Source organism: Anopheles merus, chromosome X, assembly GCF_017562075.2.
Source record: "Anopheles merus strain MAF chromosome X, AmerM5.1, whole genome shotgun sequence".
Lineage (NCBI taxonomy): Eukaryota > Metazoa > Arthropoda > Insecta > Diptera > Culicidae > Anopheles > Anopheles merus.
Window position 1 is genome coordinate 9,088,857 of NC_054081.1, and position 72,089 is coordinate 9,160,945.

General features: G+C 46.7%; 3 protein-coding genes across 3 annotated transcripts in view; 2 read left to right on the plus strand and 1 right to left on the minus strand.

Annotated features, from left to right (window-relative positions):
- The window catches only part of LOC121589766 (eye-specific diacylglycerol kinase), a 130,062-nt gene extending 127,865 nt beyond the window's left edge, over positions 1 to 2,197 (plus strand). The window contains exon 20 of the mRNA XM_041908888.1: positions 1 to 2,197. This exon is cut by the window's left edge and continues 1,169 nt beyond it. The gene's annotated coding sequence lies outside the window, so the exon portion shown is untranslated.
- A 20,698-nt stretch (positions 2,198 to 22,895) lies between these two features.
- LOC121590786 lies at positions 22,896 to 29,542 on the plus strand. The gene is made up of 5 exons (XM_041910780.1): positions 22,896 to 24,852; positions 27,073 to 27,296; positions 27,374 to 27,862; positions 27,933 to 28,101; positions 28,199 to 29,542. Exons 1-5 carry the CDS (start codon positions 23,350 to 23,352, stop codon positions 29,459 to 29,461), a joined length of 3,648 nt encoding a protein of 1,215 aa, XP_041766714.1. The 5' UTR covers positions 22,896 to 23,349; the 3' UTR covers positions 29,462 to 29,542.
- On the minus strand, positions 29,499 to 39,186 carry LOC121590792 (nose resistant to fluoxetine protein 6-like). Its single transcript, XM_041910792.1, has 5 exons — positions 38,856 to 39,186; positions 33,162 to 34,350; positions 32,959 to 33,084; positions 29,941 to 30,289; positions 29,499 to 29,848 (listed from the first exon to the last, which is right to left on the minus strand). The coding sequence occupies exons 1-5, from the start codon at positions 39,082 to 39,084 to the stop codon at positions 29,642 to 29,644; spliced, it is 2,100 nt and encodes a 699-aa protein (XP_041766726.1). The 5' UTR covers positions 39,085 to 39,186; the 3' UTR covers positions 29,499 to 29,641.
- Positions 39,187 to 72,089: the final 32,903 nt, after the last annotated feature.

Here is a 72,089-nt window from a genome sequence, read left to right on the forward strand (position 1 = left end):
CTGTATAGTAAGTAACGCCGCAGCAAGCGTTACTGTAGCGTGGCACCAATAGGCGAACGGCCACGCATAGCGACAAAAAGCCGGACAAACCAAACCAAAAAATAGGTTGACTATGCCGTCGTGACGTCATTTGACGTTTTCGCTGTAATAGTGTAGTGGTGATACAAGTTCTAGGGAGGTAAAAAGCTAAAACTCATGTTTGTAGTTTATTGCTTTTCCCATTTAGTGTTTCGTCCTGCAGTCCTGCTTTGGTTTGTGAAACGTACGTTTTATGTCAGCCATTTTGAGAAATAACGTTTGCACGTTAAAACAAATAAAATGACTTCTATTCGGATGGCTATAGGAAAAAAAACTAAAACATACAATTCCTTTTCATAAACTTCGCTTCATGAGTAATAATTTAAAATTACTTGGAAAAATAAATATAAAACATTGCAAGCAATTTCCACCATGGTGGACGAAGACATGAGTGTAGACATGTCGTTAAGTTCTCACTTCGATTTTTACAGTTTTCGTGACAGAATTGTTAGAGCTTCGGCATCATGTCGGTCCAGAAATTCTCGATGAGATTTCTGCCATGATTGCTTCGAGTTGTGGCGCCATTGGCTGCCGCAGCGAAACCAATTTCACCACGCAATTTCACCTTCCTGTCATGTATGTTCTTGTTTCCCAAGTACTTTTTCACTACATGTAGCGATGTAGCTTGCGATGATGTCCGCTTACGTCGTAGTGTGGAGTGCCGTTCTTTGATCGCAAACGCTTCCGAACGAAGTTGCCTCACTTGTTTGGCCGTCACGGTTAGAGGTCGACTGATAGAGGACTGTCAAATGTTGTCTGCTGACTCATGGGATACTATTGTTGAAAGTGAAATCATGAAGTCGATAGAAATTGGACTGCATTTTTTTAGTAATTGTTCATTATCCCATGATCTTTCTTCAAGGGAAAAGTTCTGTTTTTTATATGTTATTACAGTTTGTTAGTCAGCCGTTTTTGCCAAAGTTTGTCTAAGCATGCTGTCGCTGTGTCGTGGCCACGCACCAAATAGTGTGATGTTTCTCAATGTCTAGTTGTGCCCATAAGCCAAACAAAAAAAAAACAAAACAAAACAAAACAAAAATGGCATCCATAGAGTCTAGGTTTCGTCAAGCGCAAGGCACATCCAAAACAACCAAAACAAAACACCCTCACACGCAACCACACGCTCCCAATGTCTAAATTCCAGTTTTACTCCCCCTCCTTTCTTCCTCCTATCCATTCTTACCCGCATACACACACGCACACACACACACACATACAGACAGACAGAACACACGTGGACGATGTAGTAGCGCGATACCGTAAAGTCACCGGTACCTGCTTTGTGAAGAGTAGAACAAAGGGATGTAACCAAAACAAAAGTATCTAACCTAAAACAAAACAATCTGGACGAACGTCACACACGTGGTAGTTGCTGATAGCGAGCGAGAGGGAGAGAGAGTAGCTGTCAAAGCTTGGGTCAGTGGTTGGACGGTCTGAATCGAAGAGAAAGGCAAAGTTGCGTGCCCTGCAAAAGGATACTTCTGCGGTATAAAATAAACAGATTACTAAGAAGGTTTGCAGAACTGAGACACAGCACTAATGTCATCGGAATCTCGAGCATCGTGCAGGAGCAGTCGCGGAGCAGTAGTGAGTAGGAGTAGTTTGAGCAGGAGCGCTAGTGCTAAGAGAATTTCTTCATAGATGATGATTATATACTTATACATGCATATTATACTTATACATAAATATATATATATATATACACAGATGGGCAGGCCACAGGGCCCCTTCAGCCCTTCACACTCCCCCCCCCCTTTTCCCGTCTCCCACGCCTCCCCCACATGGACGTTAGGTAATTATTCCTCGTCGATAGTTCAGACTCTAGTCAAAAATCATAGTTTTTATTAAGGCTAAACAATAGCAAAAACAACAACAACAACAAAAAAGACCACGTTTTTGTCTCATGATATATTATATATATTTAATATATTATATATAAACATATATCTATGCGATGTTACTCAATGTGTACCAACTCAAGATCAACGAAACGTTCAATAACATGCGATACTGGTATGAACAGGCGGCAACGGCCTCTTTTCAACCTATAAAGATACAGTGAGAGAGAAAGCGAGAGAGAGAGAGAGAGAGAGAGAGAGAGAGAGAGAGAGAGAGAGAGGAATGAAGAAGAAGAAAGAAAGACAAGGAGATGAATGGAGGGAGAGAGAGAGAGAGAGAGAGAGAGAGAGAGAGAGCAAGAGAATTAGAATATTTTTCACACGGCTGAAAAAACAGCTACGCAGCGCCGTTTCTAGTAAGTCTGCACCAAAGGTTCACAAGATATTCTTATGAAACACATACACACACACATACATACATACATATATATAAATGCACTTACACAACTTTCCCTCTCCATTACCCACTGCACTGGATGAAGGTCGCCGCACTGTACGAGGACGCGCGCACGTAAAAAGCTCGCGTCACCCTCCGCGTCAGGTGTGCCACAGAATGCAAAACAAAACAAAAATTAAAGAACGTTGTCTGTCATGGGGTGCGGTGGGGTGGAGGTGTGGGAGAAGTACTCCCCTCGGCGCCCGAAACCTGATTAATGATCGCAACCTGAGCCGCGCCGCCCAGCCGAGTGTCTATCCGACTCGCAAGATTGGCGCGGAATCGCGCGTGAACTGGCAGGTTCAACCACCTCTGCAAGCGTGGTACCGGTTCACTGTTTCATTCCCCTGTGTGTGTGTGTGCGCTTTGGTACGGTTGGCGCCAAAATTGCGGACAAAGAATGGATGACTTGGCGGATTCTTGTCGCGTGTGATAGATTGCGTTTGATATGGCGTCACCCACCGCACGGGGCTGCTTTGCATGCTTTGCGCTGCTGGAAGTTTTTGCGTTCGGTTGGAAGGGCACCTACCTACCCTACACCCCTGTGCTGTAACCCTGCACGTAATAGAAAATAGGAACTTCTCTCTTGCCTCCACTTTTTGGCTACAATTCCACTCAAGTAGGTTTTTACTATAATTCTTACCTTTTGTATAGACGACCGAGTTTTTTTAGTGATACACCTTTTTCTTCCCAAAAAAAAAAAAACACACACACGAATAAAAGAAAAACAAATCTGTGCCTTTTCTCTTACTCACCACAAAAAAGTGTACTCACCGTCCCCCGTCCCCCTCTTTATGAACGATTTGGCTAGGAATTAGATAGTTGTGTACTGTACTTTGGTCGTATGCCGTACGATTGTTCACCCTTTTCACTACTTTCCGGAGAGACGAAATAAAGATATCTAAAAAAAAAACAAAAAAAAAAAACAAATCACATCTTTCCCATCCAACCCCACCGGGAAGGGAACGGGTTGGGGGGAAACGATTCGCGACGCTTGCTGTGGGGCAACCGTAGGCCGTAAAATTCACCACCCTTTTGACAATCTTTTAACGTAACGTGCCAAAAAAAGGCCTACGCCCACGCCGGTGAAGAGAAGCCTACATTTAGGCGCTTCAAGAACAAGTGTAACGCTTGAGATAGAGAGAGAGAGTGCACCATCAATCAGAATTCTTTCACCTCTCTCGCTCTTTCCCTCCTTCTCTCTCTCTCTCTCTCTCTCTCTCTCTCTCTCTCTCTCTCTTTCTCTCTCTCTCTATTCTGTCTGTCTCTTTTGCTCTCATTTGATTGTGACGCCATCGCCGGTGCCAATTTACTGAGATTTACCATTTCCTTTTCTTGTCGCTGCCGCTGGCGGGGCTGAACGGATTCGATGTGGGGAACGTAAACCGAAAACGGGAACGCTTGCCATCGGGGAACAGGTCAATTATTAATGCTAAGGAACAATTGTGAACCCTACACCGGAATGTTGTTTTCTGACATCCGTGCGCGTGTTTGTGTGAGTGTGTGTGTGAGAGAGAGAAAGAGAGAGAGAGTGTGTGAGTGTTTGCCGCTGCAAGGCGCTATGGTGTGAATGGTGTGAATGCTGTTTTCTACACACTTTCGAAGATCCTTCTCTTTCTACTAGCCCCCCTGGTAACTTGCATGTGTGTGTGTGTGTGTGATTGTGGTGAAGGAGTGATCGCTACCAATACTACCGTACGAACAACATTGAAACCGTTAGTAGCAAACACAGAAAAAAACACATCGAAACTACAACTTAACACCCATTATACCTCCGTGCGATCGGTGTCGGCTCTGGGCACCGGCCCCAAGTAGCCGCCCCGATTCACTCGTTCACTCATCCAAGGCTGTTCCCCTACGCACCAGCGCCTCCTTATAGAACGGCATGTGCATTTGTATGTGTGTGTGTGTGTGTGGAGCACTAGCAGGGTCAGCTGAGTGATCGTACCGGATTCAACCCAAACCAAGTGAGACACCAACTGCACCACAGTCCAACCCAGTAAACCTGCCTGGAATTGTGTGTGTGTGTGTGTGTGTGTGTGTGTGTGTGTGTGGTGTGGTGTGTGTGTGTGTGTGGTGTGTGTGAGAGAGTCCCGCTCAACCCTAACAGCTACTCAACGGCGAGTGCGTGGGATGGTTTTGCTGTGCGTGTAGCCTACCATTTAGGCGCCCGCTGCGCCGACAGTTCCACGGCATGGCAGAATTACGCTTTTGAGAGTTTGATAACAAAAAAATCCCTCTCCCACCCCCCTCCCACTCGCTGGATCAAACCAGCTCGGCACCCGTAGACTGACTGATTGTGCCGCCCCAATGTCCGTCCGTTTTACCTCTTACCATCTCTCTCTTCGCTTTCCTTTCCGCTCTGTCATTAGCATTTACTAACGTACCAAATCGATAATGATGTGTGTATGAGTGTGTGTGTGTGTGTGAGTGTGTGATGGCTGTGGATTAGAGAAAAACAAAAAAACACAACATTCGGCGCCATAGCGTAGTGTTACCTTGTACAGCGTGTAGCCAATACCTTGTCTAGATCGTTTAAGAAACCGCCTGAATGTATGCTGTACAGCTCTCTCCATATGCGTGTAAGCGCGCGCGCGCGCGCGTGTGTGTGTGTTAGCGTGATGTAGTGTACGGTAGCATGTAATAGGTGTGGAAATAATTTGATAGAAAGTCTGTGTGCCCCTAGACTTTTTATGCAAACGTATTTTCGGCATTACAACAATTAACGGCCTCCTCCTGCTCCCTGCGCCCCTACGCCTACCCCCCTTGCGTCCGGAGTGGCGGGAGTTCGTTGGTGCGCGGGTATTGGCGAGGGAGTCGGGTGGGTGGGTGGCTTATTTGCTAGGTTGCAGGGCTGGATGGAGCTGAGAAGCAAAATTCAAAAACAAAAGTAGCAACAAAAAAGCACACACACGAAATTTAAATTCCCGAGTCCTTCCCAGGTTGGCAAAAAAAAAAAAAACGAACAAGACAAAACACAGTGATCCGCAAAACCCTCGTACTGAACTGTGTCACTCAATCATTCAAGATTCTAAATTTTTATAGCAAGAATATTAGTAAAAAAAAATTAACAAAAATAAAACCCAACCAACAAAACAAAATCGATGGGTGACTTGTTTGGGAATTGGCACTGTGAACATTTTGCAGTTTTGTTGTTGGTTTTACCGTACTGTTTGGGGTGTGGGGCGTAGAAGTGTGTTCCCATCAATTTGGGGTAGGCGAAAAAAACCCCACTTCCCCACAACGGTTAGTTAGATAGCAAAAAGCGAAGCTGTAAAAAAAACGAAGTAAACGCACACTTGTGTAGGTGCGTCGCTCAACATTTTCCGGTTTGCTGTGTGTTTCTTGCAAAGTAAGCGAGCAGTAAAACGAAAATTGACGCTCTACCTCCTCCAAAATCCCTTCATTCCTTGCCCTCCCCCATCCCCCCCCCCTCCACACACCTCTTCCCTGGACAAATGTATCGAATTGGCAATGAACGATTAGGCAACCCGATTGGCAACCCGTACTGAAACAAAAGTGAGAGAAGACAAAAGCAAAGCTATACACTCCCTGTCTAGCAGCAGCATTTGCGCTCGCGTTAGCCACCCGTTTGCTGGCGTTAACCCAACTGTAGCGAAAAACAAAAGCAGCAAAACCCTTTCACCCCCTGTCCCAAGTCTGGTGGGCCACAAACATCGGGGATGTAGCCGTAAGGTAAATGCCGAAAATGACAGCAGGCAGGCACGGCAGGCGGGAAGCGGTGGCGTTCCATCTGAGCGTCAGTGTTGGGCGTGCGGGAGTGCATACCTTTCAGGCGCGCGAATTCTTCTAAGCGAAGCCGTTCCTGCGTGCCGCCGCTGTGACGTAATCGTTCTTCTTCTTCGGTAGTTTAGCGAATTGTTAGTACATGTTTGTCCGTCACTAGAGTCACTATCACTATCTCTCTCGCTCTTTCCCTCTCTCTCTATCTATTTATCTCTTTCTGTCACTCCTATTCCCTATCTTTCCTGTCGGTGTGCCTTCACTGTCTGAGTGTCTTAGAGTGTTTTGTATAGTAAGACGTACCTCCCAGCGTACAGCGTAAACACAACGATCACAGATACCGCTTTGCTTCGTCCGATCACCATTTTGTTCGCCTTTGTTTGATTACCTTTTGTTCCTTCTTTTTTTTGTCTCAGCTTCTTATAAACCCTGACGCTGAATTTTACCAACTCTGAAGCGTTTTTTTTTTTGGCGTGCCAGATGGCCTAAAAAAATTGAAGAAATAACTACTACCACTGCTTCGAACACATTCAGACAGTTCGTGCGCGTGTGTTTTTGTAAAGCGAATTAACGCGGTAACCGATAACACCAAAATTTTGGAACAAAACAAAAAAAATTGCCTAAATCACGTGCCATACGTGGGTTTTTCCGTCTGTTGTATCGCGGAAAAATACCACATGACTAGAATGAGAGAAAAAATAGAGAGAGAGAGAGAGAGAGAGAGAGAGAAAGAGAGAGAGAGAAAGAAAGAGAGCAAAAGAAGTGAATGAAAAAAGAACTATGGACTAAGAGAGCAGAAAAGAAGCAACAAAAAAAAAGAAATTAAATCATGTACCTTTCTTAAGCGCGTTGGAGATATACACTGTCACAAACACACAACCACATATTCAGTTAGTATACACTCACACATACACACACACACTCACACACTCACACACACACACACACACACACACACACACAACATACATAACAAATAAAAACACGCCACAACGAAGGAGAGAATCAAACTAATCCTCCCGGTCCAATGACCCTCTCTATTGGAAAGCCTTTGGAACCGGGTTTGTAAACGTCACTAGTACCTTGACCCAGTAGCATACCTGTACCGTACTGTCTGCTGTTTTATTTGGTTTGTATTTCAGTTTATTATTATAGTTTTTTTTTTTTCGTTTCCCTCCATTTCGGACAAAGTGTATGTTAATGGTTCTGTTAGCGTTTCGTTTGCACGAGAACCGAGTGTATACATGTATGTGTGTATATTCACACATTTACAATCAGATGGGCATGTACATATAGCGATTTAAGGCGCGCGCGTATACCAAACCTGAGGTGGCTAGCTGCGTTGACTTTGCTTCCTACCCCGCTTTCGGTTCCACCGGCCGGCGTTTGCGTGATCGGACTCTTGGTGTGTGTGGTGCGTGTGTGGATGTGTTGGCGCGTATATTCCAACCGTTCCGTCTGGCTGTACGCGGGAGTGTTTCAGTTTGTACCAGTAGTCGTCTTTTCTTAGCAGCCGCACCTTATTATGGAAACAGCCGTAAGAATTCTAAAACTTAAAATCAAGCTAGGCTGTACGACGCGTGTATTGACGTGCAGGCGATCGGAGGCCACAGACAGACAGCCACAAACAAATAAATAAAAAGCAGACACACACAATCTTTCACTGTAACCTCGAACACCACATGCCCTGTGCACCCCTTGTTTAACGAGGAGGTAGAGACATACTGTAGATAGCTAGCGGTAACGGTAGCAGACGATTAAGATCGAAGGGAAATTATTGCCAAGCAAACGGACTATCATCCGCTCCCTGGGGCCGTTGGTGTCCCCAACTAAGTGGTGGGACTATTGTAAGAAGGTGAAGAAGAAAAAAATGTAAATAAAATTCCTCCCCAAGAAAGATGGCAAAGCAAGCGTCCTTCGGTCCGGTGCTACCAGTCAGCCCCGCCAAAAAGCGAACCCACTCGATCTCGATCTTAATTTTGGGCTTCATTCTTCCAAACTCTTCTAACCACTTCCAACTACGCGAACACACGATAGCAGCAAACTCTCCAACAGACTCGGCAAGCTTTGCGCTGAAGCGCCCTAAAAACGCCGTCTTCAAATGGTGTTGCGTGGTGACGTCAGCGCGGCGCATCCGGTTCGAAGGACCAAAGTGCTGGTCGGCACACTTGTGCTCGTACATCCCGCAGGCTCGCGTCGCTTCGTGCAGTTGCGGCAATAAAAACTCCTCCACACATACACACATACACACACTTAATCACTTCCCCATTCCAATAACTCTTGATACACTAATTAATTGTAATCATGTAAGAAAACGAAAGAGAAGAGAAAAAAAGAAACGTTCACATCCCTGTACGTTATTCACTGGAACCACCAAAAGGTACTCATTTCAATGTATAAAGATGAAGAAGAAGAAGAAGAAGAAGAAGAAGAAGAAGAAGGAAGGTGGTGACAAATCAATTCCCAAAACTGCTATGGTGTATGTGTTCCAGGCCTGAGCCCTTTGCTTTGCAAACGGGCAAATCAAGAAAATATTTAACATTTAGAAAAAGATTGTAACGAGAAAACAACAACACACAACCCGAAATGGGACGAGCAACAACTCCTAAAAATATGAGAGAGAGAGAGAGAGAGAGAGAGAGAGAGAGAGAGAGAGAGAGAGAAGAGAGGGTGTAGGGAACAGAAAAAGACAAGGACCCAAACACTGTTCAATTCTGTGGCCATTTTTCCTCTCTCCTCTCTATGCGCGTAGCCCCCGGTTATGCCCGAAATGCTCCGATTCAGCAGAACAAAATTTGAGGTTATGTTGGCGTTCTGCTTCGGCAGCTCCGAGGACAACTGGCGTCTGGAGGGGTCTCTTTTCCTAACCGCCACCACTACTGCTTCGCCACGCCCACGGCCACGTTCCGCTGCAGCTCCGGATCAGTGGATTCGCACACCGGCCCCAGTGCGCCTTGGTTGGCCATCGTTGTGCAATGGTGTGCGTTTTGTTGTTGTTGTTGTTGTTTTGTCGCTGTCGGCGCAGCAGCAGTTGCGGTCGCTGATTGAGGGTCGGGCCGATCATCGGCACCGCACTGTATTGGATACTGGATGTCGATGTTTTTTTTTATAAATGTAATGGGTCCAAATTCGTGTAGATGTGTGTATGTATGTGTGCTTGTAAGCGCGCGTGTGTGTGTGTGCGAGTGTGAGTGTGTGTGTGTGTGTGTTAGCGAAATTGGGAACGAGCGGAACCGAACCGAGCAGACGGTGTGTAAGTTGGAGGCGAAGCGGCTGAACGGAAGGCTGACGGCGCATTGGTGCAAGATACGAAACTACTGCAAAAATCCTTAATTCTAGCAAACCTTAGCAAAACAAGCGATGAACAAACTACAACCAGTGTCTGAATAATGAAAATTCACAGATGTTATTGACAAGGAAAGAATAAAAAACTTAAATATACACATTTAAAAAATACATATATATATATACACGTATTTGTAGCATCATCCCTAGCAACTTTAACAAAGATATATAGATATATAAAAGAAGAGATGGATAGAGACAGAGAGGAAGAGAAAGGGAGAGAAAGAGAGAAGCAGAAAGAGAGAGGAAGATAAAAAGAGAGAAGGCAAGTTGGTGGGCAAGATTGCAGGGAAAGAGGCGTCATGATTATCGAATCAACTAAAACATACTATATTAACACACACCTACACTTAACTGTAATTCGATGCACACACACACACACACACGTGCACACATATACACTCTCAACCACGTTCGGAAAATAGCAATTTGTTGCATATGCTCAATGAAGGTTTTCGCGTGGAAACCTCTCCATTTCGCTCCCATCTTTCCCTTTGAAATGTATCCCTTCCGATCCACTCCATCCCCTCGTCGAGGCACTGCTTTAAACGAAATGGAGCAGATCCGCCGAACCAGCAACAGCACTCTCCAAACACACCCACACACACACACACACACACATTTGTACACAAGTACAGCATAAATGCACTGATAGAATTTAAAATGGCCTCCCTCCCCGGAAAAAAACCCAATTTTCCTGTTGTGCGGAACGCCCGTTTCATTCTTATGACTGTATGCGTTTTTTGGATAGTTTTTACAACCCAAATGATAATGATAAAAAAGCCCCCGAACCCAACAAAAAAAAAAAACAAAAAAAAAAACAATCCCATCGGCCCGCTCGGTTTTTGGATGGTTTAGTGTGTTGCGCAATTTCGGCGAAGGACACACATGTACACGCCGGAACCAAAGTGGTCGTTATGGGTGCCTCCAAACCGATGCCTCTGCACGACACAAAACACACCAACTACACTTCCACAGGCGAAAGGCCCCATCGCCACCACCACCACTATATAAATATATATGTACGTCACGATCATCCGCATCACGAGCAACGAACCCCTATGATATGTAGAGATCTATTCAATACCCCTTACCCGTCACCGTGCTCACTGTGCAAAAAGGGGCCCGTTGCCCGTTCGTTGTCGTTGTGTCCACTGTTCATTAAGCGCCAACGCGCGCGTGTGTGTGTGTGTGTAGTGTCACTAGTTGTAGGTAACGGTGTTCCATCCGCTTCGCACAGCACAACAGCGGTAAAGCGGTAGGGCGAGGTCGGCGGTATCGGCGAAGCTATGAGGGAGCGATGGAAAGCAGCGAAAGGCAAACACAACGATCGATCCTGTAGTGAGTGTGTGTGGGTGTGTAGGTGGGTTGTTTAGCAGTGGCGATCGATTTGCAGCCAAATCCTGGTCACGGCACCAGCGCATGACTTGGAAGCTGTTTCATCACACCGGGCAGCACTCGATAGTGCAGTGCGTTTACAATCGCTTCCTGCGGACACTGGACACACCCACACCATCTTCACTCAAGCGCTCTCTGCTCTGCTGTTCGCTTTCTCCGTCGTTGAGGGTCATCGGGGTTGTCAGGTAAACGTTGCAAAAGCGAGATGAATTAGAAGTAACATAGAGAAAGAGAGAAAAGGCGGATATTTATTCACCCAACCTGTTGCATATCCTTTCGCGCCAGCACCTGCCTGTGCACTGGCAAACGAATGTGCCCTTTCGCCATGGTGCAGCAGTGCAAACTCTCGCCTGCACTGGTCCCGATACATATTCTGGTTTATGTGATATTTGAAATGAACGAACGGATGATATGAGCGTGAAGATGTAGATGTTAAAAAGCATGTAAGATAATGAAAGCGCGAGAGAGAGAGAGAGAGAGAGAGAGAGAGAGAGAGAGAGAGAGAGAGAGAATGTAAGGATAGAATGAAGAGTGCAGAGTGTTTATAGAGAGTGTTACACGAAAGAAAACAAAAAAAAAGCTATATTTTTCCTACCGCTCCTACACGCTATACAACGAAATGGTTGATTCTTGGCTAGTCTAATACTGTTACTGGTTGCACGTTAAAAAGCGCTACTGTTTAATTACACACAGCATTGTGTCTATGCCTCTGGGTTCGTTGCTTGCCGATCGCGCACACATAAAGACACCGAGTGCCGCTGCTAGTGACGTTGAGTGGCTGAGTGAGCTCCACCTGTTTGGCGTCCGCTTACATTCCATTTCCGGCCCGCTGGCACACAACCTGTACTTGCGGACGGTTCGGGGCGCTTCAGCGCCTGCAGCGTATGCAATCGGTGTAACAAAATCTTTTTTTGTTTTCCATCCGTCAGTTTTACGTACGCCTCTAGAAAGCGCGGAACCGCCATTCGGATAAGCGAGGTATGGCAGAGCGAAGGAAAGAGAAAGAGAGAGGGAGTAAAGACGTTTAAATGAGCGAATTGAGCGCTCGGAATTGATAGGGAAGAAGGCCGCTGCACCGCTACATACTAACCTATGGAATTTAGCACTAGAATGTCAAACCCCTTTTTGAGCAACAATATATGCCACCTCGTTCACCTACACAATAGTACTCAAATACCCGCAGACACACACACACACATACACTCACACATATTTATATATAAATATACACAAATCTTAAACATTTACCGTTTTAGCGCACCTTATAAGACAACAAAAGAAACCATTAGTAAAAGATTGTAGAGGCAAAGAATTAAAGTTTAGAGATAATAAACCTTTAAAACAAACAACCAAAACAAAATGAAGAGAGAGAGAGAGAGAGAGAGAGAGAGAGAACACTCGACGCCTTTCGAAACATGTATTTAGTAAGGAATGTTTCTTATATGAAAATGAACTTTAAATGAACCAAAAATTATACATCCAGCACTGGGGGGGGAGGCGCAAGAGCCCGGCCGGCCAGCGGCGAACGAGTGACGTTTCACGCCGGGATGCGTTTTGCGCTCCGGGTTTCGGTTTACGCCCATAGTTGCTGTTGCGTTGGAGGTTTGCCAGTGGTGCTACAAAAAAAAAAAACTGAGCGATCGAGTAAGATGCGCCTGTAAACAAATGGGTATGCAAACCGCACCGCACAGTGCAACAGTGTTCGTTTTATCGGAGCGAAATCATTTGGTTTTTTTCTTTGTTATTGTTCCCCTTCATATTTTGTACAATCAAACCAAAAAACAAAAAAAAACAAAACAACAAACACAACCAATCGATAACACTTGTTTGTGCACAGAGAGATTTACGCAAATGTTTATAATAGTGAATTTAAACTAACTAACTGTTTGGAATTGTTACCGTCAAGATATTGTCCCTTCAAGCGCTCATAAATAAATGCGTCAAACGTCATTATGTAAGGTACAGTGTACACCGCTGTTTGATGGTAAGCCCACTCTGAAACTTTCTGTGAAATTAAAAAAGAAGAAGAAGAAGAAGATGTAGAAGAATATGATAAAAAAAAGAAACAACTATAAATGTGCTTTTACGAGAAACAGAAGAAACAACACAATTGAAATCTAAACGAAACTAACTAACAAGAAGACAAGTAGCGGTTCCAGTCCCATAGCCAGTAAGAACCCATTTGCGCGCTCTTGATCGTCATTTACCATTACACACACACACACACACTCAATCAAACACACACTCAACTTCTAAGTACAGCAGATTTACATGAAACTTGTCGTTATCATAATGTGTGAAGCGAAAAGAACTAATCAAAACACGCTAAGGTGTCAAACTGGCTGTAGTAATGTTAGTGAACGAAACAAAAACAAAACAAACAACATATGTACCCACATCCAGCTCGTACTCATAGCGAAGCGATGATCTTCGCATTATTTACTCACACATACAAGCTAGCACATCACTCACCCTAAACACGGTAGTAGGAACTAGACGAACCAAGTGTAAGGCGAACGAAAAGGAACAGAAAATGACTACTGCGGGAAGAGAGAGAGAGAGAGAGAGAGAGGGGAGAGGAGGGGTGGAGTGTTGCGTTTGTAGCGACCACAAACTATTGCCAGCTTTACGCAAATCGCCTGTGTAAGGTATCTGTGTTGCAGGATGCGTTAGGATGCGGCTGTGTGTGCGCGTACCAATCCCCCCCCCCCCAGCTCTCCACTCTTTTTCAAGCGTACCGTGTGATGAATGAGTATATGATACATTTCTACATATTTACACTCACTGTAAAACTCAAAACCAAAAATAGGAAAATACAACAAAAATGGCATACGATGTACAGGCGACTCCCAAAATACCAGGCACTTTTCACATACACACACACATACACGAACGCACGCACACCCTGCTCCAAAACGGATGCCTAAACGAAACTCGCGTACATGTGCGCCTGAAAGGTAGGCACAACTCACTACACTAGTTCCATTACATCACTCGGAACACAACAACGCTTGGGTGTGTGTGCGTGTCGATTGGAAAAAAAGATAAGAATGGGTAGACATGAGTAAATGGATGTTGTATACACACACATACACACAGTGAAAGATAAATTTAACTAAATGTATTAACACATCATCATATGCACACACCTCCAAACAAACCACCCATACACCTGCCTATGCACTTGATCGTTTAAATGCTGCAGCTTTAGAGAGAGAGGGAAAGAAAGAGAGAGAGAGAGAAAGAGAGAGAGGGATTGATAAAAAGAGATAAAGATATATGCAAAGGCAACTCGGCTAACCGATGGGAATGAGAACAAGAAGAAGAGAATTTTGGATACGATCGCAGCAGCAAGAATTTGACCGTATTTAGCTAACACATACACACACACACATGTTTATACAACGATTGCATCACACTACTACATCTACTACCCATCAAACACACACATACACACGATGGTTTTACGATGGATTGAGCATTTTGTGTAGCTGGTCAGGGCTAGGGAACTGTGTCAGCGAGGGCCCGCTGTGTTTACAGCGCGCGTGCACGGCATGAAGGAGGTTCGCCTGTATTTCCATCAACAAACAAAAAACAAAACAAAAAAAAAGTAATTCAATGTAAAACAGAAATAAAAAGCCAGAAAACCCGGAACCGGAAGGCGATGATGAAAAACTGGAAACAAAAAAAAAAACCTCTATCCAGCGTTTGTTATTGGCCTGGTACTTGGCGGCACCAGCCGGGGCAGGGTACCAATTGATGACAGTGGTGGCGGCGCGGGGTACCGCATGGTAAGTATTGTAGCGGACAAGGCCGAATGGCCCGTGCTTGTACAGGGTCGGTAGCTATGTTTCGCTCACTGTCCTAACAAATTGTTAGAATGCCTCGTATTGCATACATTTCGGCGCATGGCCTGCATGTTAAGCGTTGGCGTTGCGTACGCTGAAGCGTTTCCATTTCATTGCTATCTAATGAACTGATTTCAATGGGCAATGAAGGTAGTAGCCAGTGCTGCAAAATGTCACTGTCAATGTCATAAAAAAATCTGACTGAACCAAAATTCATATCAGCGTCACGTACTCAATTGTGATGATCAGAGGTGAGACTCAGAACGGTTGTTGTAACCAATACATGCTTTATGCCATTTTTGCAACCATCGTTTGGTCAGTCACTATGTCATGACTTTTTTATTATTTTGATTAGCTCTACAAAATGTCACTAACATAGACATGACAAATTCCGGCTGAAAAAAAAAAATGTCAGCGTCACGAGCTCTACTGTGATGATCAAAGGTGAGACTGAAATAGTTGATGAGACCATCACATGCTTGGTGACTTTTTTGCACGATATTTTCCGCGGGTGATCATCAAGATAGTCATGGGATAGATATGCGATGCATGCGAGTGGTTTCAAGAAACATAATGAGCATGTTTTCTCGCTCTGTTTTACTCGACTGACATTTGGCCATTTAGCTGCTTGGGACCAAACGCCAAGTATATTCCAAAAATGTCGTGATTATCACCGACAGAAATATCGTGACCAAGTGAGTGACCAACAGTTGGGTGCTTATCAAAATGTCATCAAGCATGTGACTGATCCTTCAACTGTTTGAGTCTCGTCACTGATCATCTCAGTTTTGTACGTGAGCTGATTTGATCTTCTTTTCAGTCATGAATTTTGGTGACTGAAACCAATGGCACTTGACAGCACTGTTCACAGCCAGAAAAATCATGATTATGCTTGCCCTGGCATTAAACTAACCTAGTCAGTCAGAGTATCATACCATAAAATCAAGCTACTACGGATATGTTCATTGTTTTTGTTGGTGAAAATCTCGTGATGCTCATGACATTTTGCAGCACTGGTTGTATCGAGCGATGATTAACGGTACTTATTTTCCTGCTGTTCATCTCTGTACTAAATTTCTAGTAAGACGTCATCCAGCAATTACGCAACGCAAAATTACGCAAAATTGCAAATTTCTGACCTCCTCAACACGACTCTTATTAAATATTACTAACTTATTTCTAAGATAACCTTTCGAACAAATGAAACCCCCTTGTAAAAACAGTGTACAGTGGCGGCATCTGGATTTCCAAAACTTTAAATTATGTTTTAAAAGTAAGGTGACCATTTTAAACAAGATTCGATTTGATAAATACCGTAATTGGTACAAAAATGGCTTACGAATGCGGTTTGTTACGAATAAAAGGTCAAAGGCCACTTTGTGGAGTGTTTTTTTTGCGTTAGTATATTTAATTTAAGTATATTTTAATTTCCATCCGTAGAGCATTGTTGCTTAGTTCTGCAAAAACTGAACTCAGCTGACGGATTAACTAATTAGTATGGAAATTCACGACCGTGTCGTAAAACTACCAAGGAGCAGGCAGAGGAATAGAAACGTGGTAGTATGGTGTATGCTTTTGTGACAGTTATTTTTCCAATCCAAACATAAAATAATTATAGCAAAGTGTCCTTTATCATTTCCAAAGCATTTCAATTAAAACAGCAACATCAAAAAACCTTCCACCGGAACCGATATTGCACTGATTGGTGTTTAATAATTATGCAGAAATTCACAGGAAGCGTCGCGTCGCGCTGTAATAACGCCATTAGTCAAACAACCTGCACGCGACCTTTACGGTGCAGCAAATGGCTCGCCTTTGAAGTAGTGTCGGATGACGGATGCAATTGTTGGCCAGACGAGTGCAAAGACCGAACCTGATACGTTTGTGCGCGCACGTGCGTAATTTGTGCCTGGCTGCTCAATCCCACAGCCTAGCCCTAATCCGTTTGCGGAAGCGGTGCGACTGTTGGGCACATCATTGGTCGTTCGGTAGCAGCACGGTGCGCACCTGCACGGCGTCCGCGGCCCATCAATCGCTCAGTCAGTCCGTTAATTGCCATGGCATGGAGCATGGAGCCTTGCGCTATAAATACGCTGCACGGGGCTGGCCGTTTCGCCCGGGGACGGCCCGGCTGTCCTTGATGCGACCGTGTGCAACGCACAGTTTTTGACGGCCCAGCTACCCGGAATCGCTGCCAATCGCTGTCCTGGTGAGCCTAGCAGTTCTTTGGAACTGTGATACCCTTTCGTGCGCAAACAATGGTGTTGGTTTCATATCTGATATTAAATTAAAAAAAAAACAACGTTTCGAAGGTTTTCAAACGAAGCAACACGAGCACTCACTTAATCAAAGCGCCTGCAAGGGCGGCAACCCTGCCGTACGCGCGTTTTTCTCACGTTTTTCGAAGCGTTTTGCTGGCGAAAGGCATTGCTCTATCATAGGTGTTGCTTTTGCTGCCATTTTAAAAACAATTGCAAAGAGAAGAACAGCGTTTGCTCCGGTACATTCAAATACTGTTTCGCAAAATATTTAAATGCGGAACGGATCGCAGCTGTTTCAATTATTTTCCAAACGGCCACAACGGAACGCCTGCAAGGTAGGCTACAGTCCTAACAATTATAACAGTTTTTTTTCCTATAGAGACTTTGAGCCGACTGGCCTCATTCGCCTTTTTAAAAATTATAACAGTTTTTTAACAATTCATCGCTACAGGCGGCCGCAACGAGTCGAGCAACGTTGTAATAATGCCAAGCAGTGTAGCACACGAGCTGCCGCTTGAGAAAAATAGTACAATAACGCAAAATGGAGACATTGATCAAATCTGTCCCGCCCTTTTCCTGGCGCCATGACGAAGTCCCGTCATCTTTTTCCTAGCACACATCAATGGGCTTCTGCAGGGCTGCTTTTCGATACAGTTAAAACGATAAAAAAATATAAAAAAAATTTAATTGTGCGCCAAGTTTTGCCTCTCACGCATCTATTTTTGCCTGTAAGGTTACCATTTTTATTTTGCTTAGAAAACTTGATTGAATTACAAGGCATTTTAGCAGATTTATGACAACTCTAATTTGAAATTAAAAAAAAAAACACACAACAAAGCCTGTAAATAGATTGTTTTTTATGTGTGTGTGTGTGTGTGTGTGTGTGTGTGTGTGTGTGTTTTTTTTTTTGCGTGTGGCAGAACTAATGATAATCAATAAATTATCAAAACATTGTGTGCACTTTGATACTGTCACAAGCCCATAATATGCACGATTTCCCTGCACAATGCGTCTCCGGATTTCGCTTTTTTGTCCGAAGTAACGACCGTCCCGAGATAGCAAAACTCCTTTACCACCTCGAGACTGTCGCCATCAACTAATACACTGCTTCCCAGACGGTCTGAGTCACCGGCAAGCAGGTACTTCGTCTTCGTCGCATTGATGCTCAATCCAATTCTTGCTGCTTTGCGTTTGAGTCGGGTGTACGCCTCACACACCTTCGCTGTTGTCCTGCCGATGATGCCGATGTCATCCGCGAAGCCAAGAAATTGGAGAGACCGGTAGAGGATCGTGCCCCGGATGTCGTTGTCTAGCACCGTGCTTTTAATGACACCCTCCAGGGTGTCGATGTTCAAGAGCAGACAGGAGAGTCCGTCACCTTGCCTCAGACCCCTGTGTGATTCGAACGGTTCCGACGTCAAGTTCGATACGCTCACCTTGCACTGCACCCCGTTCATGGTGGCCTCTAACAGCCGGATCAACTTCCCAGGGAAGTGGTACCGCTGCATGATGCTCCATAGCTCCTTCCGGTCTATGGTGTCGTAGGCCGCCTTGAAGTCGATGAACAGGTGGTGCGTTGGGATCTGGGCGCTCTCGGCACTACTGGAGGATCTGCCGTACAGTGAAAATTTGGTCGTTGGTGGATTTCCCTCCAACAAACCCAGCTTGGTAGCGGCCGACAAAATTTGTAGCAAAGGGGCGCAAGTCTGCAGAACATGATCTGGGGCAGGATCTTGTAGGCGGCATTCAGGACTGTGATGGCTCGGAAATTCGCACAATCCAGCCTGTCGTCCCTTTTGCAGACTCGGTGAATTACACCCAGCTTCCATTCCACCGGTAGTTCCTCCTGTTTCCAGACTTTCACGATCAGCCGATGCATTTCGACGGTAAGCCTCCCCAGCCCCATCTTGAAGAGCTCGGCCGCCAGACCATCGCTGCCGGCAGACTTATTGCTCTTAAGCTGCTTGATGGGGCTGGCAATCTCATCCAGCGATGGCGGGGGCACCTCGTCGTCTGCACCGACGCTGTCGCTTGCTGTAACATTCAGATGTCCTTCGTAGTAGCACTTCCACCTTTCGATCACCTTCCGCTCGTCCGTCGGGAGATTGCCTTGCACATCCCGGCACATTGCGGTTTTAGGAGCAAACCCGCTCCGTGCCTCCTTCAATCTCCTGTAGAACAAGCGGGTGTCCCCCTGACTGAGAAAGCTGCTCCAGCAGCTGTTCGTCTGACTCTTCAAAACGGCGCTGCTTGGCCTGGAAGGGCAGGGTTCGCTGTTTCCTCAGTCATCTGTAGATCTCCACGGTCTGGCGGGTTTCATGCCGTAGCATGCGGGCGCGCGCTGCATTCTTATCGGTGCGGACTATGCACATTAATAATGCTCAGGTTGAAGAATCTGCCACGAATTCGCAACCTGCACATCCGTTCGTTGGCCGGCCACCACCCGATCACTCTCTGCTGCATCGCAGCCAGCACCATGGACGCAGTACCGAGCTCGCGCGTCTCTCCACCGCTCTGGTAGATCGTGCAGTTGCTACGGTACTGGCGCACCGTCACGCCTTTCCAGCATACCTCCCGAGGTGCTACTATTTCGAAACCGCGGGCCCAGACCTCATCGAACGCAATTCGGGTCTCCATATCCGATGAGAGGGTTATGCAGTTCCATGTCCCGAGCCTCCAATCGTAAGTCCTTTTTCGGTGCGTAGGTCTGAATCGATTGGTCCGATACGGTACTTCTTCTTGTTGACTATTCGTTTCATTCGTGCACTTTGATAATGTATGCCAATTATTTTTCCGTACATTAGAACTTGTAAACTAGGGACAACAATTGTTGTATTTTAAATTCTATTAATTTAATTATTAATTGCTCAGCTTAAATTGAATTCTTTTGGAACAGACAGCTTAAACCGTCAGGTAGAAACAATCAACTGACAGTCAAAACTTGATGCATTAGTGATAAAAAGTGTGACAAGCTGTGAAGAGTTGTTGAAATTGCTAGAACCATCCGATAGTTTCTCCAACGCAACCGTCATACACTCTTGTTTGAACAGCCTGCACACGTATGCAACTATAAATGAGTATGGTAACAGCATCGATTGCGCTTGAAGTATTCTATTTACCCCTTTTCCTTGTCCCTGATTTAATGCTAAAAATGTATGTTTTTTTTTTATTTGGCCAAACTTTTCAAAATTAAATTGCCTACTTTCAGGCACATCAAACACGTTGGTTCGCGGTGGGGCAGGTAGCGTCTATAAATTGTGTCCCCTTTTCAGAGACCTTTTAACAGTAAAAAAATAATAAAAAAAATGAAACTAATTTTTAAAAAATTACATCAATACATCCTTCTGATCGATATGTCATCAGCGCAAGAACGACCAAAAAATCCCCCAAACAACATTTTTCTACATTCCATCTCAGCCTCAGGCACTAATCCACCCCCAAGCGCCGGGAGACGTGTGGACTCAAGCAACAGTCAATCATGCGACCCACCCACCAACCCTGCTACCTCCCCCAGTCACAGCACCAGTCGGCCCAGCAAACCAGCGACCCCTGCATGGCCGGTTGCAGGCAACAGTTGTGCCATTAATCACGCAGTGCGTGTTGCGCCTTCCCGTTTGCCGGACCGTCCGAATGCGTGCCGCAGAAGCAATGTGTGCGCGTGTGTGTGAGTGTTTTTTATACGTTCGTCAGCAGTCAAACAGAGCAGAGTGATGGCATGACGAAGAGAGGAAGAGAGACAGAGAAGGAGAGCGATAGAGAGAGTTCTAGGCCGTTTTCTGCATGACAATCCATTCTTGCTTGTATCCGAAGACATTTTCTCTCTATTATGTTTTAACCATTTCTCTTTCTCTCTTTCTCTCTCTCTCTCTCTCTTCATGGTTTCGCTCTAAACTAGAGCATCCCGCTCACGAAACGGGGGAAAACAGTTTACCGTTTCAACCGATTCCGAACGAAAGAGAGCCAAAAACTCGAACCACGAAGAAAGAGATACGAACCGGCAGCAGGGGAAACCCAGAAGGAAAAGCCCAAACATCCCCCTCCTTCCCCCCATCATTCGTACGTACCTCGCACCCCTTCCTCCTCAAATGACGTACATACCTTTGCCACGGAGCCCGAACCGTTCCCGACGTTCGCGTTGGTGGCGAATCTCATCGATCCGTCCGTGGCTGCCCGCCTACCCCCGAAGGTAGGCAAACTGGCCCGAAACGAACTTTAGGCGAACCACCGACTCTCCCTCGCTTCCACACTCCCTACCCGTCCCCCCCCCCCCGACCCCTCTTTATGCCCACGCACAAATGCCAAATGAAGCTGTCCGGGGAGCCTCCTCGCTTGGCGCAAACGATCGGAAAGATTACGATTAATGGGGCTCCTGTGCCTTCTCCCCCAACGCGCCCACATCGCCCGAAAACAATGCCATCATTATCCTGCACACCTCCCCACTCCCCCGCCTCCCTCTACATTGCTATTATCGCCCATAACCGTTAAGGGGTTGGATGATTATTATTTTATTGACGTTATTTGTACCACACGCGCGCCCGCCCGCGGTAATGGTGAGTTATCGTGCTGCCTTCCTTCCTGGCCGGCCAGAAAGCACCCCCCTCAAAGTGGAGCCGAAAATAAATACCCCATAATGATCTCTCCTTCACGCTCGCTTTCCGCTCTGCTTGCTCCCTCTTTCTCTCTTTCTCTCCTTCTCTCGCCGTACCCCGAACCAACGATCTGACATTCAATACCGTTCGGCTGGCGGTCCCGTCCGAAATGGCGCAAATAAGACTTGACCTACTCCATCCGAGCGGGACACACACATTCACAATCGACATGGTGTAACTCTTTTTTTTTTGGTTAGTTGTTGCTCTGGGATGCCTTCCAACTCCCTCCCCCCGTTGCGCGCAACTGCTCTCCGCGCGCAGTTTTCGGGTTCGTTTCGGGCCACGCTCGTTGTGCGTCTATTTTTACGCGGGAAATTTTCATTTTTCAAAAACACCACACCAGCAACGCGCACTGTGGAATGTGAGCGAGAGAGAGGGAGGGGGGGGGGAGGGGTTTGGGTGGAAAACCGAGAAGCTCAAGGAGCACGCAGAGAGGCCGTTTTTGAAGATGGAATTAACTTCTGCGAGCGAATTATTGCGGAAGCGAAGGTTTAGACAATTTCCCCGTCCCGAAGTACAAGCGGTAGCTCATCTTACATTGTGTCGTTGCGATGAGCATTGCTGCTGCACACACACACGCATACATGCGCATGTACAACACCAACTTTATGGTTTATAATTGTCTCCCAACAGTTGGTCGCCCGTGCAGCAGTGCGCTCCGGCATTTGCGCAAGTCGGATCGCGATCAAACTCTCTTCATTCTTACTCTTGCTGTGCTTCTCTCTCCCTCTCAATATTTTAACATTTTCCACCTTAACCACCAACGATCGCTTAGGTAGGTGCGAAAGTGTTGCCCTTCTTTTGTGACCATTTTTTCAGCGCGACGATAAAGATAATAACCACACACACGGCCGTAATCACAGGTACACTCAGACTCGCGCTGTGTCGATACTGGTGGGCAATAAGCGCACCTACTTCAGGTGTGGTTCAACAGTGCCGTGCAGAAGCTTTCGCGCTGCCACAAGAAAGCTCTCCAATAGGTTCCCAACTGGACCCGTGCCCGCGCTAGTGTGTAATGGGACCTTTTTCCAATGGGTCATTTTCGCAGTAATTTCTGATTAGAATTTGATTTAAGCAGAATACAACTTTTACTTTCCATTCAAAACACATTACACGAAGAGAGCAAAGAGAGGGAGACAGAATTAAAGAGAGAGAGAAAGAGAGAGAGAGAGAGAAATTGGCACCACATAACTCCCGAGAAATGTGTGAATATGAATGTGTGTGGTTTATTTTCTCCCGTGCCAAAGGACAGTGCCGCCGGGTGAGTGTGTTGTGTTGTGTCCCGCAGTTGTCCGCAAGCATCTAGCCGGTCTGGACACACAACGGCAGACGACGACACGCGCACGCACACGACGCAGCCCCTTCCCACCAGGACCCACGGCTGCTCCTCCTGTGGTGGTTGTGTTTGGGTGACAGTTTTCCATTCCCTTTTTCCCCCCCGAGTTTTCCGAAATTGTTGAAGCGAGAGAGAGATAGAGAGAGAGAGAGTGAGAGAGTGAGAAAGCGCAACCGATCAAATCAAACGTGTGGCAACGATCAACGGCGCTGGGCGTGACCGACGATCAACAAACGACCCCCGTTCCGCCCGTCCAGGATATGTTGCGGGTGGCTCGTGTGCAGGTGTGAGTGAGTGTGTGTATCTCGAAGCAAACGATAGTGCACGTGTGTGTGTGTGTGTGTGGTGACGAGGCAATGGTGGCGAACCGACGGCTGCTGCTGGCGGGCGGGCTGCTCTGCCTGTTCGCCCTGCTGCTGGTGGTGGGCGAGGCGGACGGGTTCCGGCTGCGCGAGCACGGCCAGGAGGAGGGGCTCGCGGTGGTGAAGCGCAAGGTAGCGGGCCGCGGCAAGGGTGACGCACCGTGGTCGGCGGTGACGCGCAAACCCTGGCCAGTGAAGGACGATGACGACGAGGATGAGGAGGATGAGGAGGACGAGGAGGATGAGGAGGAAACGGAGGAGCAGGCCGCGATCCGGCGAGCGACCCAGCAGCGGCTGCTCCGCGCCCGGCACGGGCTGAAGAGCCGCGACAAGCGCCCGGCGGCCAGCGAACGGAGGGAGACGGTGCGCGGTCGGGGAGATGCCGCCGCCGCCGCCGCCGCCGACAACGACGACGACGACGATGAGGATGAAGTAGCCGAAGCCGAGCCGCGCTCTATTTTTAACCTGTTCGGGTTGCTTGGCTCGAGGCAGCGCACCGGCAGCGAAGACGAGCGACGAACCGCCGACGGTGACGACGACGATGACGATGACGAGAAGGAGACGCGCCAGCACCCGAAGGAGAAGCAGCGGGAGACGGTGCGGACCGCCCGGAAGGGGCAGGAGCCGACCGACGAGGCGAGCTGGCTGGAAGGGTTGAAGCGCGCGCTCGAAACGGTGCTAAAGCCGGCGGCCGACGGCCATGCGGCGCAGGAGGAAGCGTCGGACGGTGGGCTGCTGCGGTGGGTGCAGTCGTTCCGTGCCGATGCCGCCCGGAAGGAGCAGGACAACCCGATCATCAACCTGCTCGCCAGCTGGCTCGCCTCGGCGGACGGCGGGGCCGACTCGCAGGAAGAGATTCGCTTCCGGCCCATCGGCTCGTACGCCGACGACGGTGAGGCGGACGCGGACGACGGCCACACCCGGCCCAAGCAGCGCGGCCGGCCCAGGACCGCGCCCGACTCGAAGCTGGTCCAGCTGCTCAACCACAGCCCGATCGCGGCCCTCTTCCATCCCGCCGAGCTGCCGGCCGAGCCGCCGGTCGAGGCGGGCCCGAAGCGCACCAAGCGGTCGGCCGCCGACGGGCCGGCCCGGGTCGTGAAGCAGCGCATCGCCATCTCGCCGGAGGACTTCGAGCAGCTGCTGCTGCGCGTGCCCTCCTTCGTGCCGGACTACACGCGGGTCCGGGGGGCCGAGTGCCGCCGGCAGGGCGAAATCTTCGAGCGGCAGCTGCGCGGCAAGCGGCTCTGGGCGCTGCAGATGATCGATGCGAGCGCGCGGCTCGCGTCCGGGCTGCTGCGCGGCAACGCCAACCAGCTCGGCGACTTCGACCTGTGCACCGGCATCGCGACGCGCGTGCGGGTGCGCGAGGACGAGCTGGTGCGGCTGCGCGGCAAGTACTGTCTCGCGCACGTGGACGTGGTGGCGGAGGATGCCGAGCTGCGCGTCCCGGTGCATCTGCTCCAGGGCGGCGGGTTCGTCAAGAGCACGCTCAACGATGTAAGTACACCAGCCGGGCGCGAGTGCATCCCCACTCCACAGCTTCCCAACCAACGTGCGGTAGGATCTTGGGATTGAGTTTCGTTGCAGTTGCCGCTATTCGTACCAAAACTAGGTCCAAATCATGGAACGAGATACTCGTCCAATCAAATTCATCATCCCAACTTTGCCGGTGAATCGGAGCAACCTTTTTTTATCGAAACAGAAAGAAACGGGGCATGTCTTCGATATACAGATCCGGTACACTCTTCGGTATTTATTTAAACGCTGGTGGCATTTGCAAATACCGTTCAAACCAAAAGATCAAGCCTCGAACGGATCTTGGATTTGATGCCAATGTGAATCATCTTTCTTTTTTTTTTTTTTTTGGACGACCATCTTCAAGCATTTCCCATGATGTATTTTTGTTGACTTTACGAAGAAACCAAGTAGGAATAAGCTGCTTTAACAAGCTGCTTTAAGCTCTTAAATATGTTCTTTAATCAGGCATCTTTGTTAGGAGAGTGTTTTTTGTTGTTTTATATCTTTGTTTGTTCAAACATATCGAGAGTTTTGGCTCGGTTCGGCTCGGTGCTCCGAAAAACTCCTCCCAAACCTGTCCCGGAGGGGAAGAGTTGATTTTGAACCGTTATCACTGTGTACTCGGACTGGAACTTATTTCAACGCCATACTGGTCCACGGGAAATTATCTCCCGGAAATGAATTCCTGCAGCAACTCGACACGTTCCCAGGAACGGATCTCAAACCCAAACTCTTTTGTGTAGATTCTGATCCTGGAACTGATTCAAGAGCCTTACTGGATCTTGCAATAGATCCAGAAATTTAGGCAAAACAATAACTAGTTCCGAATCTGGCATTGATCTCAAACCCAAAACCGGTCCAGCGACAGATCCCGAACTTGTTCCAGATCTGGAGCTGATTTCTGATTGACTAACCCACACCAATATTGGAACTGATCATGAACCCTAAACTATCCGGGAACTGTTCCCGTACCTGTTCCAAATATGTAACTGATCTCGGTTTCAGTTTTGGAGCTGATTCCCATTGTGGGTATCAGAATTGATAAAAATCCCTAAACTGTCCAGCAGCTATTCCTGGAATTGTTACGAATCATTAATTGATTCCGAACCTGCTTTGATTCTGGATCTGATCTCAAACCCAAAATGATATTGGATACAATTTAGGAACTGATTGCGAACCCTGAACTTTTATCTATTTGCATTATTTTGAACTATTTGCGAACCAGTTCCGAACCAGTAACTGATAACGAATCCAAATCGGGACCTGGAGTAGATCCCGAATCTATTTCAGATTTGAAACTGATTCTTGACTGTCTAACCCACACCAATATTACAACTGATTACATGAATCTTAATTAATTACTGTTCCTGTAACTGTTCCGAATCTTGTATTCATTCTGTACTTATTCTGGAATGGAACTGATATCAAACCCAAACCGGTCTCCAACCTGTTCCAATACTGGGGCTTATCTAAATTTCATGCTCAATTTTGGAATTTATTCCAGGGATCTGTTCCTGAACCTGTTGCAAATGAGGAATTGATTTCGTATCTAGAATTAATTCTGAACTGAATCCGTTTCCATTTTTGGAACTGATCCGTAACCTTAACCGATCCTGGAACTATTCCCGGACTTGTTCCGAATCTGGAACTTACCTTATATCCAGAGCGGTCTCAAACCCGGTTTCGATTCTGAGACTGATCCCGAACTCATGTTCGTACTCGAGTCTCGGAACGGATTTCGAATCCTAAACAATCCGGGAACTGTTCTCGAACCTTGAACAATATCGGAACTATTCTTGGACCCGTTCAGATTGTGGTATTGATCCCGAACACATGGCTAATCTTGGTACTGATTACGAACTCAATCTAATCCGGGAACTGTTCTCGAACCTGCTACAAATTTTCATTTGATTCTGAACCTGGTTTGAATCTCGAACGAATTTTGGTTAAAGTTTTGGAGATGATCCCGAAAACTAAATGATCTTCAAAAGTATTGCTGGACCTGTTCCGGGAAACCAAAACCAATCACAAAACTATTCCAACATTGGAACTGATTCCGAACCCATAGTGGATTTCGGGAACTGATCCCAAACCCCTAGACGATCCAGTAACTGTTCGCGGACTCCTTCTTCGGATCTGGAACCGAGTCCCAAACTGATTGATTCACAGATACTAACAACGCTCCCTTGCTCATTGCAGCCGGACCACTTCCTGCCCCGCTTCACCACGATCAACTGGGGCATCTGTTTGCCGGCCGCCTGCTCGTTCGAGGACGCGGGCAGCATCGTGCAGCACTTCGTGCGGCCGTACAACTCCACCGGCATCAAGCTGTTCCTCGAGCTGGAGGAGGCGAACTGTCACGTCCGCCAGGTGCGCACCTGGTCCCGGCTGCTCAAGGACCACTGGCAGCTGGTAGCCGTGTTGTAAGTACATTGATCGCACTCACACCAACCACCAACGCTCCGCTATCTCATTCGCGCTCCCTCTCTATGTCCCTCAGTGGTTTCTACACGTTCGTGGCCGTGGTAACGCTGGTCGCGACACTCAACGACTACGAAATCTTCATCAAGATTGAGCCACCGTCCGCGCAGGACTCGCCGCTCGATCCGCCCGAGCGCCGCACGACGAACGCGTTCCACCAGACGCTGATGGCGTTCTCGCTCAAGCAGACGCTGCCGCAGCTGTTCGGGGCGGCCGGCGGAGCGTCCGACGACCATCTGCCCTGCCTGGACGGGCTGAAGGCGCTGGCCGGCGCTGCCCTCTTCCTAGCGCTGCGGCTCGTCCCGCTCGGCTACCAGCCGTTCACCAACCGGAACGAGTTCACCGACAGCTTCAACGCACCGTGGAGCGTCGCGGTCCGGCTGCTGATGCTGTACGCGGACGTGTTTCTGGTGGTGAGCGGCTTCCTCGCCGCCTACCGCATGGTGCGGGAGTACCGCGAGCGGGCCCGCGTCTCCTGGTTCAAGCGCATCGCCGGCCGGTACCTCAGGTGAGTGTCCTCAGTCTTTCAAAGAGTAGCTCAACTCACGCTCACTCACTCACTCGGTGTCGTCTGGCAGGCTGGTGTTCCCGCTCGTGCCGGTGCTGATGTTCTACGCCTGGGTCTGGGAGCATCTCGGCAGCGGACCGCAGTGGGGCGACGTGGTGACGAAGAACGCGAACCTCTGCAAGCACGGCTACCTCAGCAATCTGCTCTTCATGCACAACTGGTACCCGATCGAGGAGACGGTCAGTACGGAGCGCTCCTGCTCACAGCGCTCTTCCGCAGCACTCTTCATCACTCACCACGCTCTTTTCCACTCTCTCTCACGCTCTCTCTCTCCAGTGCGCTCCGCACACCTTCCAGCTGGCGATCGAGATGCAGCTGAGCGTGCTGGCCCCCTTCCTGCTGGTGATACTGGTGCGCAGCCCGTTCTACGGGACCGCCGCCTACGTCCTGCTGAGTGCGCTCTCGACCGCGATCCGCTTTGCCGCGACGACCGAGGACCGGCTGGCCCCGTACGTGTTCCACGGCGTCCGGCTCACGCAGCTCTACCGCACGCTCAACCTGTCCTGCGCCGAGACGCTGCACCGCCTGACGCCCTACCTGGCCGGCTTTGGGCTCGGCTACCTGCTGCAGGAGGTGGGCCGGTCGCGCCCCGAGCGCGGCGTCCGGTACGCCGGCTGGCTCGGGGCCGCCGTCGCCCTGCTCTGGTGCGTCTGCTTCCCGCTCGACATCGTGCGCAAGGACTTCCGGTACGAGCCGGCCGATGCGGCCCAGTTTGCCGCGCTCGCACCGCTCTCCTGGTCGGTCGGCCTCTGCTGGACCATCTACTACTGTCTGGCCGAGCCGGCCAGCCTGCTCAACCGGCTGCTCAGCTCCCGGCCGCTGGTCTGCCTCGGGCGGCTCACCTACTCGCTCACGCTCGTGCAGTTTCTCGTGTTCTTTTACTTCGCCGGCACGACGCGCGGCACGAGCGTGTTCAGCTTCGCCGGGTACGTGAACCGGGCGGAGGTGTGCATTGCGCTCGGAGCGGCCCTCGCCCTCACGCTGCTGTTCGATCTGCCCATCCAGAACGTGAAGCGGCTGCTCGACCAGTACGGCGTGTTTGAAGGGCTGGAGGTGCGGCCCCCGGTGCAACCGCAGCAGCAGCCGGAACCGGCGGTTGAGGACGAGCCGGTGGCGGAGGCGGAGCCCGAGAAGAGTGAACCGACGGAGGGAGCGGCGTCGGAGGGAGCTGCACCGGAGCAAGCGGACTTTGTGAGCCCGTTCGACGACCAGGAGGAGGAAGATGAGGGCCTCTGGCTGCGCAAGCGTGCGGCAGCGCCGGTGGAGCAGCCGACCGCTCCGGAGGAGGACTTCTGGGCGCAGAGCTCCGAGCCGGAGGTGCAGCAGGAGGCAGCTCCGAAGGAGAGCGTTGCGGAGCCCGAATCACCGTTAGCGACGAACCCGCCCGACCAGGAGGAAGAGCCTGAGCAGGAAGAGGAGGAGGAAGAGGAGGAAGAAGAGGAAGAGGAAGAAGAGGAGGAGGAGGAGGAGGAGATCGACGAGGAGAAGGAGGTGAAGCGACGCCCCGCCACCAACGGGGCCAGCTGGTCCCGCCTGTAGCACCACAGCAGCGCCGCGACGACGCCAACGCAATGTAAAGAACGAACTTTATTTAACTAAAAGACAACGACAACCGTTCAAGCGTCATGCTCACTTCGTGTTTCCCTTAATGTGATAAATATTTACAACTTGTACCATTAAAATTCCCAATGCTTCCCGCCGCCGCCGCCGCCCGCCCTCCTACGCCTCCTCCGAGGTGCTGTGCGTGTTGTTCGTGCTCAGGCTGTTCGTTTCCGGCTCGCGGGCACCACCCGATGGTCCGCCGTGCGTCGGCCGGATCCGGCTCAGCAGTATCTTCTCCAGCCCGTGGATCGGCGACTCGAACATGAGGCAGAGCAGCAGCGCCAGCAGGAACGTCAGCGTCATGTGCGAGACGGATTCGGCCGTCTTCGGAGCGTTTTGTTTTTACCGGCGGCAAACAAGGAAAGAAATTAGTCGTTTTTGGGAACACACTGGTCGTCCTGCTCGAGACCACTTACCAGCGTCGCGATGCTTGCGTAGAGAGGCGTCCGGCGGGAAGCGGACAGGTACAGCTCGACCAGCCCGTTCATCAGGTACGCACAGTAGGTCAGCCGGCTGAGCGGCACGAACGCGCGCCAGGAGAGGATGCGGTGCAGGGTGCGGCCGTGGCCGGTGACGCACGCCAGCACCAGCCACCCGTTCGACAGGCTCCAGCCGAACCGGTGCAGCGCGGCGTACAGCGCGTTGTGCAGGTAGTTGCCGGTGCCGAGCCCGGTGTAGAAGGCGGTTAGGGAGAACATGGCGGTGCAGCCGCAGACGGTGGCCGCCGCCCAGCAGGCGGCCAGCTTCCGCCGCCCGATCCGAACGCTGGCAGAGTAAAGTTTGAGAGTTAGTTTTTGTGCAGAATTTTTATGTTCCTGTCCCCATCAGCTCAACGCTTCTACAGGGGTTGAAGAGTTGCTTTCTAGTGCCATCATCTTTGCAGGATTCTCCGAGTCAACTTCAAATGGGAACGCCGTTATTCGTCGCTTAAGATTTGTTTTTCAACAGATGTGTTAACCCTTCCACACATCACAAAAAAAAGGTCTAACTCAATCCATACAAGCATCGAGTGTTGAAAATCATTTTCAGAAAGCAATGAAAACAACTATTGTGCGGCATATACAAAATACGACAACTAGTGACTAACATCTAGCAAGCCTTGCATGGCTGCAAAATGTCATTGTCAATGTCATCAAAAAATCTGACTGAAACAAAATCTATATCAGCGTCACGTACTCAATAGTGATAATCAGAGGTGATACTCAAAGCGATTGGTGTGATCAATGCATGCTTCGTGACATTTTTGCGACCAACGCTGAGTCAGTCACTTTGTCATGACTTTTTTGTTACTGTGATCAGCTGTGCAAAATGTCACTGATTTAGTCATGACAAATTCCGGCTGAAACAAAACCATGTCAGCGTCACGAGCTCTACTGTTGTGACCATCACATGTGACATTGTATGCAACCAACTCTTGGTCTGTCAGTTGGTCGCGACATTTTCTGTCTGGTAATCATCACGATAGTCATGGGAGATATGCGGTGCGTGCGAGTGTTTCCACGAAACATAATGAGCATGTTTTCTCGCTCTGTTTTAATCGACTGACATTTGGTCATTTTGCAGCTTGGGACCACGCGCCAAGTATATTCCAAGAATGTCGTGATTATCGCCGACAGAAAATGTCATGACCAAGTGAGTGACCAACAGTTGGGTGCTGAACAAAATGTCATCAAACATGTGATTGATTCTGCAACCGTTTGAGTATCACCTCTGATCATCTCAGCTGTGTACGTCCGCTGATTTGAGTTTCGTTTCAGTCATGAGTATTGGGGACTGAAACCAGTGGCATTTGGCGGCACTGTTCACAGCCAGAAAAAGTCATGATTATGCTTGTGATGGCATGCCTTGGGCACATACGAATGTCACGTTCGGCACGTCATGCTGCACTGTTATTGAGTATCAGTAATGAATATAAAGCCACCACGAATATGTTCATTGTTTTCGTTGGTGAAAATCTCGTGATGCTCAAGACAAATTGCAGCACTGGCCATGATACCAGGGTTTCCAAATCAAGTTTCAATGTCAACATCATTTGCATTGCTTGCGAGATATTTTTCAACAGCTGTCAAATGTTGTATTTCCATCAAAATCAAATTTACCAGCTCGTATACAAGATTTTTAACACGCCACAGACTACACTGGGTTTGAAAGTTATTTGTTGTGTGTTGAAAATCATGTGGAAGAACTGAAACAATATTAAAATAACGGTTAAAATACACGATTTTTTCCAAGTGCACATCATTATTCACTGCTTTCAAGATGTTTTTCAACAGCTGCCGCACATTGTATTGGCATCATAATAAAATTGAACTTGATATACATGGTTTTCAACACATCACTAAAACTTGTTAAACTTATTCTCAGCTTGAAACGTGTTGAACATTGTGTGGAAGATCTGATTGTGATTCAAATGCAATATTTGACAATTGATAAAATATCTCACAAGCTATGAAAAAAGTTTTTGACATTGAAAATTGACTCAGAAAACTCTTTAAATGCTGTTTCCTGCTTTAAAAGGGGTTTTGAAATTATTTTCCAATGTGCACATTACTGTTAACCATTTACAGTTTTCTTCTTTATTACAGCTGTCAAGTGTAGCATTCGCATTACAATAATGTTCAGTTCTTGCATATGATTTTCAGCACACCAGGAGCTGGAGTGCGTGTGACAGTTCTCTCTGGTGTGTTGAAAAGCAAATAGAAGAAGCAAAAAAGCACCTTGTGATGCAAGGTTTAGTGTAAGACAGCTGTTGAAAAACAGCTTGCAGGCGGTGAATACTACCGTTCACATTGAAAATTGACTTGAAAACCCTTATCACATTGAAAAAGGACTCTGTAAGACTCTGTATTCATTGCTCGATAGATTTTTTTTTATACAGAAACTGTCGCAGATGTTTCTTTACATGAACAACTGTCACATGATGTTATTTTTAGCCTCTCAAACTAAACCAGAGCATGCGAAAGAAACTTAAAAAAATATTATAGAGCTAACAAGCTATGTGACAGCCGTTGAAAAACATCTCACGAACGATGACTATTTTACATAGAAAATTGGCTAGGAAACCGCTGTACGAGCTTGAACGAAATCGTCTATATCTAATATCCTATTTCTAGTTCGTCCAGAGTGTGCAAAAATTGAGCTCTAATACCCGGAAGTCTTTTTTAAATACTCCGTTGGATATACAAAAACACTGTTAGAGTACTCTTATAGACATGCCGAATGGACTGGAGCAAAGGATACTTAATATATTTAGAAATAGATGACTCCACGATCAGATGATTCTAAGTCTCGAAAGACTTAAGTTTCTAGAGCATCTGTTCAATGTGCAAGAACTCACAATTTCTACCAAAACTCCCCCAAGCCGGATCGTCACATTGGAGCAAAACGAATCTACCACAAAGCTCTTTATCGTCGGACAGCACCCTCGTACTTACTTCTTGATCTGCATCCAGTGCACGAGATATCCAACCAGCAGCCCGAACAGGTAGGCCGTCGCCCGCAGATGCGTCTTGCCGTACACGTTCACGAAGTAGTCGTTCGCCTGCAGATCGTGCACCTCGCTGTGGGGCACAATAATAGCATGACGTCAGTGGTATGGAAGGTATGAGAGCTACACTGACCCCGAGAGGGTACGTACTCGGTAAACACCATGAAGGTTGGATCGAGCCGCCGAACGTAGGTGACGAAGAAGGGCACCGCAATCGAGACGCCCGTAGCGCCCCCGACCAGCAGCAGTGCGACCCGATGCCCGTACCGCCACATCGGGTAGAGCAGGGCCGGGGCGAGCAGGAAGAGCTGCGTGTCGGTGGCCAAATACCAGGACTGGAACATGCACACGCTGTCCGTGCCGAAGTAGTTGTTCACGTACAGGACGTTCAGCCACCAGCTCTGCCGGCAGCGGCGCTGCTCCAGCTCCATCCGCTCCGTCCACAGCGGGCCGTCGCCCAGCCGGGGCAGCCAGGTCGCGTACAGCGCGATGACGGCGAGGTAGGCCGGCGTCAGCCGCACGTACCGGAACAGATAGAGCAGCCCGAAGTTGAGCCGGCCCTGGCGCTTGTCCAGCTCGAGCAGCAGCAGCCGGGCGAAGAGGAACCCGCTGAGCAGCAGGAACGTGTCGACCAGCAGGGGCGAGTTGAGCAGGAAGGCGTTCTGCAGCAGCCGGCTCTGCTCGCGGAAGAAGGCCGGATTGAGCAGCGGCCCGCCGGCCATAAACACGAGCGCGTGGCCGCCGAGTATGAACACCATCGCGAGCGCCTTGATGCCGTTGATGCAGCCCAGCCCGTGATCGTCCTTGGACAGCTGGGCCAGCTTGCGCAGGTTCTCCACCGCCGAGAAGGCACGCAGCACCGCCACTGCACCGGTCGGCCGCTTCTCCGGCGCGCACTCGCTTCTCGCACCGCCACCACCACCACCGTCGTACAGTGTGCTGAACACCACCATCAGCACAAACACGGCCAGCACGCAGGCGGTCACGATCTGCAGCCGATCGTAGCCGCCGGACAGGCGCGAGCGCACCTGACAGACGGCGTCGCTCACCGCGTAGCCGCTCGCGCCCGCCAGCAGTCGGGCCGTCTCGCTCGCACTGCAGCTGGCCGGCACACAGACGCCCCACCGCACCGTGAGGCTGGTGCCGTTGCTCGGCTCGTTGTCATTGCGGCCCGCCGACTGCTGCAGCCGGAAGCCGTCCAGCGCGACCTGCGCCAAACAGTACTGCGGCCGGACCGGGGCCACCCGCTCGCCCACCGGCACACACTCGTCGTAGCTGCCGAGATGGTACCGTGCGCCGAGCTCGACCGCTTCCGGGTACTTTACCGTAGCGTCAAACACTGTGGGGGGGGAGGGGAGTAAAAACAAAAGCGGGTCAATGGATGCAAAGTCCAACTCGCGCGGGCGACTGGTCAAGTGCGACCAGTAGCGGAGGATCGAACAATTAATCACACCGAACGCAACGGATCTACCAACAACCTGTTATCTGGTGCGAGTCAGTGAGAAGAGAGAGAGAGAGAGAGCGAGTTGCAAAGTGCCGAAGGAACATTTAAATTCTTGTCATCTTGTCGTGCGCACTGCGATGTTGTCGATTATTTTATTAAGTAAGGGAACCTGGGGCAAAATGGTAACATGGGGCGAAATGGTCGGCGAAATGGTGTCAATTGGTATATTGACACGTTTATAATGACTTCTAATGATTGAAAAACATCTAATCCAATGTTTCAAAAGCCCACCATGAACGTTTCATTTCCTAACATTTCAAAACAAATGAATAATTTAGCAAGTAAAATATTTGCTAAAAACGGTCTCGAAAATAAGCTTTCGTATGAATTTAACACATATTGTTAATTATTATTAACGACCGATTCGCTCCCAAGGTGTTGCTCCCTGCAATTGCCGACAGAGGGCGACGCGGTAAATGCTTAGTGTGGACAACGTCCAACACTGATCGGGCCGAGTATTCCCGAACGCTTACGATCGAAGCTGCAGGAGAGAACAAAATTCATTCTTTCTCCTAAGCCTGAGACAAGCGACGGATGTTTTGCTTCGCAAATAAAAATATCGATGCTTAAAAAACGCTTGTTTCAATGAAAACATTTTTACTTTGGCTGAAAGAAAGAATCTTGTTGCAGTGTGCAACACATATTAACAGAAAATAAGAATGTGTATCCAAGCACATGATATTTATCTATGATTTACGTGAATAATGTAACCATTTTAATTAAATATAATGTTTTTAAGTTAAAATTTGTTAAATTGTTCACATGGGGCAAAATGGTCACTCCAGCTTGGGGCAAAATGGTCTTTATGTTTTGATAGGTGCAACACGATGAGGCTGTGGTCGCTCCACTGTACTAGCTTTACATAAATAAAACTGTGCTGTATGTATAACGTATCGACAGAAAAATTACTTAATAAAAAAACACATGAAGTATTGAAATAATCCAGCATTTTACTAAATTATTCAACAAAACACTGAAATACTGAACTTCTGTCTCTACTCTCACAATTCTACCAAGATGCCAGAGCGTAAACCAAAGCCTGAAGTCCAATGTTGTGGTCCATTTTGTCCCTTTATTCCAGTTAGACTAGATTTCCTGTAAGACTATTTTGCCCCATAGCAAGACTATTTTAAATCTATATTTATATTTATATATAAATAATTTACACATAAACCCCGCACAATACATGTTCACGACTTTTGACGTTGATTTTTTAAATTCATTTTAAACACACATATTTGTTATTATTGCGTAGACTTATGATTGTTTTTCATCAACAATACGTTGAAGTATCGATTGCCGTCAAAATAACAGTGTGCAATGTGTTTAACCAATAAGATTCAGACCAAAATTCTTAGCAGGTGGATTTTGTCCCACTTTCCTCTATTATTATTTTTTTACTGTTACTGTTACCTATAACCATTTCTAGAACCTTTTAGACCTGAAGTGCAAATATACTATCAAATTTACAGCTTATTTATATGCATATGCTTTTGGGACAGTAATAAAGTGATGATAATGTTTGAGAATGAATTCCAAATGTTGTATTGCTATTTTTCTCATGAAATCGTTTGCAGATGAGCATGTGATATTCATGTGCAAAAAACCAGTGTTAAAATAGTGCATTGGATACAAAATTGAATAAAAATGGATTCCATTGGCTCAAGATCATGTGGACTTTCCTGATCCTGATCTTTCAGACCATTTTTAATGCAATCCGTGTGGCTATGATAGTTTCAAAGGGCACAGATTTGCAACTTTTAAGTATCTCTATGCATATGAAACTACCTCTGAGACTAGCATGTCTCGGGCACTACCTGTACGCTTTGTTCCGAGTTTCCTTTATTATGTCGTGGACTTGATATACAGTTTTTTTAGAAGATCAGTTAATATTGATGCCTTAGCCTCAAAGAAAAAGTCTTAACATGTCAAAACTCCAATATTAGCATTACACGGATAATCTTCAAAAGATTAATAACTGTACCAAGACTGCTTAGCATCTTCTGCTTCATCTTAGCAGAGACATGCTATGACGCACTTGCAATAAAGCATTCTTTCAACATGTTTAAATGTTACATGTGTCTTTGGTGTTGGCACGTCAGCCTTCAATAAGGGTGCAGCAGTTCACACAGCTTGCCTTCTCGGCCAAACTCAACCCAAAGGGAACGGTTGGAGCGGAAAGATAGTCCGTTTTCCTCCACTCACCACACACCGCGGGACCACGGGTTGTCATTTCGAGCAAAACTGAGGTGAAACTGTGCAATTGAATTATGGATTTTCATGCAGGAATGGCCAAAAGGTCAAAAATCGGGCCAAATGCCCGGCAAATGACCCTTTGTCGGAAGTTTTTTTGCCCTTTGCCTCAATTGTTGTAGCTTCACAAGGTAATATTTACTAAAAAAGCAAGAAAAAATCATTACGTTTTGAAGTTTTGCATAAAACGTGCAAAAAATTTGATTATTCTATTTTTAGCATTAATTGATTATTCTTATTATTCTTTTTCTTCTTCTTCTTTTTATTCCTCTCTTCTTCAGATTGGGTTGCCTATCCGATAGAAATCACTGTTGATAAAACGTACCAGCAATTTAGTGTTTTCATGCAAGCAAAACGATTTCACACCTCAAAACCAAACCTTTTTTACACGAAATACTTCTTCTTATTCTTCTTCTTATATTTGATTCAACAATTGTAGAGCTGCACGTGTTTCTATAGAAAAAGCTTTCTTAAGTTGCCCTGGCTCTGGCTGGTGTTTACTACTAAATATTTGCTCACATGGCGAGAGAGTCGTTTGAACCCATCACGGGCTTGTTACTGTTGGAACAGTGCGCCTAGCCGACTACACCACGGGACCGACCCCCGTACATGAGTGCTTAAACCGCTATAAAAGTGCAAAAGACAGGTATGGTTTTTTAATAAAAAAAATATGGTTTTTAAAAATATGGTTTTTTAATATTTTTTTTTATGTTACCCTAATCACCACACGTATTTTTTTTAATTTATCCAGTAATTTTCTAAATGCAATCAGTAGAGCGAACAGCTTCAACCCAAAATAACACATTTTCATAGGGCTTAGTGCTATTGGTAGCCTATATGCTTCCCCCGAATGATCATATTAATGTTTAATCTACTTGCAAAACCCTTTCAGTGCTTTGCCCTACGCAGTACCCACTGTGCCCACACGTGAACGGCGCAATGATTTGGCGCAATCGAACCGATTGAACGGGCGATATTTTCGGCCGCCAAGCCGAAGCCGTGTGTTTGGACAGCCGGGAGGCGAGTTCAAGTGCGCAAACTTCACGCCAAAGACAAACAGCTGGATAGATGATGACGAAGGGTTGGAAGTTATAAATAAAACATCCTGCCACTGCCGTTGCAATGTGCTGGCGCAATTACATTAAAGATCACATTACGGACGTCATTACCGCGTGGCTGCAAGATGCATGCCAGATGGGGAGCGGGCAGCGCGTGCGGTTAAGCCAATCACGAACTCAGGCAACCGGGCTGGCACTTTCTAGAACGCGCCGCGCGGAAAAGTGGGTAACCTTTCAGCCATCGCCGACCGGGCGCTGCCCGATCGGTCAATCGCAAATTGCAAAAATCGCTCGCTAATCATCGGTTTCGGTGGCGCCTGCCGGCACCGCCTGCTCTTACGTCAGCCCCGGGCGTTAGAACAGGTTCTCGGGCGCCGAAACCGCTGCCGAAGCGGACGAGAGTGGTCCAGCATGTTCTTGACCCTGGCCCACAAATGTGCGAAGAGGCTGTAATTAGATCGACCGGCACGGTTCTCCACCGTGTCCACCGACTTTCAAAATCTTATTTGTGTGTGCGTGTGTGTGTGTGTGTGTGTGTGTGTTGGTTTGGTGCAGCACAGCAGCACCGCAACTCTCCGCTATCTAATCATCAAGCGGAGAGCAGAAATAAAAACACCAACAAACCTTGAAAGTAATGTTATGCCTTTCGTTTGGTCCGCGTACCATGACCTAGGCGAGGAGGTGGAGTCCTCACACACACACACACACACACACACACACACACACACATCGGGGGTCCAAAAATAGGAAAAACTCGCGACTATTTTTAACACCACACCGAATTATGTACACCGCAGCGTCGTCCAACGAAGCGGCAGGAAGCGGACAGGCAGTTGCAACAGACCCGCCACCTTTCCCACCTGGTACGGTCCGCTGCACTTGGCGTCGTTGCGCGTCGTCCGGTGTGTGTTTGCTGCGTTTGTGTGGTCACACACGCCGTTTTGACTGTCGAAGGTAAGCATCACATCTTCATCAACCCACAAACACACCCGGAGTGGCCACCCGATCCTTTCGCGCCCGTACACTCACTTGCCACGGCCCACGGTTCCTGGTTGCGGGCCGCTTCCAGCGTCCGGTTCACCTCCCGCCAGCAGTCGCCCGCCGGCCGCAGCTGCTCGTCCGCCGCCGAGCCGATGCGGGCCAGCACCAGCCCCAGCGCAGCTTCCGCGGTTGATTGTGGTTGGACGGTGTGGCCCCCGGCCGCACTGAGCACTAGCAGCACGGCCAGCCAGCCCGTTACACCCGTTGCTCGCTCCATTGTATTGGCACACCCACGCACACGTTGCCGTGCTCAGGTCAACCACGCAGCGTAACCTGCTCGCGCGACGGCTCGATGCGTACTGTGGGCCGCGCTGGGTCCGCACCGTCCACGAAACAGCGCCTGACGCTGCTGCTGTTTGTTATTCCGCCGCATACCTGTCACTAACCGCGGGCGGAGAGCCGCTCGGCACCTAGGTGGCGTGTCTGCGCGTTAGAAATGTATGCGGTTTTTATGATACGAATCGTGACTAGCATTACAGCGCACTCCGTGTTCTAGCCACGCCGCAAAGCCTATTCTTGGGCTGCTGGGCACATCCTGGAATCTAATAAGCCCGTGGTTGAAATGCGATCTGCCGCCGTATCTGTTTTGCATGTTTAGACGCTTTCGATTGCCCTGTCGCCGGGGTTCGTCGTCTGTCCCCGCGGGTAACAGGCATCTACTGCATGCGCTCGGTTCGCTTAAAGCCCCTTCCGGTGGTGAAAGTGGCTCATCATTTGCCGCCTAACCTTCGGTCGCATCTTTTTATGCAAGCAACCAAGCCAAAAAAAAAAATCGTGGAGGGGAGAAGGTGAACTATTCCACGGGCGACTGATTAAAAATGGGGCGTTAGCAACGGCTCCAACCAGGGGACCGACCGAATCTCGTTAGAATCTGGCTGGCGGACCAATTAGCACTCGCGCACTCCGTGTTAGCATGTTCTTGGCGCAGCTTGTTAACGCGTCCCGGGACAGACAGGTCACTCGCTTAACCAGACGCTCAACTCTTCCGACCGCTCTTGCGCTGCGATGTTGGGGAAGGTAGGTAAAGACGGACACGGTAAGGAAAATGTTAAAAGCCTAGAGATATTGAAATACAGTGGCAATGGAAACGTGCATACTTTATCTTGCACTCCTGTATTTCATCAGGCAATGTGTTGATTTTTCTATTGTTTTTGGGCAGTTTTGTTCGGGTAAGACGAACACCTCGAGAGAACCTGGCATTCAACAAAACAAATGCAAATGAAATAAAGACTAAGAGTTGGATAGTAACAGGACATGATAACTCCAAATATTGACTAAAATAACTAGGAATAGAATATAACATTTGTCAAGCACAAGAAACTGGTAAATATAAAATATTTCACTGTATGAAATATAATAATGAAAGACACTGATAAAAAAAGAGACGGAAAATTAGTAAATGAGAAAATAATAATAAGAAGAAGAAAAAGAAGAAGAAGAAACAGAAGAAGAAAATAGTAATAAAAATAATAATAATAATAATAATAATATAATAATAATAATAATAATAAATAATAATAATAATAATAAAAATAATAATAATCATAATCATAATCATAATAATAATAATAATAATAATAATATAATAATAATAATAATAATAATAATAATAATAATAATAATATTAATAATAATAATAATAATAATAATAATAATAATAATAATAATATTAATAATAATAACAATAATAATAATAATAATATAATATGATATTATTATTATTATTATTATTATTATAATAAAAATAAAAATAATAATCATTATACTTATAATAATATATAATAATAATAATAATAATAAAAATAATAAGATGATGAAGAAGAAGATGATGAAGAAGATGATGATGAAGAAGAAGAAGGAGAAGAAGAAGAAGAAGAAGAAGAAGAAGAAGAAGAAGAAGAAGAAGAAGAAGAAGAAGAAGACATCTGTTTTGTGAATTGTGATTTGCGAAGAAGAAGAAGAAGAAGAAGAAGAAGAAGAAGAAGAAGAAGAAGAAGAAGAAGAAGAAGAAGAAGAAGAAGAAGAAGAAGAAGAAGAAGAAGAAGAAGAAGAAGGAGAAGAAGAAGAAGAAGAAGAAGAAGAAGACAACTAATATGTGAAAGATGAAATGAAGATGGAAAGTTGAACCATGAAGGATAAGAGTGATACCAGTAGAAAACGTTGGAAATTGAAAAGGACTTTCAATATTTTATCATATCCTATTGCTTTCCATGTCCTGGTACGTACATACAAAAATAGACTTAGCTAATTGCAACGACGGTTCAGTGTAGCCGTAAAATTGGGAATTGTAAGAGCCACCTCATAGCACCCCATAGAACCTCACCTCGTGGAATACAGCACCTAAAGCATTACTGAAATATTGGACACAAACAGCTGACGGTGCTCCAAATTCCAGAACAACAGTCTGGAACTTCCATTTTAAGAGCTATTATTCCGAAGAAATAACTCCAGCATGGTTGATGGACTTATTAGTAGGTCAAGCCTATACTCTGGCTTCAAAATTCAATTTTTTGATCTTGGTACTCTGATAAAATCTGTCATCTATTCCTGAATGATGTTGCCACAATGCCTCTTCTTTTTGTTGATTAAAGTGATCCAAGTCGTGTGCAAGATGTTGGGTTTCGTGATCAGTTCCTCATCAGTGTCCATTTTTCGTATATTCCCTAGCTTTATCTGGTTGATGGATGGCTAGGTCGTCCCCCAATTACCCTTACTCGTGTCATTTGGAGACATCTGTTCATCACCAATTGATAGCAGAGGTAAAATACATCAGAAATTAACGGTGTCCTTCTTTACCTTTGGCGTCAGGGTGCTTAAACCACGAGAAAACAAGACTTTTCACTATTTACATAGCCGACCTTTCAGTAGGTTCTAGCTTAATAATCAAGATAACTCATTCATTGAATAAAACAATAAGAAATAAACAATGCAGAGCTTTAGATCCGCAGTAGTCAAATAAAGTCCCAAAAAGCCGGCAAATTTGTATTCTATAAATGGGTCAATTTTACCGATATCACACCAACAATGTTCTCAAATGTGTTGTTTTACTTTCAGTTTGGATGCTGCGTTGTTGAATTATTCGATAATTACTTTTATCGTGCGTTTATGAGCCATACCCATCTTACCCACAGTGTCCGTCTTTACCTATCTTCCCCTAATCAGCAATGCACAAAAAAAAACGGAACAGAAACCCCAATCGAGTTTCACTCAAAAAAAAAGTCACGCTAGAACCTTACCGAGTGTGCGGTTTGTGTGTGTGTGTATGTGTCTTCCGGGAATGCTTGCCGACACGCTCGGTAAACGGTTTATGTTTTACAAGCTCTCTAACATCCCGTTTGCCTGGTATCCCAGGCCCGTCGCACCCAGCCAGCGACATTGACTGCCAAGCTCCAAACGTACGCGCTGCGCTCGCGGAATACGCAAACAAATTGCGCTGACGCGGGCCGGTTCGTCGCCTCCGCTCCGTTCGTGCGACACCTCAGCACACGCACACCGTTTTTCGCACACTGTGGCCGATGGGATGGGACGAGTCGGACATTGTGCAAAGGTATCGAGTCGGCGTTGTTTTTGTTTTTGTTTTGTTTTTTCTTCTTCTCACTAACCCTTTAGCGCTAATAGCCACCAATTAATCAGCGATTATACTCGACCGCGACCGACCAAGTGTGTGTGTGTGTGTGTGTGCGGGTAAGTGGAGTGACCTTTGCTTGGGTGACAGCGATCATTAAAATGGATGGGACAGAAACAACGACGCAGACAGCAGCAGCCGAGCGATCGAAGATGCAATGGAAGGGCCCGCCCATTCCCGTCCGATTGGTTTGGGAATTTGGGCTTATCTGAAATTGAAGCCTCCACCAATGAAGTTAAGCAAGCGTGTTAGCGTGATGGCCTTGGCAGGGTTGTGATTTATTGTGGACCAGCATTATCGTCGGTCTCGGAAGGGCTGTCATTTTTTGGATCTACAGGTGACAAACCCGGCGGCTTCCCTTCACCTTCGGAGACGATTTCAAAACGCCGATCGCATGCAGCTCGTAATGAAGGTGTGTGTTTTGTTGCTATTTGAAATTATGTGAAGTCGTATGCATAGCTTAACCGCTGAAAAAAAAAACGATTAAAACTCCCAATCTACGATCGACTATCTAGGTGAGAAGGAATGCAGTTTTCATAACTAGATTAGATGGAGCATTGGAGCAGGAGCACGACATGGTGGTGTCACAATCTCTTCCAATGTTAATGAACGGATTTTGTGAAAGCCAAAGTTACATCACACCCACAGCATGGTTAAATTAAAATTTCTTAATTCGATCATTCCCGCTGCGAAATTCAGAAACATAAATATGGAATTCAAGTTGATTGATATTAAAAAATGCAGTTAGTGGCACATAAGTGTCGCTTTCTTTCTGGCTAACGCGGGCCTGCTTTCTCTATGATAGATGTATTGCCCACCGCATGGGAAAGTAAGGGGCGCTTTCCGGTGGTACAGCCGTGAAGAGCATAGGTTCAGCAACTAAGCATCATATATCCGCCAGGGAATCAAATCTCGTACAGACCGAGTCGATTATGATTATATTGGGTCAAAACTATGAGAAGAAAAGGGTCAAAATCAGCCTCTTTCTAGATGACAATTAGAAACGCCCTATGGGATTTGATCTGATTTGATGGGACCAATCTCGGTCATGGTCTCGCAGTATCAAAGCCTTCAACCTTTTCAGGCCTGCCTTGGATTAGCGACCAATAATAATGCTGCATTCACTTTTTACTATAAATGATAGCTAATTATTTTCTCAATTATTTGAAGTAAGCTCGATTTTCTTTCAGAGTATTTCATCAAATTATTTTTCAAAAATTACTAATAATTTTATTTTTTTAGATTTGTTTTCATTCCCCTTCTTACTACACCTGGGTTTGTATGTTTTGTATGGGAAATAATACTTTTTCTTATAACAACTTCAATAACTTTTTTTGTGCCAAATAATAAAATTTAGTACAAAAATAAAGGCATTATTCTTACTTACTTCATTGAACTAATGGAAACTTTAAATTTTGTTTATTTTTTTATGTATTTTTTATTTGTAACATATGAAATACATTAGTAAATATGTCCTTCGTGGATGAATCTGATAATGTTGTTTTATGTTAAACAAAAGAAGATTTGTTTTACAAAAATAAGGTTCTTTTTTTACATACATTTTTTTTATTTTTAGTTTTTTTATTTGAAACATGATACATGGATTTTCTAAAAAAAACATGCGATAGTCTTCATATTCTCTCTCTTCTGATCATATTTTAATTATGTAAATGTTACCAACTAAGAGAAAAATGTTACTCAACAGAGAAAAGTGAGGCCTAACTAGCATTTTCCTTGAAACACAATATCACAAAATAATACTTAAAGGTATCTACAGTTGACGGTTTCGAAATGTGGAACCCTCGTCAATGAACGTGTTGTGATAAGACAAAATATGAGATGATGTTATTAATTTAAATGCAAGTGTTACGACAGCTCTTCTTCAAACGATCCCTTTATTGCTACTAAGACGGATAAATCCTGCTCGAAGGACCAATGTTACGATAGCTCTTATTCAAACGACGTCTTTATTGCTGCTTGTTATCTCCACACAATTCTTTCCCGAGTTCATTCGTAAATTGTATTAAACTCAAGAGAGTGAAGTTTGTGCACTTTTACGCTTTAAAATAACTCTTCTCTTGCTTCAATAGAAACTGAATGCTGGTAAAACACAAACAAAAAGATGATTTTCATCGCAACAGAACTTTGTACCGGTCAATCAATCTTTCGCAACCCTCTTCCTCATTTCCTCTCTCTTTCTCTCTCTTTCTCTGTCTCGCTCTCTCTTGCGCGCTTTGTGTGGCTTTGCGTAATCGTTCAAATTTGCATTTCCATTTTTATGGCCGTCCCGTGACCCACCGTGAGCGCGTCTTCTTGTCGAACGAGCGTCATCACGCACGCCAGTTAAGACGTTTTGCTTTGCTTTGCCTGCCCCTTCGTCCCTACCCCCCCCCCCTCCTCTGTCTCTTTCCTGCCCTTCTTGCCCCTCTTTGTGCTGTGCGTCCATCCCCATCAAAACCCGTCCATCGGCGTGCTGTACACACGCGGAATGTGATTTGTGTTTATGCACATAATATTGTTATTATCTTTGCATTGATCGATAACATCATACACACACACACACCCTTTGGCCCGTTCCAGCGCCTCCAGCGCTTCTCCCAACGGGCGCATTTATAAATTCAGCGCGCAGCAAGGCGACGGGGCCGATTAGGAAGCGAAACAGAACCAAGCCCGGCCAAGTTTGGCGGCGTGAGCCGGGAAGCGCGAAAGAAAGGCGCCCAACGTGCGGTGTTTGACGTCGTTCGACGACGGTGGGGAGTGCCCAGCGTAAACTATCCAACAAACAAACCAAAACAAAACAAAAAAGAGCCCTGTAGGCCGATCAGCCAGCTTCTCTGCACGCGGTTAAGGGTGCTTGGGTGCTACACCCACTTCACGACCCGGTGGGCTCTCGGCGCCGGCCGGAAGTGTGTGCGATGGGAACTGCTTCAACCCTTACCCACCCAAGCAAGGATGCCATTGGGGATTGGGAGACATCTTGACACCACGGGAGTGCGCACAAAAAAAACTAAAAAACCCCAAAAGGAAGACACAAAAAGCACAATCGCAAATTACCACCCGCGACGAAATGAGGCACACGCGGTGCATCGCTAATCATGCTGAGCGTTTGCACCAATCGTCACACAACACACACACTACGCAATGCAAACAAAACAGGCGAGAAAAAAAAAACGGCCCGTTCGCCTTGAGACCGGTGCCGCACAGCCACCGGACCGTGGGGCTGTTTCTGCAGCAGTCTCCGGGGGGTCCGAACAGAGTCGTAAAATCTGCCATCCGCCCACACGCCCAGCACGTGGCCAAACATTGCACCAATAGCTTTCGTTATCGGCAACGGGCGTTTGCAGAATTAGGCCTTTAATTTGATTTGCTTTCATTAAAATTGTTCCGATGGGGAAATTGACACCGCAAAAGATGGATTGCTATCGCTTTAACGTCACTCGCGCAAAACTTTAAACGACATCGGAGAGCTTTTCCGTGGAAGCTCCCACGAAAGCTTTCAAAGCCGTAAACCCAATTGGAGAGCTTAACGGTGTGTGCTTGAGCTTTGGTGCAAAAGCTTCGTCGACAGGAATGCTTTCGGAATTTCGAATTCAAACGCATCGGGCGACCATAACAATACGTCATCAGCATTTTTGTATGTTGGAATGTGCGTTGGTTTGTTTGGGGAGTAGGTTGGATCTGTTGGAAGCACAATATTTTTGAATCTGTCAATGTGTAGACGACATAGGCAAAGATGATCCATAGATCTAGCAAAGATCCAGGAAGGTACCAAACTTCAGACTCTTAGTTATTGATAAACTAACGCGCTAGAGTTGTTCTATTACCTAAACAATAACCTGAGTTCCACCGATATCGATATTTAGGATCATATAGGAGCTAACGAGCATGTCGCAGCATGATAGTAGGAGTGCTAAGCTCTAAATATACGAATATACGTGAAGATTCTACTAGATATCTCCACTGTTGTACGCAAAAGATGCTAAGAAGCTAAAGATCTCTCCTTCAGGCTCTCAGTTTACGTATAAGCTGACATTTCGAACTGTTCCGGAAGCAGTCTTAGACGAAAAGCAGATGAAACACAAACCTGACAGCAGACCTGGAGATGGCACGACAAAGGAGATTCCCTATCCTTCTAGATCCTGTTGATCCTGGGATTAGCGGACGTATTACGTTGAAATAGTCTGCTTTAGTGATGGGAAAAATGAAAATTTCGTCGGAACCGATTCCGGATAGTAGCTCCGGAATCAGTTTCCGGAATCGTTTCGAAATCGGCTCCGAAATTGGTTTCGGAATCGGGTCCGGAATTGGTTCCAGAATCGGCTCCAGAATTGGCTCCGAGATTGACTCTGGTATCGGAATTGGCTCCAGAATCGGAAACGGCTCCGAGATCGGATTTGGCTCCGGAATAAGACTCAGCTCCGGAATCGGAACCGATTCCGGAATTGGCTCCGGAATCAAAATCGACTGCGACATCGAAATTGACTCTGAAATCAGAATTGGATGCGAAACGGAGTCGGTTTCGGCATCTTCATAGGAATAGGCGTTTGGGTCCAATGATGCTACGTGTTGATAACGACAAAGAATCAAAATTTACTTTTAAATGATCTATTCCCATGGAAATTCCAGGACTTATTTCGTTTCCCACACTTCTTATTTCAATTCAAAAACTAATTCTCATTCCGGAGCTAGCTCCATTTCTGGAGTCAAGTCTGATTCCGTTACCGGAGCAAATTGCGACTCCCAGGTCGATTCCGATCCCGGAGTCGGCTCTGGATTCAACTCCGGAATCGGCTCCGGAACCAACTCCTGGATCGGCTCCGGAACCAACTTCGGAATCGGATCCGGAACCATCTCTGGAATCGGCTCCGGAACCAACTCCGGAGTTGGCTCCAGATTAAACTCCGGAATCGGCTCCGGAACCAACTCTGGAATCGGCTCCGGAACCAACTTCGGAATTGCCTGCGGAACCAACTCCGGAATTGACTCCGGATTCAACTCCGAAATCGGCTCGGGAATCAACTCCGGAATTTCCTGCGGAACCAACTTCGAAATCGGCTCCGGAACCAACTCCGGAATAGGCTCCGTAACCAACTCCGGAATTGGCTCCGGAACAAACTCCGGAATCGGCTCCGGAACCAACTCCGGAATTGCCTGCGGAACCAACTCCGGAATTGGCTCCGGATTCAACTCTGGAATCGGCTCCAAAACCAACTCCGGAATCGATTCCAGCATCAGAATCGGCTTCGGAATTTATTCCAAACACGGAATCGGAATCGGGTAGGTCCGATTCCGAGCTCCCACCACTAGTCTGCTTAACTCCCAGAAGCCGTTCAAAAATGCCATGCCATGCCGCTCCAACAATTGTGTCTTATATTGAGAAGACTGTCATTTTTGGATTACAGAGACCTTTGTTGGATTAAGTCCACCCAAAAAAAAAAGGCATCACTAGTTATCTTACATTAAACAATAATTGTGCAGGCTTGCACACGATTTACCCACGATCTATTGATTGGTTCCCGTAATTTTTTGGGTTTGTCTCAATATTAATTCACCGTATCCCATAGATTTGGATTTGGATTGTTTCCCCGATTTATTGAAATCGGCCCATTGCACATCAATACGAATTAGCAAACAGTTCTGACAAATGCCCAATAAATCGTGGGAACCATCCAAACAACTATTGGAAGCAGCCGCAAAATTTCGGGAATCAACCGAAAACCCTTGACAAACCGTGTGTTGGTTGGTTCTGGAAATTGTGCGGGTTCGTTTCCCGATTTTTTCGCCGTATTCTATTAATTTTTGGATCGTTTCCCCGGGTTTATTGGAATCGTTCCATTGCACATCCATACAAATGATCCTACAATTCTGAGAAACGCTCAATAAATCGCGGGAACGATTTGAAAAAAAAAAGTGAAAATGTGAAAACATCCAAACAACCTTGCGAAACCCTGCGTTCAAAAGTATAAGCTACAGATATATTCTCCTTCCGCCTTGTACAATGTCCCCATTACCGTCTATTTGTCAGGCCTAACATCTTGATGAGGCTCTTTTCTCCCACTAATGGATGCGCCGGCAACACTCCAACAGCCTCACCAGCAGCTGTCATAAGACGCACAGGTGTGCAGTTTCGTTTTATTTCCGCTTAAATCTTCACACACAAACAGCATCTCGGAGCAGCGCTCTCCCACAGTGCTATACTCATCACTCACGGTGTGTGATCTTCGTTCACAATGGCATCGCAGATCTGTGCGACGAGCATTGATGCCCTGCCGCCCGGAAGCAGCCCCAAAAGTCAGCTTCATTCCGGTCGCGCATCACCTTACAGTCAATTTTGTGCAGTTAATAAAACTGGAATGCAGGAAGAGGAGGAGAAGGACATCAAAAGCTACTGGCATAACAGAAAACCCCCGCCACACAAAAAAAAACTCATCCTCAGCGGTATCACAAGTCTCCAAGTCGAGCTCCGAGTCGAGCGGTTCGGTCTACTGTTCGCACTGGGAGGATGCAGGAGCGCATTCCGAGCGTAATGATCATCGTCATTACGATGCTAATATTCGGTCACATTCGACCGCGGTGTCGAATGGGCGAACAAAAAACCCTCCCCCCCCCCCTCGTTCCCCCACTTCCCGGTACGATAACGACGCGCTACGCCCCCACGCCGCTGCGCCAATCGTTACTGCGGTTTTGATTTTTTCACTCCCACGAGCATCCCCCGCCCGAACTGTTCGGCGTCATCGTTTGCCCATTTTATCCGCCTCCCTCCCGCTCCTCCACTCCATCCTGCAAGGCAGAAGAAAGTAAGGTACAATAAGAAGAAGAAGCGCCGGCTGCCAGTGAGCGGTTTTTGTACTGCCGCTCCTTTGTGCACTGCTCCATCCGTGCTCGGCAACATTACGATGCTTTCAAATCCTGCCCCAAGTGTGTGTGTGTGTGTGGGCTGGGGTATGGCCGGTAAGATGAAGTGGAGAGCTGCACGAAAATTTGCTCCTTCAGCCGATTCAGCGAGCCGGTGGGTGGGATTGGGCGGTGAAGGAAGAAATAATTGTCGCCGGCTTAAAGCTGCCGGCAGAAGGTTCGAGCGCCGCTTTCATTTTCCCCGGATTTTTGCCACTCCATTTTGAAGCCATTTGCTTTGTCCTTTCACCCCGCGGGCGGACAGGGACGGCTCTTCACGGCAGACGGAGAGCCCTCTCAAACCCACACACACACACGCGCGCGCAAAGAGAGACAGTGGAAAACGTGTCTAAGTTTATTTAGTGAAATGTGCTGGTCCAAAACCGTCCGCCACCGGAAAAATCGGAGGCAAAAAGGTGGAGCAAAAAAAAGCGAAGCGAATCCGGCTCCTAAACAAAAGCAACTCAACGTTTGATGAGCAGAGCAACATGGCCTACACACCCTCCCTACCACGTACAAACCACTGGTGGGGGGATTGTTGGTACCGGTTGCAGCGTCTAAAGTAATCACCCGAAATAATAAGGTGCAGATATGTTGGTCTTTTGTGCCGCGGCTGTTCCGTGCATGATGATGGCTCGGGAAGGATAACGCGAGACATACGAGTTGCGCTGGGTAGTGGGTATGGGGGGAGAGGGGTGAAAGGGACCCACTGGATAAGCAAAGAACACACACACGTACAACCCACTCTTGAGACACGATGACATGAGTGGAGCCGTCCGGAGAATGTGTGCCAGCATCAGCATCAGCTTCCGGGCTTTTGCACGACCGGCGCGCGCGCTCAAACGTACATCCCTCCGAACCCGGCTCTATCATCATCATCAGCATCATCCCTCCCTATGTACTTTGCCCATGGTCCCATCCATCCCGGTGTTGTTGGAGGTTGCACACGCGAACTCGAATTGATATTAAGAAAATTCGCAGATTATTCAAACGCAGAAGCCCCGACGCTGCGGCCCAATCGTGTGCCGTCTTTTGTGTGCTCTTTTATCTTTGTGCTGTGTGTGTGTGTGTGTGTGTGTGTGTGTGTGTGTGTGTGTGTGTGTGTGTGTGTGTGTGTGTGTGTGTGTGTGTGTGCTCAAAATTTTGTTTTGTTACTGCTTTCCTCTGAACGTGTACCTTGCGATGTGGAATGAATTTACGGTGTTTTTCGGGTTGACTGTTGCGTTGACGGTAAGCCGCTCGTCACTACTTAATGGAGTGCGATTTGGTCACAGTAGCGAGCTGCTGCCTTGGTAGACTGACCATTAGACGACATGTGTGTGTGTATGCACCAAAGCAAAGAGCTAAAATTCTATTAAATCGAGAACAGGTTGGCTTAGTGTCTTTCCCTGCACTAGTTTCCTGCAAGCGCCTGAAAGGTATGCTATTCCCGTTGCAGGCGCTTACAGTAGTGCGGAATGTTTGCCTACCAGGCGCATACATTAAAACCGTATCGAAATTGCTCATTCTGTGTAGCTGTACAAGCACTAACGGACAATCTGTAGCACGAAGCACCCATTTTCCAACGCGATTTTTATTTCTTAAAATGTAGGGTAATTTGTCAATTGTTGCACACCACCCAATTATTGCACACGGTGTATAAATTGTTGTTTTTCTAAACATTCATAACATGTTTTTAAAAGAGCGCTTTTTTCCTATTTTTTAAACACATATGAAAATATTTCGACTGATTTCGATCAAAACGAATGGATTTCTTAGCTAATTCGCTTAGGATTGTTCCTCACAAAATAGGGTTTATTTTGCCCTGTGAACCATTTAAACTTTATATTTTGATTTAAATCAAGCAAATATAGTTAATTCTCACGATTATGTAGTATTTTTTTATTTTTTGTAAAACGGAGGCAGTGCGGAAGCAGAGTTTTTTAAATCAATAATGATTTATCCTTGTCACATAGAACAACAACATTGTGGTGTTGCCTTTAAGTGCCCAACAATTGACAAATTACCCTAATTCCACTACTCAGCTTGCAACAAACATGAAGATTTGCATTTGTCGAGATTTTTCTAATAGCATTGTTTGTAAGTATGCAAATTGTAGACACCATTTCGCCGTTTTTTATGCAATGCGCATAACAAGCAGTTGTTTTTTTAGCAGAAATGAGCTGCAATTATTATTAAACTTTGTTTGTTTCGTTGAAGTCACTTACTTTTGGCTATGGAAATGTAATGCTCGGCATATCGCCGCATTTTGGGAGCATTATTCTCACTAACTCGCTCATACAGTGCCTACCACAACTATATGGACAGTCGTTTTTCGCGATTTGCGGAAATTTCGTACGAGATTCGTGTTTTTATTACAGTGAAATAAGGAGTGGTGCAGCATACTATTTCACATCTTTGTATATTATTCAAATTTTTTAAAATGTTTTTTCTCAACTTCTGACGAAAAAACAAATTTATGGTCGCACCATCACTATAAAGACACTACGAAAAATAAGTTTTTTTGTGCTAACAAACGCATTTAAAAATGGCTAAAAAATATAAATAACATATATTCTAAAAAAATATATAAAAATATATTCTTCAATAAAAAAAATACAGAAATATATTTGTAAACGATTTTTAAAAATTATACTTCTAACTTATTCTAATGTTCTATATTTTTTTAAGAATAACTATTAAAATATAATTTAAAAAAAATAAAAAAATCTAAAAATAAATTTCACCTGCAATGATCGTTGAGAAAATGCAAAGCAAAGTAGGTAAAAAGATTTTCAAAAATTATTTTGAAATTGCCATGAGAACCTTATGGATTTTATGAAAAATGGTTCAAAGCTGATCCGATCAAACAAAAGCGACATTTTAAGCAGAATCTAAATATTTGCTGCTGTTACACACATAGTTAAGGAGAGTAAAACTTCTCCATCGATGTTCCCTTAGACCGCGAAAAGCGACTGTTCATATAGTTGCGGTAGACACTGTATGCACCATTCGCGCAGGGTTGCGCCCACCCCTGATTCTATTTGTTACTAGGATGAATGTGTCGTTTTTCTCTATTGCTGTTTATCTTTCACTCTTCACGTTGCATTTTCTCGCCATGTTCTTGAGATGATCCAAGAAACTATAAATGTTAAGTCATTTTTTCTCATCCCTTTTCGGTTTAATTTTCCAACATAAGTACAACATACAAACTAAACACCCGCAACACATACACTCCAGCGCTCAGCAGAACTGCTAAGCTGACCGTTCTTACTGTTGTCAAAAAAAATAGCCTAAAGAGTGCAAAATTCCTTCGACAAACAATACTCCTTCAATACTGGCTTTCAAGCAACAAACAAAAAAAAGCAAACCGGCACAATCAAGTCCCGCCACCCGCAACAGTTCTCCACCCCTTTCAACCTGAAACTAGTACCGAAGAACACTGCAATGGTCGCTGCTTCCGGTTTGCTTCTCGCAACGGGCAACCAGCAGAAGCGAAAAGTGTAAGGCACGAGAGGCAGGCCCGCATAGCCCAGCCTCCAACCCAACCCAACACACACACACACACACACACACACACACACACACACACACACACACACACACACAAAGGTAATCGCTTACATCAAGCACACTGGGACCGGGGCCCGTCAAGATGACAGGGCTGCGCTGTACTGGCTTCCCGCCGCCGCCGCCCCTGTCAAAGGAAAATTGGCCGTCGGTCGGCTTTTGTTTGGCGCTGACAGGTCCCGCAACGAACGGGAAACAGCAGGAACAAGCAGCCGAGGGGAAAGGATTTTTCCTTCTCTTTCTTTTCGTTCGTTGTCATCTGTCAAAAGCCGCTCCCCTCGCGCCGTGGGCGATGATTGCGGGCTCTTGTGTTGCCTAATGGCTGCCACCGCGCCGTCACCACGCCGCCGCACGTCCAGCCGAGCGTTAATCGACGAAACCCTTGGTCCTTCCTGCGCCTTCTCTTACGTTCTCTTCTCACTGGCAAGATGAAAGGTAGCGTTTCGAGGCTGTCAGGGGAAACCCTCCCCCCCCCCTCCTACCCCAACAATGGTGCTGGGTAGAGAAAATGGCTCAAGAAAGTACGTCGAACGCAACCAAACAAACAACAAAAAAGTAACACACCCGACAGAAACACGAAACTTGAAGACACGAGGTGCGCCAGCGCTGGGCATGTTCATTGATTTCTACTGTACCCATCTACTACCGGTGTCATTGCCACTGCCCAGGGGAAGAGGAGGAGGCTGCTGGCAACCCGTCTCAAATGGGAACGGGGGGGGGGAGGGAGGGGGGTGAGAACAGCACCGGGTCAAAGGTGGACGGGCCAGTTAATTTCATTTGCTCCTTACACTCGGCGCAACTGGTTGCGAAGCGGTTCGCGATAGTTGTGTGACAGCACCGTTCGACATCAAACTGTGCTACTGCTTTCTCTTGTTTCTTTGTTTGCCCTACCCTTACCCTTCCGAACACCAGCAGCGAAAATTGAAGCGAAACAGGATCGCTAACGGCCGACCCGGAGGGCTTCCCTGCTGTTGGATTTCGGCACAGCCAACGGGGCATGCAACGCGATGCTCACTTTGATTTCCGATTCCCGGTCGCATCGATGGGCTGAGACGACGGGTGGGCGGGACGTTTCGGGATCAATTAGGAGTGGTTGGTTCCTGGTTGGCACTACTGCTGTCTGTGGAGTACGTTTTTTTCTTTTTTTTTTTTTTTGCTAGAAAGCTAATTTTCTCCCTTTTCAAACTATCATGAACGTTTTATTTTATTTATTTTTTTGCCGACGATCGATTGCATACACCGCGGACAAACAGCGGACCTGGCGACGCCTAAAGTTAGGCAAAGCGCGCTACTTTTTCAACCCTTTTGCAGAGCTGTGCGACATTGGCTGAGCCTTTTTAAGCCGCTGGGTCCCCATGGAGCTTTTTCGAGTGGAGAAAAAACCGTATTCGCTCGCTAAAGTTTCGCAGGCACACAAAACTCGTCAAGTTCTCAGACGCGAACACGTGGTCATCGTCAAATTTTTAGAAACTGATTTACACCGTCTAGCGCAAAGATGTCAAACATACGGCCCACGAAGACTTTTAATCTGGGGAGTTTTCTGTAAAAATCAGGCAAATTTCTTTAAAAATCTAAAAAAAACAAGCACTTTAAAAAAGGCGTGAATTGTATGAAGCCGATGAGAAGTTGGTAGTCCTTTTTCCTTTAAAAAAAGGCCACAAAACTAGCGAATATTTACCGATATAATGAAAGATGATAAGTTATTGTTATTATTCATTTGCGTTGTCAAAATGCAGCACTTTTTCTTCGAGTATTTGTCATGGATAGTTTTATATGAGGCTACGAAAAATTGTGGATCGTTTCAAGGACAAGTCCTTAATAAGTCCTTAACGACGAGCGATGGGGAAAACAAAAAATGGACCAAAAGCTTGAATATTTCGATGATATATTTTAGTATCAAAAGGTAGAATTTAATTCACCACCAAACTTTCCACCCCTTCCTTCCTCCCCATCCAACACCGCTCAACTGCGGCCCGCGGGAATATTTTCAACTCTAATCCGGCCCGCGACCCTAAACGTGTTTGACATCACTGGTCAGGCGTAACTATATGAATCGTCGTTTTTTCCGATTTTCGGAAAGTCCCGGAAGGGATAGTTTAATAGTTTGAGAACTGTTTGTGTAGGATGTACGGCCTACTCCGTCGCGTGGACTGTATGAGCGGGGAGATAAACTCTCGAGCAAAAGCCTTGAAAAAGGCCTGCAGCCCAAATCGAACCACCTCCTTTCTAATCACAGATTTCTTAACGAAGTCTTACCACTCTTGATGAGAATCGAATTTCCCAATAGCTTAGAAGGTTTTACTGGATTTCTAACATGCTTTATTGGCAATTCTCATCAAGAGCCTACATGCTCCATCAGCGATGGATACATTTTCCTCTACAATTCTCGTTAAAGTATGAACTATTCCAACTGGACTTTAGTAAATGGGATTTCTGGTTATTGGGAAAATATATGTAGTGCGTGTTGCCTATGCGTGGGCGTTATTATTCATTGCCTAACCTTGAGGATGTGGGTTAACTATTAAATTTTTAATCAAAGGAGTGTTCTGCGTATCTCCAAATCCAACAGTTTGGTAGGTGCAAAATGCTTTTTCACATATTTGTATATTGTTTCAAACATTTAACACCAATTTTACTTGCCATATTACGAAAAAACTAATTGAGCGTCTTACCATAACTATAAAGATACTTCGAAAAATATGTTTTTTGTAATAATATAATATAATACGTTTCAAAATCTGAAAAAGATACAAATAATGAACGAATAATAGAGATGCTTCTTCAGTTATATTGTTAAATATTTTTTTGAAGAAATATATTTGATATTTAATGTATTTTTTAAAGTTTTAATGAGTTGTATGAGATTAGGTTAATTTTGAAACATATAAATTTTTCCCAACAAAAAAATCGTTCTCGCAAGTAATGTTTGTTCTAAAAAGGCAAACCAAAATATGTGAAACGATTGTTACAAAAAAAATTCATTCACCAGATAGCTTTACCAATTCAGTGAACAAGTCAATTCCAATTGTTGTCCAATTGAATCCAATTGTTATATCAGCATATATCAGTTCACTGCATCGTCCACTTTCTCGAAGATTCTCAAAAATTGTTTTGTGCTGATTCTTCAAACGTTTGAGAACATATTTTTTCCAAAGTCACTCGTGAGAGACCTTGAGAAAATGAGTGTTGAGCAAGTGTATCAGCTACCATAACCATAGTCGCGGCTTTAGAGTTTTGAGGAAACCCTTTGAGACGCCTTCGTTGTGAGGGAAAATGAAAATATCTTTATTTTTGACTCATTTAAAATTGAAATTTGCTCAACTTTTATCTCACCAAATTTTTTGGTATGACACTCTCTGAAGGCTTGCAATATCAGTGCTTTAGCAGTATCAAGCACGGCAACTACAAAAGCCCCTCCAACGAAACCCTGCACCGGCACATCGACCCTTTTACCAAAGCGGCCGTGCGAACACCGCCAACACCGGCTTTGTGGCATCAAATCACAAACACGGCCTACTTCCTAAATCCTTCCATCCCCTTTCCCACCACCACCCATGCCACGCGGTACGACGCAGGGACCCATGTTCACCGGCACGGTACACATCACCGCGAACAACTCCCGCTCGCTCCGCCGACTGGGCTGCGCGAACTTGATTACCGGTGCCGGTGGATTCGCTGTTTTTCCACCCGCTTTGTCGTCACCGTCGCGTTTCGTCGTCGTCGTCATCGTCGTCGGTTGCATCTTGGGTTGCCGCCCCGGGGGCCCTCCGCTGTGCCGTGTGCGAGCGCGATGGCTGCATTCGGGTGTGTATGTGCTACAGAAAAAGGCACGCTGCAAGCGCGGTAATGGTACTTCACTGCCGGCAGCAAGGTAGGAAAAGTTTTGCTACACCCCTTACCCCGATCCGCATCCGAACGAAGAGTGGTAAAGGGCCGGGCGGGAGGTCGCTTCGTGCACGGTAACAGTCGCACGCGTAAGCCGGAAGGCGGCCGCACCCGCACTGGCGAAAGTCATTTCCACACTCGAGCACTCAAGGGCAGCCGGTTAGTGCCGGTGTACGGCACGGTTTGAAGTGTATGTTCCTTCTCCCCTCTCCTTACCCCTCTACCACCCTTGCTTTTTTGCGCCTGTTCCTGTGCGACTCGGTTCGCCCCTCGAAGATGCTGATGATCCGCAGGCGATATCTCGCAGCGAGTGATGTCACTGACGTTGTGGGGCGTGCGCGCGCGCGCGTGTATGTGTGTGTGTGATGCGGCTGACGGTGCACGGGACCGTTCGGAGTCAAATTTCGCGTAACGGTTTCGTCCTAAAATTTGCAAAACCTCTCACTTCCGGCCTGACAGGGGGTGCAGGGTTTGCTGGCCGGGCAAATTGTTCCTTTTCACCGAGACGAATTTGATCACGTTTTGTAGAATATTTGGGTATGTGTTTATAATGTTTTTATTTCATCAAATTGAAAATCGTTTTATCTGCTAAATTAAGGCATTACTAAACACTGTTCATTAGCTGACGCTTTTGTGAAAGAACTAAAGTGCATTAAATATCAAAATATTCACTGTTGACGCTAAGTGAACTGTGCATCCATACGTCACTGCTTTGAATCCGGTTCGAAGGACCAAAAGTATTCTCGCTCACTGAAAGGCTTTCAGAAATGTTTACGTTTTATTGACGAGGAATCAATGGTCAATGTTAATACTCTGTCAAATACATACTGCCTATTTCGAGTTGCTGTTCTAAATTGGTTCATATGCTGTACTAATTCCTAGCCTTGTACTAAAAGCTGTCCTAATTTCTTTCGTAAATTAAATTTAATTATTGCAGCATAGATTCTGTAAATAAGTTTGGCCGTTGCTGCTTCCAGTAGAGCATTTATCTTTTACCTGACTAGGTAACTACATGCAATTGTTGAAAATCATCTGGACAATAAAGAAAACAAGCACGCATCAAACACGTGCACGTGTTTAGTTTTGGCGGGTCTCAGCCAAAAGGTATGCAATATGCTAACAGTAGTTGGCTGTCAAATTTTGACTTTAATTCACCTAGTTTTCTCTATAAGGCACCAATATTTGACTGCAATGCATCAATCTTTGATCGTAAGTCAATGTATTTTGTGTAGCAAATGTTGCTTAATTTCTGAGCCTGTTTGTCCCAAAATTATTCAATTTATAATAATAATAAATAATAATAAATTAATATTGAAATTGATGTTTTTGCAATGTTAAATTAAAGTTCTGCATCAATTCTGCTCAAATGAATTATCATAACTGTTACAAAAGTAGGTAACTGTTGTCCTATAGAACTGTCAAAAATTGAAGCTTTAGACGTCAAACATGAATGCCTTAGTGCCAAAGTACAGCGGCAACGGCTGCAATAATTCGATATCACAATCCAAAATCGCATCCTGCACGAGGAGGACAAAAACGCTGACAAAATACTGCCCAAATCGCGACTGCCGGCGGACGGCGTCAAACCCCCCTGCAAGAGGTGTTGCTCGACCGAGCATGGCGAAGCACCGGAGCTCATAAACAGCGGGTCAAAGTTTTCATAAAGCAAGCGCAAACTGCCTGCTTCCTGGCTGCTTTAGTGCTTGTTGATCTTGATTAAATTTTTGTTTTAAAGTTTTCCACTCGGTTTTTTGCATGTTCGTGTTCTTTCTACCTCGTATACCGAGGCCTGCCATTTCGCAGCAGTCTCTCTCTCTCTCTCACCCACACACCACTTTCTACTTCTCCAGCCTCAGATCGATACACTTAACTCGAGCACGGTGCAAAAGGACCGGAACCGTGGGCCGTCGGCGTAACATAACAACAAAAACAAACAGCTAAATGAACGTCCACCCGGAAGTCAAGGGGAGAGGTGCGAGTCACCGGAGGGTTGGTTGTCGCACGGGGCAGTCGTAGGTGGAAAGTGCGCGCCCGGAAAATTTCCCACCTGCCCACACACACACATTCGATTTGAGCCGAAAACGGTTTGACTTCCGCGAAACGGCGCGACGGAAGCGAAGGAAGCAAGCGCAACAAATAATAGCGGAACAGAAAGTAGAAAAAAACAACACTCACACAGAAACTTTCTCGTGATAAATCTAGCCGAGAAAGTGGCACCAAAAGAGGAGGAAGAGAGGAGGAAGCAGAGGAGGAATGAGACAGGCTGACAGCAACAGAGAGAGAGAGAGAGAGAGAGAGAGAGAGAGAGAGAGAGAGCAAGCAAAATAAAAGAAAACAAACCCGGTTGGTGGTGAGCTGCTTAAGCGGAAGAGGATAAACAATTTTTCACCCCATTCCACCGCTGGTGGCTGTGAGTACACGTGCCACGAGTGCTACCACCCTCCTCTCCTCCCCCCCTCACCCCCTTCCCTCCTACACTTGCTGTGCACTGTGTGCAAATGTGCAAGTTCGGTGGGTTCGCGCTACCAAGATAAAATGATACATTTATTGCTAGCAGCTGGGTACGAACGTCTGCCGCACTGCTCCGTTTCCCCTTTCCCGCTGCAACCCGCCCCTGCCTTCCGATGGGTTCTGAGGGGGGAGGGAGGGGGGGGGGAATGGTTTGGGGAGGAGGGGCTGTGGACGAAAGTTTTTCTTTGCCAGAAAGAAAGAAACGCTAGGCACGGCGTTTGACGCGACAAGCATTTTCTAGCGCGGGCAAGCGGGCAAGATTGCAAATGGTTCGGTGTGGGTACAAAATCTATTAGCCAGACGGCCAGAAGGGGACCTGCTCTGCATACATCGATCAACCAGTGTTTTCACACCGACACACACACACACACACACACACACTTTAACGAGACACCATTTGGCACGCCACAAACTACGCGTCGTTGCTGCACGCTGCTGCGTACTGAAAGCTGTTACAAGTTCGCAAATGTGTTGCGCTTTGCATACATTGAGGCGCTTGGGAGGGGAAAAACAATCAACCAAACGGTCGATCATGCGTTCGGCGCGCCGAGTGTGGCTGGAGAAGGGCGAGGCACGAGACGACGAGGTGAGCCGATGGAGGTGTGTGCATGGTTCGGTTGTAAATGTAATAATTAAAAGCATTGTGTACTCAACCACTGTTACCGCCGGCAGGCGACACCACTTCAAAGGCGAAATGGCCCCACACACACACACACACACACACACACACACACACACACACACACACACACACACACACACACACACACACCACACACACACACACACACACACACACCCACACACACACACCCACACACACACACACACCACACACACACACACACACACACACACACACACACACACACACACACACCACACACACACACACACACACACACACAAACACACACACACACACACACACACACACACACACACACACACCACACAGACACAGACACAGACACATACACAACACACACACACACACACACACACACACACACACACACACACACACACACACACACACACAGAGGCACTGCAACAATGCTCGAGCAGTGGAACAAAGGCAGCGGCACAAAAACATACATAAGTTTATCTTTTGTACAGCGCATGGTGTTGCAGGGTGTTGCATAATGGACAACACATACACACACACACACACGCACAATTTTCTCATAATGTGTGTGCATGTGTGTGTGTGTGGTATTTATTTCACATCCGGATGAGATGATTCGTCCCTCAAAAAGGTGGCAAAAAGAAGAAAAAAAGCTGCAAAACAAAAGCTAATTGCTGTTTACAAAAGGGCCACGAAATGAGAAAAGAAAAGGCCGCTCTCTCTCTCTCTCTCTCTCTCTCTTTTCTCTCTCTCTCTCACACACACACATACTTGAAATGGAAAACTTTATTCGCTTTTGCATGATGGATGACACCGATCCAGAACGCCTGAACGGAAAAGGAATGCAAAGCTGGTGAAAACGGGTGAAAACGCTGCGGTAGAAGGGGCTACAAGTTTTAACACAGTTTGCACTGTATCTCGGCAAAAGTAGTTACTCTTAAACACACATGCACACACACACACACATACACTGTGTTCCTGTGCAGTGCAAAGTCATTCGGCAAAGCTGGCTACGGAGAGTCGTTTGCGTTCGGCCCCAGCATGGCATTATGGGGCCGGCAAGTCATCTTGGCCATTTTGGCCCATTCGTTCGTACTGCGAAGCAGCAGGAGGAGAGGGGTACAGAAAGTTCTGGTACTTCCCGTTCGTTGCAGGACGACAGACAAGATTAACAGCAGGGAAAAGGAAGCAGAATTTGAGCGAAAAGCAGCAGAGGATACAGGTAAAAAAATCATTTAAAAAACACACACACACACACACACCCACACTGCGAGTAGGGCAAAAACGACCGTGACTGCTCCATTGGGCAGTAGTAAGCAATCCGAAGCATCACCATCATCATCATCATCAGCAGCAGCAGCATTCGTTCGGGCCGTCTCTGCCATCTCGGCCAACAATCAAACTGCAAATTAATCTCTGGAGATGCTGCTGCTCCATATTAGAGCTCGTTGTGTGTGTGTGTGTGTGTGTGTGTGTGTGTGTGTGTGTGTGTGTGTGTGTGTGTGTCCGAAGCCATAATCGAGAAACCGCTCGACAAAAGTCGAGTATCGTACCGGTAACGCACCCTGGTGCGAAACCATTCTACCTGTATTTGCTTGAGTATGTGTATGTGTGTGTGTGTGTGTGTGCAAAACTCACCCCAAGCATGACCACAAAAAATACCTCCCCCCCCCCCCTTTCCCCTGCCCTCCCCGATGCAGAAGGCAGAAGTCTATTAAAACGCTCGCCTAAATGTAGGCAATGCGCCGTACAAAGGGCGCCTTTTTGTGCACGAACAACAAGAAAAAAAACACGCCGGCCCAGAAACAAACGAAGATTTGCGGCACGATAGTCTCGGGTGGCCGATTGCGCGAGAGAATGGAAGGCCGATGAGCTGACGGGTTTTGAGGCGCACACACACACACACACACACACACATTCACCCCCTTCACACATGTTCCGTTCGTTCGAGCACCGATCAGGGAGAAAGATTAATGAAAGTTTCATTTCGGGCAAGCTGAACCGTGAGATATGAGTTTTTTTGTGTGTCGGCGTGCGTGTGTGTGTGTGTGTGTGTGTGTGATGGACCTCCGGTACCCCTGCCCCTTCCTTCCTCCATTTCCACCCCTTCTCTTTTTCACCATTTTGCTCCCCGGCAGCGCTAAACGCAGTAAAACGCTCCCAAACACTTAAGCGACCGGTGGCCGCACGGTTTTCACAAAAAGCCCCGAGATCCCCCGTGCGGAAAGGATGGGGGGGGGGAGGCGTGGGAGGGAGGCTGTTGCTTTTCTTCGTGCTGTGCTAGAAACTCCCCCTTTTCTTAAGGGAAAGCTACACGCAAACCGGGGGCGGAGGGGGGGCTCGTTTGAAGCTCGATGCTTCATAAATGTTTGCTCATTCATCTTCGCTCATGCATTCCCTCGGCCGGGCCCGGGAGGAAGGGCCGTGGCGAACAGGGCCGGGGTTGGGAGCGTTTTGTTTAGAGCTGCCCATACACTTTACCGCCCATTGTTCGGCGGGCAGCTGCTTGGACAGAAGGAAAAGGAACAGGGGTTGAGGCTGTGTGCGAGTGGAAACTCGGGAACGCAAGCACAATAATACGGGCAACGAGAGAGAGAATACAAAACGACAACAAAAGGGGCGAAAACTGAAAAGCGGTGCTCCCGTTGGCGGCAGCTAGTTCGCGGTGCAGTTCGCCAGCGCTTATCGCTGCCGGCAATAAAACAGCTCGTTTATGGAGGTGTAACTATCTGTGCGGCCCGGTAAGGTTTAAGTACTCGATTTGCGCTGCTGCTGCTGCAAGGTTTGCAGTTACAGAAGGCAAACTCGTTAAGGGCTAAAGAAAAGGGGGGGGGGGGGGGGGGGAGAAACAGAAAGAAACACATCCAACGCTCGACGCTTTTACGGCTTTGGCCAATTACATGCGCACTCCCGGGTCTTACAACCCGCCGGCCAATCGGGGCGCCACACTGGTGCACAACAGATTGCAGGCCGGGTGCCGCCAGGCCATCCAGCACATTCTTTGCTCGCTTTCTCCTGGACAGCGGGGTGACAGCGGGTGACGAAGAATTCAACCCATCTGCTCCCTCCTCCCATCCTTTACCAAGAAGAATGCATACACCGCAAAGCTGCCCAGCAAAGGGTTTTCCCTTGAAGGATGGGGCAAATTTTCAGCATTCCCAATAATTGAACGTCACAGTCACGCTCGAAATCAAAAGCGATAACCAGGCACGATCGGCATGCTGGTACGCCAGCTTATCACGCATAAGATATGGCACGGTTATTTGCGGTTTCCGATGTGGTGGGCATCACAAGCTTTTCTCCGCACCGCCAAATGGCCCCTTCGCTTCAATGTCATCGGTGTAACGCTTTGTGGGTGGTTGAGTGTTAATTGCGAGATATTTTCCCTTTTCGTTTGTATTGTTTGTGATGCGTTGTCCGTGCTTGAATAATCTTCCAATGTAGCTGCGAGCGCCTAAATGTATGCTTGCATTATTCTTGATACACTTTATTTGTTAGCACTAGAACTCAGTTTTCTCTCTGCAGAGCGCCGCAAGCTGTGCGATATTATTTTTCCTTTCTTCGCCTTTTTTTTTCTTCCGCGCAAAGAAGAGGATGGAATTAGGCTTTCTTGGACTGTTGAAAGCGCCTGAAGCTGTAGGTTGATTATTTTCGTACTGCTGTTTTCCTCTTGCGTAAGCAATTCCAGTTTGTGGTTTCGCTACGCGCCTGAAGATATGCAACAGGGCACAAGGCAACGTACTTTAGGTTAGTAATGCATTTACTTGGCAGTTGAAGCTACAGGTTCGAAGTAAGTAAGATCCTTCGGATCAAATCTTCACTGCGAAGTTTGCAGGAAAAAAATGCCACTGGTGAAGTAAGTTAAAAATCATTTTTCAAATTATGAAAACATAAGGTAAGATAAACGAACGGTATTTGCTGCGAATAAAATAAAAACTGCGTGAACACTATTTAATATAGACGTACCTGTAGTGGCAATATTGGCACTAAAAAGCATTTTATATAATAATTTAGAAGCAATTGCGTTGCTCATATTAGTGCGATATGTTCTCTGGTCTTTCACAAAGGATTTAAGTGTTAAATGGTGCTATTCCATTAAATAACGAACAAAATATTCATTATTTGGTTAAATTTGTAAAAAAAACTTCACTCATGCTTCGAGTTTTAAGAAACTCGTGCTTTTATTCACGCTGTAAATGACTATACATCAACGATATTATTATTTGTTTATCGAAACTTGTACGAAATATCATCAATTTACTGACATTAAATGCTTCTCTCGTTTTGAAATGTTTTTTGAAATGTTGAAATGTTATAACAGTGCCTGTTTTTTTCACGAACAGCCATGTTCCTATAAGGGTTATAGCTATTAAATAAATGAAAATCAAACCTTCTGAACAGATTTTTAGGATATTTTCGACTGCTCGTATTGTTTGCAATAAAATAACCTACTGAAAGAAATTCCCATTAAGTAATTCATCAAACAATTACTGAGAGCTGACATACAAAAGCTGAGAGTGAAGAATCAACTTTAAATCAAGAACACCCTTCCCGGTCTGAGTTGACTACTGTTGTTTATACAGTAGGGAAAGCGAAGCAAAATGGACATGTGGGGCAAATGGGTACTTTCTATTTACTGCAAAGATACTTTCCATTAGTATCCATTAGAGTGTTCTATGAACACCATGCAAGTTTCATAACCCTTACATAACAAATAATCAAGAAAAAATCAAAATAAGTTTTAATGGTATATTGATATAATTTTTGCCTCCTCGAAAATAAGCTTAAATCAATGTCACAGGGATGCGTGGAATTTTTAAACGGTATATTTTTTAAGATATGATATTTCTATACAATTTGTCTGAAGAAAGCAAGGCGATTGAATGCGTATTTTTACTAATATAACAAAAAATACAAAAATGCGTCACGTGGGACAAAATGGGTAGATGCTTTTGACATAAGCCGCTTAGTGAGGCTATGGTGTTTTATTTGTCGCTACAATAATGATAACAGGCACAGCTTCAAAAGTAGATAATTAGATAATTATATTTTGTAGATAATAACGTGTAAAAACTGTTTTAATTTTGATAACATATTTTTGGAAGAATCTGAAGGGCATTCCTGACCAGCAACACAAAAGATAGAACTAAAATACATTTCACGAAACGAACGCTAAAGCATAGATCATTGCCTAAGCGCAGTTTTTGTGGACCATATTGCCCCAATGTTTGATGTTTCACAGTTTGTTTACATATGCCCATTTTACCCCATTACCCCGCGTGTCAAAATAGCTCCTCGTAAAACGTCAACATTTATGTTACGGTCTTTTCATGTTTTTAATCTATTTTTATTCTAGGTGGCAATTTTAATCCAAAGATAAATGGTGTAGACATACAATAATCCAAGAATAATAGTGTTTTGTGCCGTATTCAAAGAAATATTCATAAGACTGCTTAACATGCCCATTTTGCCCGCTTTCCCCTATCATAGTCAATTATTCGTTAATCAATATCGCATTTTTCTTACGATAAAATTCGATATCATTGCAGTATTCCTCGCTATTCATGTGAATAGAGCTTCAGAACTAAGCTTTATTAACACAGTTTGACAGGCTTCTTTGACTACCAACACTAAAGGAACACAATACCACGACTATTAGAACCATGTCTACCTATATTAAAGGTACAACGAAGCAGTCACAAATACATATTCTATTTGTATCGTAAATGTATCGTGTGTAATGGTAGGTTTTGGCTGGGAAGATAACACTAGTTGTAAGTGATCTGTATTAAAACATTCATATATTTACCTTCTTGACACTTGAAATAGATGAAAATACAGCTGTACCACTACAAATTGCCCCACTATTGATACATTTACCCAATTGCATACCTTTAGGCGTTTCAATTTGTACGTTCAAGTGTCTGCTCAGTACTGTCTTAGAGCACTGCCGTACCTGTTGCTTAAATGAGGTGTGTTTGTCGCGCTTACAGAACGTTTAACCATGAGCAACGGGTCAACATTCAAAACCAATCGAACTTAGCACCGCTCAGCCAGAGCAACCGAAGGCGTAGTATACATTTAGGCGTCGCTAGAAACGAAGCGCCCAACGTAAACACGCTTTCTTATTCGAAAACCGAACCATCGTTTCGTCCGTTGTTCTGTTCCGCGTTCGGTACTCGGAACTAAATCATGCAACAATGTGATTGCCCCGAATGTCGGCACTCTATTAGGCCTGCCCCGCGACCAGTAACCCTGGTCCCTTGCCTCAACAGCTTGGCAATCGGAAACGCGCTCCGTTCGAATGTCAACAAAATATGCAACAAACGACACGCACGAACCGAACCTCGAAGACTCCTTTGTACCGTTGTGTGGTGTATTTTTTTCCCCCATTTTTTCTTAGCTTTGCCCACACAATTTTGCCACTTTTAACCCCAATCCCCCCTGCCCTTATTGATAGACTCCTTGGCAAACAAAGCACGGGTTCGGTGCTCTATCATTGATACCGTCGCCGTGCTGTGTTGAGTAAAAAAATAATAAAAAAGAAAGAAAAAAACCCCGTTCGTTTGATGATAAGGATAAGCGTGAGTGCAAAAAGGGATATATATATATATGTTCCATTCAATCTCCTCACTCTCTCGCAGTCACCACTCCGTTCAAGTAACGCGGTTTCCACCTCGTTCGATTTACCTTACCGCTGCCATCGCTATCGAATAAGCTTTAAAACACATGTTTCGGTGGTTTGGCGCGGCCCACCACCCCCGCCAAAATGACATCCTTCCAAGGGGAGAGGGGACGGGGTTTTGAATGGGGAAAACAGCAGTACAAACAAACAACACACCAGCAAGAGTGCAGCAACGGCGCAGCGAGGGTGAGCAAAACAACAACGCAAAAGAAAAAGCTCCAACAAACACTAAGCCCGGCGCAGGGTGCCCTGTTTTGCCACCCCAAAATGGCTAAAAGGGGGGTGGGGAGGGGGGGAGTCGTGTCGAGGGCCGGGCAGGAGGGCTGTGTGTGCATAAATTTCGCTTTCATGGGGCGCCGGGACAGTTTGTTTCGGGCGCGCTTGGTACCCCGGCACGTCGTAAAATAAGCGATAAACGATGCTCTCTCGCACCTTAAACATGAGCCCTCCAGTGGGTGGCCGGTTTGTGCGCATTTGTGAGGAGGGGGGGGGGGGAAGTGGCTTGCCATTGCCAATCTTCTTATCCCATCGCCGATGCTGCGTGGTGGATTTTGTGGTCGTTTTCCTTTTTTTTTCTTTCTTTCTTTTGTTACTTCTTTTCCACTCGCGCGGGCCGTAGCGCTTATGTTGTCCTGTCCCCGCCAATCCCGCGGAACCGCAGTCTCGCAGGAAACCCGACGGCCGACGACTTCTGATGTCTTTCCGTTCGCACTTGAGCGCGGCCCGGTGCGCGGGCAAAGGTGAGGGCAGCGTCAATATTTTCTCTTTTTATAACTTACTTTGCAAAATCCATTAGACGCTCGCTGCGCGCCGGCACTCCGCTGTCGACTCCAACAACGTGGGGGAGAGGGGGTTGTTGTGCATGGGGAGGAAGGGTCGTGTCGATTTAGGACACATGATACGAGTTAATGAGCATAGGCAGTAAAAACGCACGACCGCCGCCGCTGTCTTGAGCACATACATAGGGTCTGCTTCAAGGGGCAAACCCCGGACCGAGGAATGGGGCGACGGGGGCGAAGGATGCATCCAATGGTTTGGCTAGGCGAGGCGAGTGCGTGAGCGTTGTGCCGAACCGGGCGGCCCTTTCACGTTGCTCGGTTCGATTTTTCCCGGAAAGGCTTTTGCAACGCGCGATATGATTTTAATTACGTTTGCGCACAGAACTGCTGATACGGCAAAAGGGGTTAGAGGGAGTGGGGGGGGGAGCATTTTTACATCTCGAGGACCTTGGAGGCTCAATATCGCCTCTCTATCTCCCTTTGCCCCCTTCTGCTTCCCTTTGCAAGGCGACTCGTTAAATAAAACTCGTGCCGCCATTTTGCACGCCACGCGTGAAGCTGCGTTTTGGTCCTTCGAACCGGATCCACCGCACTGTTCGGTAGGTTGCAGTGAATACGGTTTACACGAGCACGGGAATCGCTGCTATCGGTCTCAGGCACCCCTCGGGGAAAGCACATTCCTGCAAAAAACACTCACACACATGTATGTGTGTGTGTGCTCCGTTTCAATTACTATTCTCGTCGGGTTCGGGTCCGGGTGATGCAACAGCCCGATGGGACGGGGCGTGTGAATTGGATTATTATGGCAATGAAAAACCATTTAACTTTTTATCATGCTCCACCCGGTCACTCTACGCGTCCCCAACCGGGGGTCCCGGTGGGAGGTTTGACCTGACCGCCCACTCTTGGAGTGAACCCTTTTTTTTGCCTTCGCGTGGTATCCCCTTTTTTATGCGATTGTGTGTAATCTAGCGTGAATTTGTTTTTGTGCATTGTTTTTTTTTTGTTGCGCTATTGCCAACGTTTGCTGACTTTTGCTGCCCATGCATACGCTTACTGGCTTTTGTTCTGGTCTGGTAAACCAGCCCGGCTGGCTGTTAAAGCGCTCACCGCACCATGTATCGGTCGGCCGGTGTAAGTGGATCTGGTGATATGGACCTGTTTTTAGCGAACAGTAATTCGATACAGAAGCCCCTGCAAGCCGGAGTGCGAAATTTAATAAAAGCAATTTTATTTTATCAAAACCGTTCCTTTGCCCACACCCAACAAACCGTGGCATGCTTAGTTCAGCACCATTTGTCACCCAGATTGCATACTTTTGGGGGTACAGTACGCTCCCCCGTCTTTCGATCTAATTTTATAGCACAGCACGCCTTAAGTATGCAATTTGCATTACGCCAATGTCAACGCCTTGGCGATTAGGCAACCATACAACAGCTCTTTCTTCCCATTTTCCCTCGGCTTCGGACCACAGCCCCACTAAACCAATCAATTAATAACGCTTCAGCTGTCCCGACCCGACCCGCGACTGCTTCCTGTTTGACGCGCCCCAGCCAGCGGCGGAACGGTGCGGGTGGCTGTCGCGTTAAAGGGCAAATTTGTCGCCCACGCCTACGCCTAAACAGTCCCCTGTCCCTTTTTCCCCCTCTCCCACAAACCCCACACAAACAACGACAAAAAGCACCACTGCCGACCCGAACGAAACGTCTGATTGCAAATTATTTTCTTACACTTGTGCCGGTGTGTGTGTGTGTGTGCGTGTGTTTTTGGTTTTTATTTTAGATTTTCATCCACTCCCGGAGCCCACTGTTTGGCGCTTGCCGCGAGATCCCTTTCCAGTGCGGCCATTTTACATGCTACCCGGCAGCTTCCACTTGCAGCAGTTCTTGCGAGTCTTGGGGAAAAAAATCCCAAATCGAAGGGCAAAGTTCACACACACACACACACACACACACACACACACACACAAACGCACGTGTTGGAGCAAAACCGTTTGACTGATTGCGCTCTTCTCCGTTTTCTTCACCCTTCCTGGGCCGGCTCCCTGCCCGTCGGCATTGATGGACCCGGAGGTGGTACGAGATCGATTTCGACGAATGATTGGCATTCTAACGACCGTCGGGCCGCGCGCCATTGGCATTACCGCCTGCCAGCCGGCACCGTTTTCACCTCCTGCAGCCGCAGCAACCGAGTGGGCCGTTTATGCTTATTGCTAATTTTAAAACGCTTCAGCGAAACAACTTCATCCATAAAATAGCACACCGAGAGAGAGAGAGAGAGAGAGAGCGAGCGCGCAAGGGCCGGCCATTTTCCCAGCACACAATAAATCGCGCCCCTGTTTTTTTCCGGGATCCATCACGGGCGGGCAGCAGTCACGAATCACACGAGACGATAAAACCCATCCGACCGTCCCGTTCGAAGCGATCGCTCGCACCGGCCCATTGGCTTTCCAGCGCTGTGACCGTGCTGTTGCAGGGGCTTGTTGATGTTTCGTTTTTACACTCGCCGTTTTATTTTGGTTGTTTTTCCTTCTTCTTTTTTTTGCTGTTCTACTTTGCCGCCTCTGTTGCCTTTGAACGACCAAGGGAAGAACACACACACACACACACACTGACTTTGAAGCGAACCAAGCGAACCGATGGGTTTATTTTTATTATTTTTATTTCATTCCCTTTCCGCCGTTTGGGATGCGTTTGTACGTGTGCTTTTCTCTTCTCATTTTTTTTTTTACTTTGCTTTCATTTCACTGGTCCATTTTGATTCGCGAAGAAACAAACAACCACAGCCGGAACTTTGCACAGTGCTGGGCGAACGGGGTGCCGGTACAAAATGGGGCGAGCAAAGGGCAGGGCAGCAGCGGGAACTGGCAGGAAAAATGCGGCAGAGGACTTTGTTTTGCAATTTTGTCGCTTGACCCGTGGCAAATGGCAAGGCACGACCTTCAGGCGCGTTGAAGGAGGGGGGGAAGGGTGGAATCGGAAGTAGCTAATTTTCGCAGCATTTTCCAGCGAGGCCCGCTAGCGCTTCCTGCTACTGCTTCCGCTTCCGGCTGCCCTGCTCTCGCTCGCTCGCTGGTAAAGGGAAGCCTGCTTCCCAGTGCTGCTAGTAGAAACATTGTATCCTAGTCACGGCACCGTAACATTCTTTCGTAACGGAGAGAGAGAGAGGCTGCTGGGCTGTCATAATGGTTGCACGAGCTTTGTAGTGCCAGGCGTGGCTTTTGAGGTATGATATTCGCTCGACAATTGCATTCTTTTATGTCCGCTAGTCTTCAATCCTGGTCACGGCACCAGATCTTGTTTGTTTACTTTTCTTTTTTCGTGCTCAGCGCAAGGGTAAGGGTGCCAAATTTAGCCTTCAACACGTGCTAAAGCATGAATATAACTAAATCCCGTTTAAAAAACTCAAATCCTGGTCACGGCACCAGACATTATATTCCAAAACGATTTGTTTCCCCAGGAGAAAAAACCCAAATCCACCTTTCTGACAATAAAACAGGATAATAGCTACCCAAATTGTACTTCATAACTCCTTATCCAATTCCGATCACACACTTTGACGCTAATCATACAATAATAAACTGCACCTTCTATGGTAGCCGCAACACAACACAAAACAATCACTGAGCCGAAAGTGCTATCAAGCGACTTATTTACGACTGAAACCTGCCACAGCTTTGGTTTCAAGGATCAACGCATCCGCTCTTATGCCATCGACGCCCATCGGCGAAGAAAGCTGCTTTACCAGCTTCACCCTCCCACAGCACCGTTTTGATCTTGGGCGATAGCGAAAGCCCTTACATCGACGGTACAAAACTTCTCCTCCGCGGCGCGCACAGGTGGAATGAGCCGAAGGCACACCCATACCCACACGCGTATATACAGTCCGATAATCGACTCGCGGTGCAGATTAATGGTTACCGAAAAGGGGAGCAAAGTCATGCCACCACCACCGCCGCATCCACCCCCGCTCCTACCGCTGACGTACAAAATTCTAATCCGAATTAGTTGCCCCGCCACCGGCTTTGGTCCGTACCCACGGCACGGCTTAATTGGCCGGGTGAATGGTTGTTTTTGTTTGCATTTTTTTTTTCTGCTGCGATGTTTTCTTCATGTTGTTTGCCGATTTTTTCTTTTTTTTTTTTTGCTCTGTTCGAGCAACATGTTGCAGCCTGGGAGGGATGGTACTTTACCCTCCGTTCTCATGGTGCTTTAGCGCGTACGATGACAGAGTGAATTATGGTGGCCGCCCGCACACCGCGACATGGCTTACATAAATAAACTTGATGTAACTCGCTGGCGGCCGCGGGTTCGTTTCCGTTCGCTCGCTTTCGCAACCACTTTGGGCAAGGATACCGTCGCTGTTTTCTGTTTTGTCTGGCTGTGTGTGTGTGTGTAGTCCGGAAAAGACGCCACTCGTTCTATCTCTGCCATGGAGACACACGGTTGCCACTGGGGCCATCATCAGCGCGGAACCCTTAAAGCACTTGTTAGTTGAGTTGCAAAAAACTCTGCTCCCGCTATGCATTGCGAAGGTTTCGAGTGGGATCTTCTGCTCGAAATTTCTTGCAAATTTTGTTTATTTATGTTTTTCATAAAATGCATTTCATTTGCCTTTTACGGTCGTAATTATTACGCACCGGATTGGTATGAATTTTCCCAAACTA

Bases quoted from the DNA above. Each gene is read 5' to 3' on its own strand.
- LOC121590786 (XM_041910780.1), top strand. From the start codon at position 23,350: ATGGTGGCGAACCGACGGCTGCTGCTGGCGGGCGGGCTGCTCTGCCTG. The intron at 27,863-27,932 runs GTGAGTGTCCTC...GTCGTCTGGCAG, and splicing joins ATCGCCGGCCGGTACCTCAG to GCTGGTGTTCCCGCTCGTGC. The intron at 28,102-28,198 runs GTCAGTACGGAG...CTCTCTCTCCAG, and splicing joins GGTACCCGATCGAGGAGACG to TGCGCTCCGCACACCTTCCA.
- LOC121590792 (XM_041910792.1), bottom strand. From the start codon at position 39,084: ATGGAGCGAGCAACGGGTGTAACGGGCTGGCTGGCCGTGCTGCTAGTG. The intron at 34,351-38,855 runs GTGAGTGTACGG...CCCCCCCCACAG, and splicing joins GGAACCGTGGGCCGTGGCAA to TGTTTGACGCTACGGTAAAG. The intron at 29,849-29,940 runs GTAAGTGGTCTC...AACGCTCCGAAG, and splicing joins ACGCAAGCATCGCGACGCTG to ACGGCCGAATCCGTCTCGCA.